General features: G+C 44.5%; 1 protein-coding gene across 1 annotated transcript; it reads left to right on the forward strand.

The window, feature by feature from the left end:
- The first annotated feature begins 16865 nt into the window (after positions 1 to 16865).
- On the forward strand, positions 16866 to 22901 carry LOC148148625 (putative G protein-coupled receptor 139). The gene is made up of 2 exons (XM_087992347.1): positions 16866 to 17049; positions 21928 to 22901. Exons 1-2 carry the CDS (start codon positions 16866 to 16868, stop codon positions 22899 to 22901), a joined length of 1158 nt encoding a protein of 385 aa, XP_087848473.1.
- Positions 22902 to 72089: the final 49188 nt, after the last annotated feature.

Genomic DNA, 72089 nt, shown 5'->3' on the forward strand with positions numbered 1-72089 from the left:
TCTGCATTCAAATTCGACCTTCTAAAATGAATCACTACATACTTTTCCTGGTTGAATTCAATCTGCCAGTTCTCAGCCCAGGTCTGCTTCCTGTCAATGTCCCATTGCAATCTACGACTGTCCACTCACACTATCCACAACTCCACCAACTTTCATGTCATCGGCAAACTTGTTAACCCATTCTTCTACTTCCTCATCCAAGTCATTTGTAAAAATCACAAAGAGCAGAGGTCGCAGTACAGATCCCTGCGGAACATCACTGGTCACTGAGCTCCAGGCTGAATACTTGTACCATCTACTACCATCCTCTGTCTTCTATGTACCAGCGAATTCTGTATCCAGACAGCCGAATATCCCTGGATCCCATGCCTCCTTATGTTCTGAATGAGCCTACCAAGGGGAACCTTAACAAATGCCTTGCTAAAATCCATGTACACCACATCCCTTCCTCTACCTTCATCAAAGTGTTGTGTCACATCCTCAAAGAATTCAGTAAGGGTTGTGAGGCATGACCTGCCCTCACAAAGCCATGCTGCCTATCTCTAATCAAATGATGCTTTTCCAAATAATCATATATCCTATCTTTCAGAATTGTTTCCAATAATTTGCATACTACCGACATTAGACTGACTGGTCTGTAATTCCCAGGATTATTCCTATTCCCTTTCTTGAATAAGGAAATAATGTTTGCCACCCTCCAACTATCTGGTACTAACCCAGTGGACAGTGCAGATGCCAATTGCACAGCAATCTCTTCCCTCGCTTCCCGTACTAACCTTGGGTATATCCCATCTGGCCCAAGGGACTTATCTATCCTCATGTTCTTCAAAATTTCCAGCACATCTTCCTTCTTAACATCAACCTGTTTGAGCATATCGGCCTGTTTCATGCTGTCAACACAAATAACAAGGTCCCTCTCACTAGTGAATATGGAAGCAAAGTATTCATTAAGGGCCACCCCTACCTCCTCCGACTGCAGCCAAAAGTTCCCTCCACTATTCCTGATTAGCCCTACCCACACTCTGGTCATTCTCTTATTCCTCACATAAGTGTAGAATGCCTTGGGAATTTCCTTAATCACCAAGGCTTCTTCATGCCCCCCTCTTGCTCTCCTAAGTTCATTCTTCACTTCTTTCCTGGTCACCTTGTAACCTTCTAGAGCCCTGTCTGACTCTTGCTTTCTCCACTTTAAATAAGCTTCCTTCTTCCTCTTGATAGATGTTGCACATTGCTTGTTCCTTCACCCTACTATCCCTTCCTTGCCTCAATTGGACAAACCTACCAGCACTCGCAGCAAGTGCTCCCTAAAGAACCCCCACATTTCTATCATTCATTTCCCTGAGAATATCTGTTCCCAATTTATGTTCCACAGTCCCTGCCTAATGGAATTGTAATCCCCCCCTCCCAATTAAATACTTTCCCATAACATCTGCTCCAATCCCTCTCCTTGACTATAGTAAAAGTCAGGGAGTTGTGATCACTATCACCCAAATGGTCTCCAATTGAGAGATCTGACACCTTGTAAGGTTCATTGCCAAGCACCATATCCAATATGGCCTCCTGTCTAGTTGACTTAACTACATATTGCATCAGGAACTCTTCCTGGACATACCTGAAAAAAATTGCTCCAAACAAATTATTTGAACTGAGGACGTTCCACTAATATTAGGGAAGTTATAGTCACCCGTGACAACAGCCCTGTTACTTCAGCACCTTTCCAGAATTTGCTTCCCAATCTGCTCCTCCATGTCTCTGTTGCTATTGGGGGCCTATAGAAAACTCCCGAGAAAGTGACTGCTCCTTTCCTGTTTCTAACTTTTCACCTATCCTTACCCTCTCAACAAACACCCCTCGATGACCTCCCTTTCTGTATTTGTGATACTATCCCTGATTAGCAATGATACTCCATCACCTCTTTTACCTCACTCCAGGTAACTGTGGGAGTCGGAGGGTCTGTAGCGGATAGTGACGGATTCACAAAATTATATCTCCGAAAGATACAGAGATGAGATGAGCAGCTGTTTTTCCAACCTGTCGTTCCTCACCTGCAAACAAAGACCATCTCCTCTGTACTCAAAATAGTGTTCAAACAAGACACTAGTAATAAAACAACAAATGTCTCCAGCATTTCACTGAAACCATGTGATTTCAAAAAATGCCTTTTAAAAAAAATATTCCAATACGATGTTGCCAGGGTTGGACAATTTGAGCTTTGCAAAGGCTGAATAGGTTGGGGCTGTTTTCCCTGGAACGTCGGAGGCTGAGGGGTGACCTTATAGAGGTTTATAAAATCATGAGGGGCATAGATAGGATAAATAGACAAGGTCTTTTCCCTGGATGGGGGAGTCAGAACTAGAGGGCACAGGTTTAGAGTGAGAGTGTAAAGATATAAAAGAGAGTTAAGGGGCAACTTTTTCATGCAGAGGGTGGTGCATGTATGGAAATGAGCTGCCAGAAGATGTGGTGGATGCTGGTACAATTATAGCATTTAAAAGGGTATATGAATAGGAAGGGTTTAAAGCGAAATGGGCCAAGTGCTGGCAAATGGGACTAGAGTAGGTTAGGATAATAGCTCAGCATGGACAAGTTGGACTGAAGGTCTGTTTCTGTGCTGTTTTTCTCTATGACTGTATGTTCGTGCTTTGTTTTTTTTTGAAAAGTACAATCTAGATTTCTCCACAGAACTTGAATTAAATCTATGTTCTGTTTCTAACATCATAACTCTAGGGAACTCCTTCAGCCTCAGCTTCAGTATGAGCTGCCTGTGCTAACTAACTTAACCCTGGATCTAATTCCTGAGCTTCAATTAATGAGGACATCCCAAATACCTCTTTGGAGCCATTTTAATTTTTAAACAGAGTTTCAGCTTCCCTAACATCTGCTTGCAGTGACCCTGTGATTCTCTGGTGATGTCCTTTGTTTATCATGTGGAGGAGCCAGGTTTGGACTGGCGTGGACATTGTTCAGCCATTTCTCTGGCCATTATACATGACAGAAAATACCCAGAACCTGTTTCTGTGACTATTTTGCCTCTCAGCCTCATCTGGACTCTCGGTGAATGAATGACTTTTATTCCGAACAAAACATTACTGAGGAATAAATCACCTCCTTCCACAGGATATTCCTTAGCTAACTGCTCTACAACTGGTCCAGTTAACAAGTCACACTCCAACTGGCATTGAAACAGAGAAAGTGGGGTATACTCTCCATCCATCCTACTTACTAACAGACTGGCTTCAGTAACCTCTCTGTGATGAAAAGTAAATGCTTCTCCATCAGGAGAGTTTGTGTCACTCCTGTATGGTTTCGTATAGTTATGCTGCCTTTGAAAAAAATGGAGATATTTTCTTAGAGATAAAAAAAATTCATTTCTCTTGTCTACTGTATGCAATCCTTCTGCATTCACAGGAGTGTGTCCACCAGATTGTCCTTTGTCATTAACGTTACAATCTGATCCGTGGTATTTATTTTATTCAATTCCTTTTCAGCCTCATTCTTATGAATTCCAATGTCCCCCATGGGTTTCCTTCTCAGTTTCCTACATTGTGAGTGATTGTGCCTCGTTTTGGAACAACGGGTACACCTTGGCTCCCAATTTTCACCTTCACCCTCAATAATTTGGCTTCTGATCTGTGGAGGGGATCTTGGGGCATTTCCAGCTCTCTGTTCCTTACCTTGGCCATTGCCTTCATTTTCCTGTGCCAATTTTCTATCTGTTTTGAAGTTGTGAGTGTGACTGAGGAAAGGTTTAATTTTAGTGGGCAGCACAGTGGTTAGCACTGCTGCCTCACAGCGCCAGAGACCCGGGTTCAATTCCCGCCTCAGGCGACTGACTGTGTGGAGTTTGCACCGTCTCCCTGTGTCTGCGTGGGTTTCCTCCGGGTGCTCCGGTTTCCTCCCACAGTCCAAAAGATGTGCAGGTCAGGTGAATTGGCCATGTTAAATTGCCCGTAGTGTTAGGTAAGGGGTAAATGTAGGGGTATGGGTGGGTTATGCTTCGGCGGGTCGGTGTGGACTTGTTGGGCCGAAGGGCCTGTTTCCACACTGTAAGTAATCTAATCCAATCTAATTTATATATTAGCTCCGAATCGTTGGCCCTTACTGCTCCCGGGTGATCAGTTACTAGCCTTTGGTCCTCAACGTGGGATGGTTGTGAGTCCTTAAGTTGTTCTAACGCTCGGATGCATCTGTCAAATTTGCTTTGCTCCATTCGTTTGCATTCAATATAGGTTTGTCCAGGCTGCATCCAGTAGATTTCCTGTTAAAGTAGGACTGGCAGCTCAATATTCCGGGGTACAGATGTTACCAGAAGGAGGGAAGGGGAGGCAAGAGTGGAGTGGGAGTTGTGTATTTGACTGGGGAGAATATCACGGCTGTACTCAGGAGGAGGACAGTCTTGGTAGGACTTCAACAAGGATAAAAATTTCTGCGCTAGCCTCAAATTGTTCAAATTATTCAGATTCTCTACATCAGGACCTGAAATCTCTGGTTTGACGGTATCATTATAATCTGATGGACATATTCTCTCACATTGTCTCTCTTTGCAGTCTAATTCCACTCTTTACCCATTCCACTCTTTCCAACACCATTTCCTTTTCCTTATCTTTCCCTGCTCTTTCCTTTATTCTGTTCTGCTTTTCATCTCTGTATTTTCCATGTTCTTCCATCGCTAGTTATCCCATTGTCTCCTCTCACTGAAGCTGCTCTGACTGTTACTGAGCATCACCTGATTTGATATTTCACTCCCTGGAGGACCCAGCATTTCTTGTATTTCCTCTCAACCCAAGTGCTGTGCCAGTATTTCAATTATCGCTGCATTCCTCACTCTGCCAGGCAATGCCACCTCGAGGTCACCCACCAAGTCAAGCAACATGGTCTTTGTAATTTCCCTGAAAACTATGAGGGACAACTCTGCCACCTGCAGGAAATCCTTTAAAAGTGCCAGCTCTGTAATTTAATACAGAACCTGATGGTTACCATCACCGACACGTAAACCATTCCCAAACCCTTATTATTTGACTTCAAGTCAATCTCACATGAGTGCCCAAATATTGTTGTAGCTCACTAAGATAACACACTGTTGACAAAGCCCCACTATTCCTGCACATATTGTCCAAATTATGCATTTTAAATGGTGTCCTAAATTCCCTAAAATCACATTCCTTTCAGACCCAGATTGTTAGAAACTTGGTTTCTGCACTGAACATGAATTACAGCTTGTTTCAGGTAATACTGGAGTCTCAGGTAAACAAAGAGGAACAGTCAGCATATAACTCTACTACAGTGTAGCTCACACTCCAGTAAGACGACAAGATGGAGGTGGAGTGGGACGCTCCAACCGGAACTGCTCCCTCCTTCGGTTTATTTCACTTTTTCTTGTCTTTTTCTTTGCCCCTTTTCCCCCTTTTCGGTGTTTTCCCCTGACGTAGAGCGGGCTGTAGGCACAATGGGAGCAGGAACACCCACTGGGTGAGATACCTGAGGGGAGTGGGGACGGCCTCTGGGTGAAATGCCTGAGGGGAGTGGGAATGGCCAATGGGTGAGATGCCCGAGGGGAGTGGGGATGGCCAATGGGTGAGATGCCCGAGGGGAGTGGGGACGGCCAATGGGAAGATGCCCGAGGGGAGTGGGGATGGCCAGGAGGTGAAATGCCTGAGGGGAGTGGGGACGGCCTGTGAGTAAGATGCCCGAGGGGAGTAGGGACGTCTTGTGGGTAAGATGCCCAAAGGGAGCAGGATGGATGTTACACAGGAGAATGGTGCGGATGATCAGTAGTTTGTGAGTCTAGTCAGACCCTGCACTAATCCACTGTCGCCCTTTATTTCAAGACTGCCATGTTTATCCTTTTAACTTTATTTCAGTTTTCCAACTAATACTGTGAATACGTATAAGTAATGTAACGTTTTTCCTTTTATCCCCCTTTATTTCTCTATCTTGAATCTAAAAACTGTCCCGAGGTAGTTTGTCCCGAAGATGGTGCCATTGCAAACTTTTCACTGTTCTCTTATACTTGTGAAGTTGAGTACATGTGACAATAGACAATGTTCTAATTATAATCTCTTAAAAACTGTCCCTTACACATAGACAGACAGACAGGAAACAACATGGGTGTTATGGATGGAGAGAAAATTGGGAGAGCAGTTGAGTGTTTTCTGTTCATGGGATGTGCTGAAATGGTTCTTGTGCTGGTCAGAACGCTGCTTCTCAGTCTTCTTTCTCCAGATGCTTCCACTGGTTTGCAAAGGGCATAGGCTGGCTGGTTCACTTCGAGAAGGTCTCAGACACTTGGTTAAAAGTCACATCTGACACCAACTGTTGGAGAGGAAATCAAGTGTTTTCATTCAACCTCAAAGTGATTTTTATGGCAGAGAATGGAGAGAACTCCTGAGCTCCATGTGATCTGAAAAGCTTCACAACTTCAGGCTGTTTGTTTACCTGAGAAATGGACACATGCTTATTGATAGACAGAAGGCCTAAACTGTACATAATTGATTGCGAGACACTGACCAGTCAGCTACATGTACAGCCTAAAGTTCCATCTGTATATAACCCCTTAGCTCCAGTTCATCTGCAACTACACATTAACCACTGCTCAGTCAAGCAGCTGTGTAAACATCAGTCACAGTGAGTGTTAGATTACTTGCTTTCAAAACATGCAGCAATCCTCCTGAAATCCTCTGGTTTTTGAACTGTTCTTTTTATTTCAATTGCAATCCATAATGAAAAATACAGAAAACAGAAAGTAACAGTTTTGCCATATTCACCAGCCGCGGAAGTAGATAACATTGCTAGGACCCTCTGGGATACCCGCTACCTGGTGCATCATATTGAATTGCCAGCTGTACATCAGGAGGATTTCTATTAGCCAGGGACTGCCCTTCAGAGTTGTAATGTCAGAAGGGTTGGCCTACCGTTGGCCAACAGAGGCAGATTACGACTTGACTTGACATGGATCTGGATGTCCTGATTGACAGTGTGTGGGAGGGATGCACTGTGCTTTTTCTTCATGGATAACAGTGGAGACCGTGGGACTAGAACCTGCCCATGTGGCTTTAAGTTGCCAGTTGGGTCAGTGCAATATCCATGGTCCTGACGAACACCAAGCAGTGAGGGAAGATGCTTCAGGGGCTTCTGGGCTTAGCGATGGGAAGTGTCACCATGCTCTCTCTGCTACCTCACACTCACTCAAGCTCTGCTAATGCATTTCACCAACACTAATGATCATCAGCTCTTACTGGTGCATGCAGCATCTTCCCTCATACATTTTCACTCAAATCTTACTAACCTACCCCACGCAGACTGCTACTCAAACAGCCCTCTGCACTGCTTACTCTCTTACTCAGGACACCTCACCATCTTCTCCCCACCTGTACCAGCACTAACTGCTGTGCAAATCACTTTTGTGATTGTGTTTGGACATGACTTGCCAAACAATCTGAAGTGTGCTAGTATCTACACCAACAGCCAATTTCAGATAATACACCGAGCTCATAATGTGGCTCAGTATCTGACATATAGGGAATTGATCCTCTGAAAACAAATGATCTGTGTTCAAACTTTACAGCTTCTTTAAACAATTTACCTGAGAACATTGAAAATTAAGTGTTCCCCATCCAAGACCTCAAAACAATTAGCACAGACTTATCAACCAATCAGCAGTCTTTCTCCCCATTAGGTTACATTGTTCTGAATGTTTGAAAGTTGGTTGGAAAGAAACCCTTGAAGAGGAAGGAGAAATTAAAAAGCTCCAGTATTTTCACTGCAATGAAGTAGGCCACATGATACCACAGTGTTGGTGGGTTAGGAAAAGCACTGGGAAGCCTGATGTTGGAAAACAGGATAAGCCAGTGAGTTTTGTTGGAGTGATAATGAAAAGCACAGTGGAGGATAGAAAGCTGCACCAGGAATTTACAAGCTGCTCAGAGGTTGGGAAAAGAGGAAGTGTCAGATCTTCTTCTTTGAAGAGAAAATGAGGTCTGCAGATGCTGGAGATCAGAGATGGAAATGTGTTGCTGGAGAAGCGCAGCAGGTCAGGCAGCATCTAGGGAACAGGAGAATCGACGTTTCGGGCATTAGCCCTTCTTCAGGAAAGTTCCTGAAGAAGGGCTAATGCCCGAAACGTCGATTCTCCTGTTCCCTAGATGCTGCCTGACCTGCTGCGCTTCTCCAGCAACACATTTCCATCTCAGATCTTCTTCTACCATGTAGCCGTGAAGGTAAAGGTTACTCACATAGGGCAGGAGCAGCAGGTAAAGAGGTTACAATGTTAAGAGATACAGGATCCTCTCAGTCTGTGATGATGAAAGATGAGGAGATATGTACCACTGAAGGAATATTACCAGGAAAGGTACGAGTTACAGGAATTCACAGTGAGACAAGGAGCACTCAGTTATGTAAAGTGAGGTTAGTGTATCCAGTGAAAAGTGGAGATGTTATGGTAGGATGAAGAAACTCTCAGCTCCAGGAATGCAATTTGTCCTTCCTTATGATACAGCTCATTCACAGGTAGGAGTGCTGCCTACTGTGGTTGAAAAGCCAGTGGAAACTCAGGCAACTGAGCTATTGCAGGACTCGTATCCTGGGATTTTACCTGACTATGTGGTAACAAGGTCACAGAGTCACCAGTTGAAACAGGAGAGATCAAAGAGTTCAGATAAGAAAGTTGAAGTGGAATTAGCAGAGACCCTGGTTGGGGTGGCACGGTGGCTCAGTGGTTAACACTGCTGCCTCACAGCACCAGGGACCTGGGTTCAGTTCTACCCTCGTGTGGCTGTATGTATGGAGTTTGCATGTTCCCCCTGTGTCTGTGTGGGTTCTGGTTTCCTCCCTCAATCCAGGCTGGGTGCATTGGCCATGCCAAGTTGCCCCACAGTGTTCAGGGATGTGCAGGTTATGTGCATCAGTCAGGGGTAAATGTTGAGGACTGGGTCTGAGTGGATTATCCTTCGGAGGGTCAGTGTGGACTTGCTGGGCCGGAGGGCCTGTTTCCACACTGGAGGGATTCTATGATTCTGGATCAGATGGTTGACACAAACAAGGAACAGTTTGATCACAATGTAAATATCTTTTGCTCAGATAAATTAATGGAGTTACAGCCGAAAGATGAAAATTAAAGCAATTGTATCAAAAGGCATTCACCAATAAAGAATCCAAATTCATCCCTGAGTGTCACTATCATAAAAATGCTGTCTTAATGAGGAAATGGAATGCATTGTTGCATTCTTGCAATCTTCCATCATGTCATTTTTGTGTTATTGCATTTTCTTTCATTCTGTCACTCTTGCATCTTTGCAAGTTTGCATTCTCGCATTCTATCATTCTTGCGTTCTTGCATTCTGTTCTTCTATTCTCTCATTTGGATCTTGCATTCTGTTGTTCTTCCATTCTCTCCTTTGGATGTCCGTGCATGCTTGCATTATTAATTGATTAGATTAGATTACTTACAGTGTGGAAACAGGCCCTTCGGCCCAACAAGTCCACACCGACCCGCTGAAGCGCAACCCACCCATACCCCTACATTTAACCCTTACCTAACACTACGGACAATTTAGCATGGCCAATTCACCTGACCTGCACATTTTTGCAACTGTGGGAGGAAACCGGAGCACCCGGAGGAAACCCACGCAGTCACGGGGAGAACGTGCAAACTCCACACAGTCAGTCGCCTAAGGCGGGAATTGAACCCGGGTCTCCGGCGCTGTGAGGCAGCAGTGCTAACCACTGTGCCACTGTGCCACCGTGCCGCCTTGTTACATTCTTTCAAACTTGCATCATGTCATTTTCGCATTCTGTTACTCAGGCAGATGAGAAATGGGCAGAAGTTCATTCAATTGTATTGCCAGTGGGTGAAGAGAAAGAGGTGCTGCGAGTGGTGCATGACTCCCTCTGGTGGCGGTGGGGGGGGGGGTGCATTTAGAAGTGAGAAAATCTCAGGCTAAAATACAAAGTCATTTCTACTGGCCTGGACTGCACAAGGATGTTGTTGAATTTTGCCAGAAATAACATACATGTTACATAATTGGAAAATCACAGACAGTAATAAAACCTGCACCTTCAATACCTGCACCAACATTTGGGGAAACTTTTACAAGAGTATGAATTGATTTCATAGGACTACTACCTAAAACAAAAAGAGGAAATCAGTATTTGTTAACAATAATGGATGTATCCACTAGATTTGAAAGGCCATTCCATTATGCAATATCACAGATAAAAGGATTGGGGAGGAGTTACTCTCTCGGACTATCCGAAGAGATACAATCAGATCAAGGGTTAATTTTTACATCAAAATCTTTCAAGGAAATTATGGACAGCTGAGAAATAAGGCAATTCAAATCTACTGAATGCCATTCAGGATGGCAGGGACTGTTGGAAAGGTCCCATCAGACAGTAAAGACCATGCTGAGGGCTTATAGTCAAGACTATCCAGATGATTGGGATAAGGGAATTTTATTTGTGCTTTTTGCGATCAGAGATGCACCAAATGAATTGACCAAATTCAGTCCATTTGAATTTGTTTTTGAGTATGAAGTGAGAGGACCACTAAAATTGATCAAGGAGAAATTAGTAAATCAGAATTCATATTAGGACTATGCGTCAAATTTTCAGGATCGATTAAATAGCACTGGGGAATTGGCTAGACAGCATTTAAAAGTATCGCAGCATACATTGAAACAGAAGGCAGATAAGAAATCAAAAACTCACAATTTTACTGGCAGAAATACATTGTTCATGTTACTTCTCGTGAAAGGTGAAATGTTCAAAGCAAGTTTTAATGGACCTTATCAAGTTGAAAGTAAATTGAGTGAGATGGACTATTTGACAAGGACTCCAGACAGAAATCTGACAGAGTGTGTCCTGTGAATATGCTCAAACGGCATTTTGACAGTGGGAAGGAAAGCCAAAGGAGCTGAGTTACCTTCCAAAGGAAAATCGGAATGACCTAAAAGAGTTGTTACCATCGCATGGGGAGATATGTGGACATAAGCTGGAAAATACAAACCAAATTAAGAATGAGGTAGATATAGAAAATGTTGCTCAAATTAAGCAACATCCTTACGAACATAAGTCTCTAAAGTTGGCACAGGTTCAAAAAGAGGTTGAAAGCATGCTGCAAAACGACATAATCAAAGTGAGTTACAGTGACTGGAGCTCACCCAGATTAATGGTGCCAAAGCCAGATGGTACCCAACGGTCAGGTGTGGACTATTGCCAAGTCAACACAGTTACAAGGACTGAAGAATATCCGATTTCATGTTTGGAAGACTCTATTGAAAAGATGAGGCAAGCAACTTCCTAATTTGGACTTGCTCAGAGAATACTGGCAGGTAACTTTTTCAGAAGGAGTGAAGGCAATTTTAGCTTTCATAACGCTGAGTGGACTGTATCAGTTTACAGTCACACCATTTGGTATGAAAAATGCACCAGCCACATTTCCGATTCTAACTGATAAGGTCATTGCTGGATTATCCAATTGTGTCATATATATAGATGGCCTGGTGATTTTTAGTCATAGATGGAAGGAACATTTCCAACATTTATCAGACTTGTTCAATTGACTGCGGAAGGCAGATCTGGTGATAGATTTGGTGAAAAGTGAATTTGCCAAAGCCCAAGTAACTTTCCAATACCGTTTTATTGGACAGTGACACATGGCCCCATGGAATACAAAAACAAGGTTAATCAGTGAGTTTCCCACACCTGAACAAATAGAGCAGTATTCCGGTTCCTGGGATTGAGTGGTTTTTATTGAAATTTCATACCAAATTTTAGCAGTGTGGCAGCTCCACTCACTGAATTGCTAAAGAAAAGCAAGACGTTTCAGTGAACAGTGGACTGTCAGAGGCATTTGACAGCTTTGAAAGCCGAGTGAACGACTGTCCTGGTATTTTTCACAGCTAATCATGCAAAGTCTCTCAAGATGGCTATCAATGAAAGTGGTGCAGTGATCAGTGCTGTGCTCTTGCAACAAGACGACAAGTCGATAGAAAAACATATCGGGCATTGCTCTCGCAGCTCCACAGCTTCCTGATGAAGGAGCAGTGTTCTGAAAGCTAGTACTTACAAATAAATCTGTTGGACTATAACCTGGTTTTCTGTGATAATGAACTTTGTTCAGGCAATTGAACATTCCTCAGGAGAAATATTCGACATTTGCGAAGGAGACTGAGCTTGGTGTTGGAGTTACAACATTTCAATGTTTGTGTTACAATAACGTGTCTGATATAATCATATACGCTGATCATAACCCACTGAACTTTGTGGAGAAATATATGGACAAAGATGTGAGACTGTTTAGATGGAGATTGTTGGCACAGCCATTCAATTTCAAAATGGTGCAGGTGTCAGGACTAGCAAACATGATTACCGACGCATTGCTGAGAGGTGAATGAGAAATGGAGGTGTTCGGTAGCAGGAGTAAAACAGACTCAAACAGACTGTAGTCATGCAGTTTGTGTGGTTACTGTCTGTGTAATGTATACGAGTATAAACGGTTTAGCATTAAGGATGCTTTAAAGTAAAGCCACCTTTGGATATGGATTTTTCATTTTTCTTTCAGCGGGGGACGGGGGATGCTGTAATGAGGCTGCTCCTTTAACAAGGCTATGTTGTTCTTAGTTTCTTTTTGAGAAGGTTGGAAAAGCACAGGTTTCCAAAAGTCTCAGCTCAGTTGGGTTTTAGGGCCAGTTTGATGATACCTAACAGATACTGTCTCAGGCAAAAGGCTTCCAGGTTTATAAAAAAACACTTGTAGAGTGAAAAGGATGTGTCGAGTTCTCCCAGCTCAGCAGACCCCTGGTTTGGTTGGGTCAGTAAGCAGTCGTGTTGTGAAGCTGCTGGACACAAGAGAAGCAGCTCCATGCTGACCTTCTCTCTCTGATTTCTCTCCTAGAAGATCCTGTTGGATTTTATCTTTTGTGCCCAGGGGTGTTTAGAGGATTTTTTATAAGTATTTGCAACAGCATCATTATGTTGGGATGATAATTGGCTTTTTGGTTAGGTTATTAGTCAGTATTCTATTTTTGTTTGTGTTTTATTTGGCAATCTTGGAAATAAATTCTGTTTTCTTTAAAACTAAGTGGTTGGATCAGCTGCATCCCTCCTGGAATATCCACGTTACACTTGCTTAAAGCAACTGGTAAAAGACAGGGTCTGGATTACTTACATGAACTGTTTTGAGCAGGTCTGGCCTGGGCCATAACACCTGAGCTGAAGGAAATGTCTAACAGTGCATGGAGAAGGTCAGTGACAGACTGTGCTCTGCAAGTGTAAGTACCACTATCTTCTCTCTGCTACCTCACACTCACAGATCAGGGTCAGCCCTCCCTCTAACTGTACCATTGAACATGCCTCTCACCAAGACTCATGGACGACAACTCTCACTGTTGTATGTATCATGGCCACTCATCGACTCTTACCCACCGCATCCTCCCAGACTATACATTATTCCCACCCTCTGTGCTTCCTACTCACTCACTGGGGACTCACCATCTCTCCTGCTCATGCATCACCATGAACTGCTCGTACCTTCACTTCCATCAGACCCAATCCTCCCTTTGCCCCATTGGCAGGAATGAGATCTCTCATGGCAAGGTGGCCAGTGCTGGGTGGTGGGGATGGGGATCCTCTCCCCATTTGAGGAAAATGAGCTGGAGTTGGCTGGAGAGGAGGGGAACTGCTCAGCTGGGGAAGTGCAGCGGAGCAAGAGAGTTATATTGTGCTGCTCTCCTGACCCATTCACTCATTATTTTCTGAACAGGCATTGAGTCCTTTTACACAACTCATTCCCAGTCTCCTCTTACATGGACAATAATGGGATCCAGAGATTCACTGAGAAACCACCCAGATCCCTGTGGATCTCAGAGCTGTTCACCCACTCCCCATTTAGATCATGAGGTTGTTTTTTATTCTTTCTTCCAAAATGGACAATTTCCCAATGTCCCACATTGTATCCATTTGCCAGATCTTTGCCACTTAACCTCTGATATCATTTTGTAGGCTCCTTGTGTACTCTTCAGAACTCGCTTCCCTGTCTATCTTTGTGTTATCAGTAAATTTACATCCATACCTGTGATCCCTCCATCCAAATCATTTCTGTAAACTGGAAAGAGTTGAGAGCCCAGCACTGACCCTGTGACATACCGCTGTCACATCCTGTCAGGCTGAAAAAGACCCACTTATTCCTACTGTCTGCTCCTGATCACCAGCCAATCTTCTATCCAGGTGACTATGTTACCCACAATGCTATGAGCTTTTCTTTTCTGCAATAACATTTGATGTGGCACCTTATCAAATACCCTCAAGATTCACTGTCCTTCTGCAGCCTTTGTGTCCCATTTCCCCGTCTGCCGCTCCTCCCTGTACATTCAGATGTGGGTCCTGATTGCTGACACCACGGGCTCCTCTCCTGCCTGAGCAGCTGCCTGGTCTCTGCCGGTCCCTCCGAGTGCCAGCGGCCTGGGGCATTTCTTCCTCAGCCAGCTGCGGAGCTGTAGCAGTGAGGTGCTCACCAGCTTGTGCTCCCACACTCTCTAAGGCTAATCTTCCCACCGAGGTCTCAGGATCTGAGCCTGTGGGGTTTACAAAAGGCAGCCTTGGTGACCATTCCTCTGAGCCCTCAGGGGGCGAGGTGGTGGCTTCTACAGGAGCTGGGCCTGTCTCTGCAGGCCCCACACAGAGGTTGGCTTTACCTGCAAGACATAGAGAGAGAGAGTGACAGTGTCATGGCCACTGGTTGGAAATGGTGTGCTCTGATTGAAACCAACAATGCAGTTCATGGGAGAGTGGGAGAAAAGCACAGCACAAGCTTGAGGAACAAACCCTCACTTTCCTCTTTACCGCCTTAAGGACTCAATACTGATTTCCACAACACAGACCTTGACTTTATGATGGGTCTGGGTAGGTTACTCTTCGGAGGGTTGGTGTGGACTTGTTGGGCCGATGGGCCTGTTTCCACACTGGAGGGAATCTAATCTATCTAATCATGTCTCTTCTGCATTTTTCTTTAATTCCTGCAATCTCTTACATTTTCTTACATTCTCAGCTGCATTAGGCACACAGCTTTCTTGTTTGTGTCTTATTTGTGTTGCTCTGAGTAGAGTGGAACCACCCACTTATTTTCACACCTTAATTTCGATGCATTTTACACCTTTTCTTTTCCTCATTCAACACCATTAATAATGGTCTTGTCTTTTACATGGGGTCTCAGCAATATCTCCCCCATCTTCTCCCACTGTCAAAACAGTAAAATAACCCATTTTCATGCCCCTTTCAGCTCTGAGTTGAAGCATTATCTCTGTTTCCCTCGACAAGGATGCTGCTTGATCTGCTGAGTCTCTGCAGCATTCTGTGTTTCTTTCAGTTTTGCAGCATGAGCAATATTTTGTTTTAACTGAACTTCTGATGTCTGATCCTATCCTCCTCACAGTTCACTGTCTTTCTGTCTCACCTTGAAATCTTCTCCTTCCTATGTAACATATTTGTCCAAGTCATTTATGCATGTATTACAAAGATCAGTGTTCCTCACACTAGCCATGAGGGAAGAAGAATAATGTATCTTCCTGCAGTCTGTCTACCTTCTCATCAACCTGTCTCAGGGATGTTATTACTCATCTCTGGAACAGTCGGGATTTGAACCCAGGATCTCTTGCCTGGGATAAGATCACTGCACCAGAAGAGCCCTCTCCCTGCAGCTAATCATTACGTGCACAGCATTTCTCTCTGAGGTATGTCCCTCAGCCAATGGCATTCCACCTTCAATCACATGTTTACATTTTCCTAAATAAGTCAATTAAATAGCATCTCTCCTTTTGAAAGTCTACATATATAACATGAAATATGTGAAACTCAGCTAATTCCAGTTACTTTATCTAAGAACTCCATCAAGTCTTTAATACCTGTCATTTGTTAAATTCTTCTTCAAAGAACAAAGCCACAATTTATCTTGGATCATCAGGCTGCACTATTTGCAAACTTCCATGCCTCTTGGCCCACTCCCATTTTTTCATCGTTCCTTTACTCAGCAACCCTCACACATTGTTGCGGCTGTACAGGACATTGGTTAGGCAACTGTTGGAATATTGCTTGCAATTCTGGTCTCCTTCCTATCGGAAAGATGTTATGGAACAGGCTGGGGCTGTTTTCCCTGGAGCACCAGAGGCTGAGGGGTGACCTTATAGAGGTTTACAAAATTGTGAGGGGCGTGGATAGGATAAATAGGCAAAGTCTTTTCCCTGGAGTCGGGGAGTCCAGAACTAGAGGGCATAGGTTTAGGGTGAGAGGGGAAAGGTATAAAAGAGACCTAAGGGGCAACTTTTTCACGCAGAGGGTGGTGCGTGTATGGAATAAGCTGGCAGAGGATGTGGTGGAGGCTGGTACAATTGCAACATTTAAGAGGCATCTGGATAAGTATATGAATAGGAAGGGTTTGGAGGGATATGGGCTGGGTGCTGGCAGGTGGGACTAGATTAGGTTGGGATATCTGGTCAGCATGGACGGATTGGACTGAAGAGTCTGTTTCCATGCTGTACATCTCTATGACTCTATGTCCCTAAAGAACAAAGCCACAATTTATCCTGGATCATCAGGCTGCACTATTTGCAAACTTCTGTGCCTCTTGGCCCACTCCCATTTTATCATTGTTCCTTTACTCAGCAACCCTCACACATTCTATCCAGACCAGGGAAAAGTTTTACATTTACAAAGTCTGGGACAAAGGCACTGGATTGACAGGAGTTCAATGAACCTGTTTGTTCAGTGACTGTAATTAATGTCAATCTCTGGGGGCCCTAACTGAGTCTCTGGATGGATTCCTCCTTCTATTAATAAATGAGTCTCAGCTGCAACGTTCCTCGAAACGGGGAGAGATGACAGATCAGAATCTGAGGAGAGCAGACTGCAATGTTACCACAATGGGCAGGAGTCTCTCTGGGACAATTGACTATTTTTCTGCAAATTATCACCAAATGTATTTGGAACGTCGGATCCGATACATACTTTGGATTATTCAACACATTTACTATCCGACTCTCGCTACTGTTGGTATTCCTAGTAAGTATCTCTGTCTGGCTAGTAATTCTGTGAATCATGATGTAACTTTATTACAATTCTTGTCATTTCCTATTCCCCAACTTTCATCTTTTAGAATGGGTTTCCTACACTGACATGCACACACTCACTCTGCCTTTCCTGCAAGCACACCTTTCAGTTTATGGAGAGAATCTGTATTGCAGAATTATATTTTATTTTGCTCAAAAAATGCATAACCTATAATCAATCCATGTAAGATGCAGTAAATATCACTTTAGAATTACAACCAGTCAGACAGACTTTAACCTCACACCTTTAATGCATTGTCTGAGCTGAGATGACACCTTTTGTTGGAGAATCTGAATTTATCTTGAGAATGTGACTTAAAAGGAGTTTGTGATTTACCTAATAATGAAGTGAAGTTAGGAAACCCATTCTAAAAAAATGAAAGACTTAATCTGAGATTGATTAAGATATTTGAGCCCCATGACACTGAAACCTTTTGCAAAAATTTCTGCATCTTATAGTCTTGCTCCACAACCACCTGATGAAGGAGCAGCGCTTCGAAAGCTAGTACGTCCAAGGAAACCTGTTGGATTATAACCTGGTGTTGTGTGATTTTTAACTTTGGAAACATTTCCAGGTTGATATCCTGTTGTCCCTGCTCTTCCCAACTGCCCAGTCCATTGATATCCTCCTGCAGGTTGCAGATACCCTCCTCACTTTTTACCAGCCTTCCGAGTTTCATGCCATGTGTGAACTTCTTTATCATACTCCCCTGAATTTAAGTCTAAATGATTCATCTACAAAACAGACAGCAAGCTCCGAGCACCGTGCTCTGAGAAACTCCACTGAAATCAGACTTTGTGCTAGAGAAACATTCCTTAACCATTCCCCTCTCCCTCCTGCCTCTCAGCCAGTTTTACATCCAGCAGGTCACTTTACCTGGGATCCCATTGGCTCTTACTGTCTTGACCAATCTGCATGAAGGACTTTACCAATAGCCTTGCTGAAGTCCATGTAGACCACATCAAATGCACTGCCCTCATCAACATGCCAGGTTACCACCTCAAAAGGTTATCAAACACAAACTTCCTGTAACAAATCCTGTGTCTGAGTAATTATTCTCTCTTCAGGTGCAGATATAGTCTCCCTGCCCTGTCCTTTTGGTCCCCTTTGTTGATGTATTTCTCTTGCAGCTGTGAGACTGAAAGGGAACCGAGATTGTCGAGCTTGCTGTTCTGAAACCACGTTGGGAATTGGGGGCAGATGCCTTAAGCAAGTGTCTGCAGCCTGACAAGGCCACATGGGGAAATCCTTTTCCAATGCAGGGAGGCTTAGCAGGGAGACACCTCGACAGTTATGGCAATCTCTGCAGTTGCTCTTGTTCATGTACAGGGTCACAATCCTTGCATCACACACTCCCTGTGGAAATGTCCCCTCCTCCAGAAGAAACAGAGAGGTTAGTGCAGAAGCTGCAGGAGTGGGGGTTTCTGTGCTTGATGAGGACTGGGAAAAGTGACTGGAGCTTTGTCCATGAGTGTGTGTCAATAGCTTTGCTAAAGCCCTCCACTGTTGGTTTGATTCCCAGCTCTGAGGTAACAGGGAGGCTTTTTAATGGTGTCTAGAGCTTCCTCAGTGACATTGTTCTCCCTGCGTTATAACTCAAGGCGAGGATCTCCCCATCTCTCCAACTATTTGTTACAGAGGGTGATGATCTCTCCTGCCTTTGTTTCAGTTGAGCTGTTTCTTTTCCTCATGCATCTTTCACCTTTCCCATCCCTTCATCCATACATTTCCCTGTGATGGAGTAGCTGTGGATATTCCTGCAGGGTTAGGAATGTTATTATTGGATCGTTGCTCAGCATTCTCTTGGACTGTACTTCAAATGGTTCTTTCTGAATTCTCACTCAGATCTCTCTTGTAATCGATGAGAGTGGAACTTTTGCCTTCAATGACAGGCTCTATCACAGTAATGTTAGCCTCAAACCTGTCTGTGATGTTCCAGTGTTGCTCCTTGTCTGTTCAGGGTGTGGTTTTATAGATGATGATGTCTCACAGAATGTGCCATTTCACTTCTGCTCTCTGAGTGGGAATGCTGCAAAGTGTCTTTTAGTCAAGTTGTGGAAAAGTTGCTTTTAAATTGAGAAAGTAGTGTGTCTGATGTTAACATGAGGGCAGTGTTTCTGCTTTGAATGAAAAAGACCTTCAAGAGCTGTATAGTTAATTTGATCCATATCAGAGAGATGTGTGTCTCAAAGCACAAAATATTTCTGTTTTTCAGCTCCTCCTGAGTGTTCCCTTTTGGTTTTCAGGGCTGCCCTTCCATTCTCGCTAACTCCTTTATTAATTGATGCAGTCACCATGTGGCATTACCTTCTGTGTTTGTCTTCATGGATATTTTCATTCATAAACAGATCTCAGGAAACTTATTAATATTATCAATAACCACAGTGTTAACCCACAATAAAGCCACAATATTTCGGGAAAACATTCATTTCCTGGATGGATGCTGTAGTCAAATTGACACTAAACAAAAGGCATAAGTTTGCAAAATGTTTTTTCCCAAAATAAGTGACACATAATTCACGGGACACAAAAAGCTACAACAATAAACATGCTTCCTGCAGACTGAAGGAGTGACCGTTCATGTGTTTCCACACATAGTCACAAAGTTGGAACAGTTTTTAAACCAATTTGTTGCTACCTACTTTTACTGAGATGTGAGAACATAAATATTTATTTGTTTATTTATTATTCAATCAAATAAAAATATCAGATGTCAATTTCTGATTTAAATATAACAATTGGCTCCATCTACATGACAATATAATCTACTGAAATTCTCCCAAAGAGAAGGCCACATACGCTCAGGGACTAAAGCTAGAAATACAGTCTACTTGCAAGCAATTCATCAGCTCAGTGACTTTGTCTTACCCTCATTCCTAGTTCGTGGCGGTTTCTTTTGTTAACAGATCTGAATCCAATCTCTGTTGTTTGCAAAGTCCCCCGTCTCCCACTTCACTTGCAACCTCTCTCTCTCGACCACCCCCTTGAAGTTTTTATTCTCTTCCTCTCTCTCTCTTTCCAATCTTGCTCTCTCTCTATCTCTCTCTCTCTCTCTCTCTCTCTCCCTCCCACTGTCTTGCAGTGTCAATCTCTTGCTTCCACCCCCCTCCTTCCTGTCTAACCTGTTATCATGTGACCTCTCCATGTTCCCTCTCCCACTGGGTTCCCATTGTCCCCTGAGACCCATTGTAGCCTCCCCATAACATCCCAATCCCCTCAAGGCCTCATTGTCTCCTCCCAGGTTCCTTGCAGTTTCCTTCTTGCCTTTACACCACCCCTTGACCTGTCTGCAATGACAGGCTTGGCTCCTCCCTCTGGCTCTCCCTATCGGATCTTTCCTCCATCCACCTGTTACTAGCCCACAGGCCACCTTCCCTCACAGAGAACCTTCCTGTTCACACTTACCTTGCTGCATGCTTCCCCCGCCTTCAATAGAGTGATAGAGTCATAGAGATGTACAGCATGGAAACAGACCATTCGTTCCAACCCATCCATGCCGACCAGATATCCCAACCCAATCTAGTCCCACCTGACAGCACCCGGCCCATATCCCTTAAAACCCTTCCTATTCAGAGACCCATCCAAATGCCTCTTAAATGTTGCAATTGTACCAGCCTCCACCACATCCTCTGGCAGCTCATTCCATACACGTACCACCCTCCGGGTGAAAAAGATGCCCCTTAGGTCTTTTTTATATCTTTCCCCTCTCACCCTAAACCTATGCCCTCTACTTCTGGACTCCCCGACCCCAGGGAAAAGACTTTGTCTATTTATCCTATCCATGCCCCTCATAATTTTGTAAACCTCTATAAGGTCACCCCTCAGCCTACGATGCTCCAGGCAAAACAGCCCCAGCCTGTTCAGCCTCTCCCTATAGCTCAAATCCTCCAACCCTGGCAACATCTTTGTAAATCTTCTCTGAACTCTTTCAAGTTTCACAACATCTTTCCGATAGGAAGGAGACTAGGATTGCACGCAATATTCCAACAGTGGCCTAACCGATGTCTTGTACAGCCGCAACATGACCTTCCAACTCCTGTACTCAATACTCTGACCAATAAAGGAAAGCATACCAAACGCCTTCTTCACTATCCTATCTACCTGCGACTCCATTTTCAAGGAGCTATGAACCTGCACTCCAAGGTCTCTTTGTTCAGCAACACTCCCTAGGACCTTACCATTAAGTGTATATATCCAGCAAGATTTGCTTTCCCAAAATGCAGCACCTCACATTTATCTGAACTAAACTCCATCTGCCACTTCTCAGCCCATTGGCCCATCTCATCCAGATCCTGCTGTAATCTGAGGTAACCCTCTTGTTTCACTCTTGCATTCATCATTGATAGGCACATCAGTAAACCTATCAGCAGCACGGATGGCCATACATAGCCTGTGATTGATGGAGCAGCTGCTCTCCATTCTCACCCACTTCTGGTTACTCTCGGAACATGATAAACAGCACAACTGCTATCTCATCCAGCATTCTTTTGACAAGTGTTGGATGCATTTCATCTGAACCAGGGACATGTCAGCCATTGATTCTAAGAATTTCCTGAGCAACATTTCATCATGTAATTGTGTCTAATTCATCCCTTCCTTTCAACTTGTTATTCATACTCATTTCTAGAATGTTATTTGAAAGACAGGCACAAAATATATGTTCGATGAATCCACTGTTTCTTTATGTCCCATTATGATGTCATTACTGGATACAATAACACATTTGAAAATCTCAATACGCTCTGTAACTTATTAACTGTATCTATAATAAGGTGTAACTTTACGCTTGGCTTAACATAACGTGTTCTTGTTTATTTTCCTTTCTCATAGTTAACACAGTGACAATAGTGATTCTGTCACAGAGAAAGTGTGATCTTTCTAAATGTGTCACTCGCTACCTGGTGGCCATGGCAGCAGTGGATGTATTGCTTATCATTATTGATCTGATATTGAGGCACATTCCAATTATTTATAGAAATGAATTTACATTTCTGCAGACCATCCCTGTGTGTAACATCCACGCCGTCCTGGTTTTTGCAGCTATGGACTGCTCTGTCTGGTTCACTGTCGCTTTCACCTTTGATCGATTTGTGGCCATTTGTTGTCAAAAGATGAAAGACAACTATTGCACTGAGAAAACAGCAGCCGTGGTTCTGGGAACAATAACTGTGCTCAGCTGTTTAAAGAACATTTCCTGGTATTTTATGTTAACACCTTGGTATAAGCTGAGGAACCAGCCCTGGTTTTGTTTGGCTAAAAGGTATGTTATGTTATCGCGAGTCTGGGGATCGATTGAGGTTATTCACTACATTCTGACCCCAGTGCTCCCATTTGTTCTGGTTCTGCTGCTCAATGCTCTCACTGGGAGGTACATTTTAGTGGCCACCAGAGCCCGCAGGAGACTCCAGTCTGACAGCAGGGGACAGCATTCCAAGGACCGACACTTGGAGAGCCGAAGGAAATCCATCATTTTAATGTTTGTTATCTCAGGGAATTTCATCCTGTTATGGTCAATGTTTGTGGTGTATTCTTCATGGAGACGATTGTATCGGTTGGGTTATAAGGCTGTAATTTTACATTACTTTGTACGAGATATAGGATTCATTCTTCAGCTCCTGAGTTGCTGCACAAACACGTGTATATATTCCGTGACTCAGACTAAGTTCAGAGAACAGCTGAAGAACATGATAAAACAGCCTTTTGCTCAATTAGTAATATTTATGAAACGATGCAATGGATTGATGTATTCTGGGATCACAATTGAACACTCCAGGCCCCTTGGGTCAGTGATAAAGACACAGTGAGGTCAGTCTGCTCTCCCTGATGTCTGTGAGACACACAGAGTAGGTTCAGTCAACACTCCCCATGATCCCTGAAACAGACACAGTACAATCGATCAGACCTTCCTGAATCAGTGAGACAAACACAATGCTTTCCCTGGGTAAATGACAAACGTTGGCCCCTATCGACACTGTGCATCACTCCTTATGTTGAATAAGAGTCATAGAAAATGGAAACAGACCCTTCAGTCTAACTCATCCACGCCAACCATCTTCCCAAGCTAAAATATTCCCACCTGCCCGCACTTGGCTCATATCCCTCCAAACCTTTCATATTCATGTACATATCGGAATGTCTTTTAACCCTTGTAACTGTACCTCCACCCACCACAGTCTCTGGCAGTTCATTCCACACATGAACCACACTCTGTGTAAACAAATTACCCCTCATGTCCTTTTGAAATCTTTCTCCTCACACCTTAAAAGTATGCCCCCTAATTTTGATCTCCCCCCAAGAAAAGTCCATTGTCATTCACCTTGTCTAGGTCCCTCATGATTTTATAAACCTCAATAACGTCACGCATCAACCTCCTGTGCTCCAGTGAAGAAAGGTCTCCGTCTCTCCAGTCTACTTTGATATCTCAAACACTCCATTCCCGGCAACACCCTGGTAAATCATTACTGAACCCTCTCCAGTTTAACAATATCCTTCCTGCAACAAGGCAACAGGAACTGCACACAGCCCTCCAGAAGGGACCTCACCAACATCCTGTACACAATCAATATAACGTCCCACACTCAGGAGCAGATATCCCTGTGCAAAGATCCTGAACTGCACTTAAAATAATCCAGCAAATATCTCTATAATTGTCAACACGGATGAAACTTTACGTGATTACAGTGCATAACAAAAAGCAAAATTATGATATAAAATGGCGACAGCAAATGTTACTGAAATCATTGCAGCAAATATTGTTTAACATGCTCACAACAAAGAACATTTAAACTGCTCACTCTGTGTAACATTTAAAAGACAGGGATGACAGTCACTGATGTGACCCCATCTGAACTCGCTCCTTCCTTCTCAGAGGCAATTCAGCATCAGCAGCAAATACTGACTTTCCCGATGATACCCACTTCGTGTGAATGAATGTCTGTGTAAACATTCTTGAAGAATTGACACAGATAAAAACTGATATAAGGCATCATAGTGATATTCAGCTCCATGTTTTAAACTTCGTGTACCACAAATAATACCTGATAAAATAAGAGCAAGAACTTGGTGAAATATTATTTGATAGTCATTTGATATTACAGAACTTGAGCATTGCTGGAAAAGACATTTTGTCAGAGCTTATGTTTTACACACATTAGGATAATTTGCAAGGATACAGTTGAACAGGAACATTTATACTCTACAAGGGAAGAGCGCTGATTGCTTGGCAAGTAGACTCTAATGGAGACATTGCTGTCAAAATGCACCAATCACTGATGATTGATCGTTGACCCCCGGGGTTTGTTTAAATTTTAAACCAAGTAGTTTGACTCTGATTAATTACAGCATTGCTCTATAAATAAAGAGACTGGGAATGGCTGTGTGCTTTTTGCTGAATTCGAACAGAGTTAATGAATGTTTCTACGCTTTTCATCTGCAAAGAACAGGTTTCTGTGTATTCAACTTTGTATCTTCCAGTATGCACAAGTATCCTACACTGTGAGCCCAATTGACAATCCTAACTTACATATAAACATATGAAATTGGAGCAAATATAGACTATTTGGCTCCTCAAGTCTATCTGTGTGTGTATGTGCAATGTTAAGTCCCACTAATGTCCCACCAAACTTCTAACTTAACATCAATGTATCTGTTTTATGGGATGGTGTTCAATTAAAAAAAAGATAAGCACTGCAGATGCTGGAAATCAGAAACAAAAGCAGAAATGGCTGGAAAAAACTCAGCAGGTCTGGCTGCATCTGTGGGGTGAAAACAGAATCATCGTTTTGGGTGAATGACCATTCTTAAAAACTGATTGCTGATGACAAAAGGTTAATATTTATGCTGAAGGTGGGCTGGGTAGGGAGCTGTGATAGGGCCCATGGAGGGAGAGAGAGAGAAAGAGAGAGAGAGAGAGAGAGAGAGAGAGAGAGAAAGCAATCAAAGATCTGTGTAAAAGTCAGTCTGGGAGAGTGGATAGCTGCTAATGGGGATCATGACAGGCTGACACTGGGTTGCATGTGGTCGTATCCTGTTGGGAAGCGATGCCAAAGAGGATCAGCCAAAGACTGCTCCAAACCTTGCTTTCGTGTGGGCCAGTCACCCATTTGCCCAGCTCAGTTTGGAGGCAATGTCAATGATACTCCGGCTTCCCCAGTGAGATACAACATTTTCATACTTTTCATGTTGCAATAATTACAAGCAACGCTGATGTCAGTGTTCCTTCTCCCTTAATCTATACTTCCAATCCTGTGAAACACCTGATCAATGATGGACATCTCAATGGACAGCCTTAGGTTCACAAGATCTCAAGATATTTACCGGACATCGTTTTCATCGGGCTTTGGGTTCTCACAACATATCCCATTGATCTCCATTCCAAAGTTAACGGTTATAGTCTTTCTCAGACATGTCCCAGACTTGCATATCTCAAAGGGCGCCTCGAATTCTGTTATTCATTGTAGTCATTGACATCCCTATTAAGTTCTGTTCCTCATCTTGTATTTCCCTTGGCTTCATCATCGGAGATACAAAGAAATGTTAGTTCCTACTAATTGTTGTAAGATTCATAATATTAGTTCTAGTATACATTCAGTTAGATGTGAAGTTGTATGTTCTCATCTGTTGCTAGAATTCCTTCGCTAATACGTGTTGAGCAGTTTCTCTCTCTCCATGTTATAACTGCCTATCACTTAAGCACCTTTTAAATTCTGTTATACAGTTTACTAACCTGATTACTTGACAAACAAAAGGATATTATTTCTTATTAATTGTTCTAAAAGTTGTACTATCATTTCCAATAAAGTTATTTGGTTAGACGTAGTGCTGGAATTCTTTCGCCATTGAGTTGCGAGCAGTTTCTGACCTACTTGATCTTGGATGGCCCGATAAACATGGCCCCTCTCTCTTACGGCGGCACTATAGCTCATTCTAGTCACATCCTGTCATCTGGGAAGGAATTTACTGACCCTACTCTAAATATTTCAACTCTAACTCTTTTCCCTAAGAAGGCAACATTTATGTCATTAATAAGACGACAAACTCAATCACACTCCATCAATATGGGGTTATGTTTTTCTTTCTTGTGCAGGACTGGCAGCTCAATGTTCCAGTGTGTAAATGCATGAGGAAGGATAAAAGGGAAGGCAAGAGAGGATGGGGTGTTGTGTTTTTGATGAGGGAGAACATTGTGGCAGGACTCAGAGAGAGGACACTCTTCAGGGTTTGCCACTGAGTCTATATGGGGAGAACTGAGAAGTAAAAAGGGGGAGTTCACTTTGGTAGCATCGTACACTCGGCCCCCCAGTAGTCAGCGGGAGATAGAGGAGCTGAAGCAACAACTGGGTTGGAACAGCAGGGGATATTAAGTTTCCTACCATCGACTGGGACTGCCACAGCTTTAAGGGCTTGGATGGAGAGAAATTTGTCAGGAGTGTTCAGGAAGAAATTCCCATGCAGTATTAGGTGGCCTGACCAGAGAAGGGGCAAAACATGACCACCTCTTTGGAAATAAGGCGGGGCGAGTGACGGGAGTGTTCATAGGGAAGCACTTTGAAACCAATGACCACAATTCCATAAGTTTTAGAATAACTAAGGAAAGTGTAGGTCTGGTCCACGAGTTAACTTCTAAATTGGGGCAAGGCCAGTTTTGATAGTATTTGATCAGAGCTTTCAAAAGAGTTTGGGGAAGGCTGTTTACAGGTCAAATGAAGTTTGGTAAATTGGGAGAGTTTCCGAACTGAGATAATGAAGAGTTCATGGCCAGTATAGAAGAGTGACGACGAAGGTTGGCAAGAGTAGAGGGGCCTGAATGACTCGAGCTATTGAGGCCTTGATCAAGAAAAATAAGGAGAAGACTGATATGCCCAGGCAGCTGGGATGTAGTGAATTTCTTGAGGAGTATAGAGGGAATTGGAATGCACTTAAGAAATAAATCAGGAGGGCTCAAACGGGACACAAGATGGCTTTGGCAGAGAAGGTAAAGGAGAAGCCAAAGAGATTCAAAAAATACATGATGGACAAAAGAGTAACGAGAGACAGAATAGGATCGCTTAAAGGTGAACAAGTTCATCGATGTGATGAGCTACAAGAGATGGGTGAGATACTTAAATGAATATGTCTTGTCAGTATTCTCCATTGAGAATGCAGAGATGTTAGGGAACTTGGGGAAATAAATAGCGATGCCTTGAACAGAATCCACATTCCAGAAGAGGAGATGCTGGAAATCAAAAGACACATTAAGGTAGATGAATCCAGGGGACCCATTGAAGTGTATCCCAGGATTTTGGGGGAGTCATGGAGGAGATTCCTGTATCATCGACAGCCACAGGTGAATGGACCAAGGATTGAATAGTGGCTAATGTTGTGCCAGTATTTAAGAAAAACTGAAGAGAAATGCCTGAGAAATACAGACCAGTGAGCATAACATCTAACGTGGAATTCTGAGAGATAGGATCGAGAGGCATTTGGAGAGGCAAAGATTCATTTGGGATAGTCAGCATGGCTTTGTGTGTGGGAAATCATGTCTCACAAAATTGATTAAGCTTTTTGAAGGGGTGACTCGGAAAGTAGATCAGGGCACAGTGATAGACTTTATGTGCATGATTTTAGAAACGCCTTTGATAAGGTACTGCATGGTAATTTGGTGAGTAAGGTTAAATCTCACAGAATCCAGAGAGCGCGAGCCAAGTGGATACTTGAAGGTAGAGCACAATGGGTGGTGTTAGAGGGTTGTTCTTCAAACTGGGGACCTGTGAACAGCGGTGTGCCACATGGAGTGGTGCTGGGTACGCTGTTATTCAGCATTTCTTGATATAAGCTGGATAAGAATTTATGAGATGTGATTATAGGTTTATGGATTCCATAAGATTGGTGATATAGTGGACAGTGAAGAAGGTTCTCTGGCAGTACAGTGAGATCTCAATCAATTGGGCCTGTGGGCTGACTGATGGCACATGGAGTTTAGTTTAGACAAATGCGAGGTGTTGGAGTTTGCTGGGTCAAACCAGGGCAGGACTTACCCAATCATTGGTCAGATCATAGGGAGTGACATAATAAGGAGATCTAGGGGTACATGTTCATTGCTCCTTGAAACTGGAGTCACAGCTCGGCGGGGTGGGGGGGTGGGCGGGTTCATGAAGTCTTTCAGAATGCTTGCTTTCATTGGGGAGAGCATTGAGTATCAGAGTTGGGATGTCTTGTTGCAGCTGCACAGTTGAAGTTACTATGTGCAGTTCTGGTCACCCTCCTATCAAAGGGATAAGATTAATCTGAAAATAATCCAGATAAGATATACTGGGATGCTACCAGGACTGGAGGGTTTGAGTTTTGACGAGAGGCTGGGACTTTTTACTCTGGAGAGGGGTGACCTTAGACCATAGAACATCAAACATTTCATCACAATACAGGCCTTTTGACCCTCAAAATTGTGTGAAACCAATCTGAAGTCCATCTGACCTACCCTATTCCATTTTCATCCATATGTCTATGCAATTACCAATTAAATGCCCTTAAATTTGGAGAGCCTACTACTGTTGCAGGGAGGCCGTTCCATATTCCTACTACTCTCTGAGTAAGGAAACTACCTCTGACATCTGTCCTATATCTATCATCCCTCAATTTGAAGCTATTTCCCCTCGTGCTAGCAAACACCATCCAAGGAAAACTGTTTTCACTGTCCACCCTATCTAACCCTCTGACTACCTTATATGCCTCAATTAAGTCACCTCTCTACCTTCTTCTCTCTAACGAAAACAGCCTCAAATCCATCAGCCTTTCCTTATAAGACCTTCCCTCCCTACCAGGCAACATCCTAGTAAATCTCCTCTGAGAACTTTCCAAAGCTTCCACATCCTTCCTACTATGCGGTGAACAGAGGTGCATGCAATACTCCAAGTTCGGCCACACCAGAGTTTTGTACAGTTGCAGCATGACCTCATGGCTGTAAATCTCAATCCCTCTGCTAATAAAGGCTAACAGACCGTATGTCTTCTTAACAACATTATCAACATGGGAGATAACTTTCAGGAATCTACATACATGGACAAAGCGATCTCCCTGTTGTCTACACTACCAAGCATCTTAATATTAGCCCAGTACTCGGCACTCCTGTAACTCCTTCCAAAGTGAATCACCTCACACTTTTCCACATTGAACTCCATTTGCCACCTCTCAGCCCAGAGACTCCAGCCGAGTCACCTTGCCTTTTCAAGGGGCCTCCCATTGCACGGACTTGCAGATACCCCACCCCCACCCGAGGTTGCACATCCAAACACTTACCCTGCTGGCCTCATGTCCAGGTGCAGCCATCTTCATTTCTGAGTCACAGCAGGATGGAAGGCAAGAGCAGGCTTCCCTCAGACACTGAGTTCCAGCCTCCTCCTCTGCACACAGGGGAACCTTAAAGGATAAATGGCCCTTCTTGCTAGCACACACCCTCACCCTGTTAACCTCTCAGAATTCACATCTCTCTGACGGACCCCAATCCAGACAGTCGATATGCCAGGGTTGGGAATGAACTGGTCCCTCCTTGTATCCAGGGTGTTGGTGACTCTCACTGAACCCCTCCCCCTTACATAGTGAGTTGTCTCCCTTCAGTATCATCATTCCCCAGCTTCCCAACTCCGATTCCCACTATTATGTTTCCCAGCCGTCATTCCACAGGAGTGGCCTCCTTGGCAGTGCCCTACGAGTGGCTCGGAGATGTGCCAGGATGGTGTGTGGTGAGACTGGCACATGTCAGATTCCAATGTCTGTGACCGTGGGCTGTGTGTGGTCACCACCCAGAAACCGGACCTTGAGCTGTTGGTGCTGGGGTTCCAAGCTGGAGGGCTGGAGGAACAAGCAGTGAGCTGGAGTAACCAGGTTCCCAGTCAGACTTCCACATTGGGAATTCTCAGTGTCTGATTCCTATCCAGTGGATGGTAGAATGGGAATCTGCATATTAATTCGGTGAGATTTGGTGTTAATGAGGGAGATAACAAGCGATGTCGATAAAGGCCTCTCACTGTAGCCCACCGTGTTCTTGCCCCTGTATTGCTCACGAGGTTTCTCCTGTACTTTAATTGTTCACTCCTTGTTAATCTTTCAGTCAATCTGTGCAGATTTTATTTCTGTTCACACTACTGACCCACCAGCCAACGTTTTCACCATTATCTGCTTTTTATTGAAGTTTGATGCCAGTTTTAACACCTATGGTGTGTGCTCCATTTGAAACTTTGCCTTTCTTGGTTTGCCTGTCTTTCATCTGGATATTCTGAATTCTGTCCTTGAATTCCTGCCACCATTGACTTCCCCCTTCATCTCATTTCCCTGATCTCTTTTGGTTGTGTTACTTTCATGCTCTCACATCTGCCCTTACTTACATTTAAACACTGGTCTTGGACACCCTCATCTGTCCCTCACACTCTATGTGTCCAGTATCCTTTAACCTTTTCTCCCTCACATATTTCTCCAGTTACATATTTATAATCTGCTATTGAATCTACATATGTCACTCTATTAGACTGTGTATTCCAAATCCGAAGCACTCATTGTGTGGAACAAATATGTTCATGTCACCCTCTGCTTCTTTTGCCAATCATATTAAATCTGTGTGCCCTGATTATTGACTTTATAGGTCTTTAGGAGTGTAGGCAATGGAGGAGACCATTCAGCCCATCGAGCCTGCTCTGCCATTTAATTTGATTGTGGCTGATTGGTCACTTCAATGCCTTTTACCCAGACTATCCTCATAACTCTTTATGTGATTGATACTGGCAGTTTTCTTATGGTCTCCCCATCACATCCTTATGGCCTCCATGTCTCCTCCCAGTCTCCTTGCAGGTTCCCTCCTGTCTCTTCAACACTCCTGGACCAGTCTGGCTCTTTGCTCTCGCTCTCTCTCCCAGACCTGGCCTCCATCCACCTTCTCCCAGCCCTCAGCCCACCATCCCCCACAGAGACCCTCACAGGCAACAATTGCAGAGCTGCATGCTGCTCCTGCCCCCAACACACAATCACCAATCTCAATTTGTTTCTCTCTTGCATTTGTCACTGATAGGCTCATCAGTAAACCTATCAGCAGCAAGGGTGCACAGAACCAGGCTGTGATTGGAGGAGAAGTTGCTCTCCATTCTCACCAGCTTCTCAGGACTTTTGGAAATTTAAAAACAGCGCACCTGCTATCGCATCCAGCATTCTTTTGAAAAACATTGGAGGCATTTTGCCACAACCCGGGAGATATCAGTCTTTTGTTCTAATAATCTTCTGAGCAAAATTTCAGCATGATTGTAATTGTGTCTAATTCGTCCCTTCCTTCCATATTTTTATTCATACTTATTTCAGGCATATTACTTGTATTCTGGAGACAGACACAAAATATCTGTTCAATAAATCCATTGTTTGATTATGCTCCATTTATATATCATTATTTGATATAATAACACATTTGAATATTTCAATATGTACTGTAACTTATTGATTGTAATAATGTATAACTTTACTTTCAGCCAAACTTTACATGATTTTGCTTACCTTCCATTCTCATAGTTAACATAGTGATGATAGTGACTATGTTGCAAAGTGTGATCTTTCTCAATGAATCACTCACTAACTAGTGGCCATGGCAGCAGAGGACTGAATGCTCATGATCATTGATCTGATATTGAGACACATTCCAATTATTTATAAAACTGAATTTACATTTCTGAAGACCGTCCCTGTGTGTAACATCCACGCGGTCCTGGTTTTTGCAGCTATGGACTGCTCTGTCTGGTTCACTGTCGCTTTCACCTTTGATCGATCTGTGGCCATTTGTTGTAAAAAGATGAAAGGCAACTATTGCACTGAGAAAACAGCAGCCGTGGTTCTGGGAACAATAACTGTGCTCAGCTGTTTAAAGAATATTTCCTGGTATTTTACGTTACATCCTTGGTTGGTGTAAGGAAAAAGGGCTGGTTTTGTTGGGCTAAAAAGTATGTTATTTTATCCCCAGTCTGGGGATCGATTGAGCTTATTCACTACATTCTGACCCCAGCACTCCCATTTGTTCTGGTTCTGCTGCTCAATGCTCTCACTGGGAGGTACATTTTAGTGGCCAGCAGAGCCCGCAGGAGACTCCAGCCTGACAGCAGGGGGCAGCATTCCAAGGACCGACACTTGCATGTTCCCTCGTGGGTTCCACCACAAGTTGCTCCAAAAAGCCATCTCGCAATCATTCTATAAACTCCTTTTCTTACATTCCACTGCCAACATGATTTTCCTAGTCAACCTTCATATGAAAATGCCCCATGATCACTGTAACTTTGCCTTTCCGATACATCTTTGCTATCTCCTGGTGTAAGTTGTGTCCCAGCTCCTGAATAATGTATGGAGGCCTGTACAGTCCTCCAATCTGATTTTTTAACTTTTGTATTTCCTCAATTCTACCCACACAGTCTCTACACCGTCTGACCCTCAGTTGTTTCTTACAACTGATTTAATTTCATTTCTTACTAATACGCACCCCATCCCCTCTGCACACCTGCCTATCTTTTCGATAGGATGCAAACCTTGAATATTCAGCTCCTAATCATGATCCCCTCGCTGCCATTCGTTTGCGCAGTTATCCTTGTTATAAATACAAGACAGGCATCAAACTGGGTCTGAAACCTAACTCCTGGATACAAAACCACTTCCTTCCTTGAGACAAAACACCTCACGTGCTTTATTTCTTCGTCAATCCCAGCATAATGTGAGTGTTTCTAATGCAGTTTCTTGTTGTGACCCACAGACTGGTGTGGCTGTAAAACCTCCACACAGTGCTCAAGACTCCTTCATGCAGTCTCTCTTACCCCTCCATGCAGTGGATGCAGGGAGGGGATGGCCACCTGGTGTGACTAAAAGACTATCAATCCAGAAACTCAGCTAATGCCCTGGGGACTCAGGTTTGAAACCTGGCTCACCAGAAGGTGGAATTTGTACTCTATTAAAAAAAATCTGTAAATAAGACGATACTGATGACCATTGCAAAACCCATCTGATTCACAAATACCCAACAGTGAAGGAAATCCACTGTCCTCACCTGGTCTGGCCTACATGTGACTCCAGATCCCCAGCAGTGTGATTGATTCTCAGTTGCCCCCTGAACAGGCCGGGCAAGCCATTTAGTTGTACCAGTCATTACAAAGTCTCAGAGAAATGAAACTGGACGGATCACCTGACACCGCCCTAGGCACCGGAAAATGCAGGAACAGCCCTGTCGATCCTGCAACGTCCTCCTTACTAACATCTGGGGGATACTGCCAAAACTGGGAGAGCTGTCTCACAGACTTGTCAAGCAACAACCTGACATAGTCATACTCACAGAATCCTTCCTCACATTCTATGTCCCAGTCACCACCATCACCATCCCTGGATATGTCCTGACAGACCCAGCAGAGGAGGCAGCACAGTGGCTATACGGTCAAGAGGGAGTTGCCGTGTGAGTCCTCAACATTGACTCTGGACCTCTACAAGCAGTATGGTCTGGTACGTACTGGTATGGTACGTGTACCATAGGATCAGATCTAAGATCTGCAGTCCTGCCACATCCAGTGTTGAATGATGGTGGACAATTCCACAACTCACTGGAGAAGGAAGCTTCACATATATTCCCATCCTCAATTATGGAAGATTGCAGTATATCAGTGTAAAAGATCCATCTCACCCCCCTCCAATGGACCCCAGCCTTACAGATGCCAGTCTTCAGCCAAATTGATTCACTTCTCGTGATTTCACGAAATGTTGGGAGACACTGGACACTGCAAAGGCTATCAGCTGTGAAAACATTCCAGCAATAATACTGAAGACATGTGCTACAGAACGTGTCACTCCTCTAGCCAAGCTGTTCCAGTACAGTTACAACAAAGGCATCTACCCAACAATGAGGAAAATTGCCCACGTATGTCCTGTACATATTTAGCAAGACTCAGCCAATTAGTACATTAACAGTCTACTCTCGATCACCAGTAAAGTGATGGAAGGTGTCATCAGCCGTGCTATTGAGCAGCTCCTGAAAAGCAAAAGCCTACTCAGTGACTCCCAGTTTGGGTTCCACCAGGACCACTCAGCTCCTGACCTCATTACAGCCTTGGTTCAAACATGGACAAAAGAGCTGAGTTCCAGAGGGGAGGGGAGAGTGACAGCCTGTGCAATCAAGGCCAATTGGACCAAGTGTGGCATCAAGGGGTCCGAGCAAAACGGGAATCAATGGGGGACAAACTCTCCGGTGGTTGGAGTCAGACCAGACACAGAGGAAGATGGTTGTGGTTGTTGGAGTTCAGTCATCTCAGCTCCAGGACATCTCTACAGGAGTTCCTCATGGTAATATCCTTGGCCCAAACATCTCCAGTTGCTTCATCATAAGGTCTCCATAAGCACCTTCCCTTCCTAATAGGGTTAGAAGTGGGAATGTTCACCGTTGATTTCATAATATTCAGCATCACTCACGACTCTTTAGATACTGAAGCAGTCCGTGTTCAAATGCAACAAGATCTGGACAATGTCCAGGCTTGGGCTGACAAATGGCAAGTAACACTCACAGCACACAAGTGCCAGGCTACGACCATCACCAATACGACACAATCTCACCACTGCCCCTTGACTTTCAATGCTGTGACCATCACTGCATCCCCAATGCCAACATCCTGGGAGTTATCATTGACTAGTAACCCCACTGGACTAACCAAATAAGCACAGTGACTACAAGAGCAGGTCAGAGGCTAAATATACTACGGTGAGTGACTCACCTCCTGACTCCCCAAGGCACAAGACGGGAGAGTGTTAGTATATTCCCCACTTGCATGAATGAGTGAAGTTAAAACAAAACTCAAGAAGCTTGACACCATCCAGGACAAAGCAACCCGCCTGATTGGCACCACATCTACAAACATCCATTCCCACCGTCTCCGACTCTCAGTAGGAGCAGTGTGCAGTATTTACAAGATGCACTGTAAAAGTCACCAAAGATCCTCAGACAATAACTTCCAAATCCACAAACACTTCCATCCAGAAGGACAAGAGCAGCAGATATATAGGAATGTAACCACTTTCAAATTCCCTACCATCCTGACTTGAAAATAATACGCAGTTCCTTCACCGTCACTGGGTCAAAATCCTGGAATTCCCACCCTAATGGCATTGTGGGTCAGCTCACAGCAGGTGGACTGCAGCAGTTCAAGAAGGTAACTCACCACCACCTTCTCAAGGGGCAACCAGGGACGGGCAATAAATACTGGCCCACCCAGCAGTGCCCAGATCCCAACCAATGAATAAATAATAGCCTCTACGCACCTCCATACTGTCATCTATAAATATTCATCCCCTGCACTGTCTGATACTCTGACTAGTTACATGGTGAACACCTGTCACTCTGCACTAAACACTGAGATAAACCTGTCAGACCAGAAGTAGCACAAAGTGAATGAGCCTTTTGAAAGTTAGCTCAGAGCCAGATGATACATCCTATGTCGCTGCATGAAATGTGCCCTTGCCCCTGACTGTGAACCAACCTGACAGAAGCAGGTACGACATCATTGTCTCTGAGCTCCACAGTGAAGGGTGAGTTAATCTGAAAGCAGCCAGAATGATGTGGTGAGGCTGGGGTTTGGTGATGCCCACACAAACATGGACAAAGTGTGGGAGAGGACAGTGTTGATGGAGCATGCAGTGAAATGGTGCTGATGGTGGAGATGGATGAAGACCTGGAGAAGCAAACAGTGAGCTCCTGCCTCCAGGTAACTGCCCAGGCTTTCCTGTTGGGAACTGGCACCATCTGGCTTCCATAGGAACTGAAGGAACGATTAGACTCTCCAATGAAATGAGGCAAGACCAGCTCCTAATGAGATAGAACGGCATGAAAATGAAGTGGCCACTCCTCACTAGTGAGATTCAGAATTGGCTGCTTCAACCAGAAAAGATGCAACTGGAAATAGTTTTCACAACAAAATATAATGCTTTCATTCTTCCCATATTACCTCACCTTTCTTGCCTTTGCTCAGACCACTCCAGGGAGCAGAACATTCAACTCTAAAAATTACTGACAATGTTCTTGTTCATCTACTTACAGGATTGAGGATCCCATGGTTGTCCAGGCCTGATAACTTTCAATGCTGGTCATCCTGTAAAAGCCAGAGAAGACCTATCGACTTCCTGTAGGACCCACATGGAAACCCGGAACCATGATCTGACCCCTGACCCCGCCACGTCCTGACCTCAATCTGTAACGGAATTGGCCCTGTCAGTGATTTGACCCCGAGGAAGACAACCAGCATTTGCCTGGTCCCATCTCCCGTGACTACTACAACTCGAGGAGGCTCTGCCAACCAGGCCTGACTCACTTACCTCCAGGAACAGCAGACTCACTTCACCAACTCCCGGAACTGTCCAGAAACGTGCCAGGAAACGGTGAAAACATACTGGCCTGATGGTGGTGTTGAAAAAAATACGTTTTCAAGGCACTCCTCCCGAACTTACACCTTGCAAATAACAAAATGACTGAACTCAGATCCAGACTTACCTTCCAGAGGGCACTCAGAGGCTGTTGTGTGCTGTGTTTCAAGGAGACATGGCTCACCCCTGCCATCCCTGACTGCTCCCTACAAGCTGAGGGGTTCTCCAAACAACACATAGACCACTTAGCATCCTTGGGTAAGGTGAAAGGTGGTGGGGTATGATTCCTGATCAACACCTCCTGGTGAATGGATGCAGCAACCCTGACAGGTGATTGCTCCCCTTAACCTCGAATTATCTTACAATAAAATGTACCTTCCATGAGAGTTCACCTCCGCCATCCTGGCAGCAATCTACACACCACCCATGTGGTTGTGAAGAATGCCCTGGATGAAGTTTACACGGCCATAAACATTCTGAGACAAAATTCCCGAGGCCTTACTCATCGTGGCGGTGACTTCAACTGATCCAACCTCAAGAGGGCGCTGCCAACGTCCCACCAACACATCTCCTGCCCAACTAGAGGATCCAAAACCCTGGATCAGTGTTACACAACCATCTAACACATCAACCGCTCCACTCCCCGCAGCACACATCGGAAAATCAGATCACAATGCTGTGTCCTGCCTCCCATCTTACAAGCAGAAGCTAAAGTGGGAGGATCCTTCTCAGAAAGAAATACAATGCTGGCCCAAGGCAGTGGAAGAGCATCTCCAGGACTGGTTGGAATCAGTGAACTGGACTGTATTCAAGTATTCAGTGGAAAACCTGGACTAGTACGCTACCACCATCATGGAATTCATTAGCAAATGTGTACAGGAGTGCATGCCAAAGTCATTCCTGGTGTTCCCCAAATGGGAACCCTGGGTAAACTGGGAAATCCACTCCCTTCTGAAAATCAGGCACTCAGCATTCAAGTCGGATTACCGAGACCAATGCAGAAAATCCAGATATGATCCCGGCGAAGCCATCAGAGATGCCAAGAGACAATACCAGACCAAGTTAGAGGTCTAAACCAACCATTCAGACACCCACTGCCTGTGGGAAGGCCAAAACAACATAATGGGATACAAAATGAAACAGAGCAAGATAGCAGACAAAGACACATCCCTCCCTGATGCGCTCAACACTTTCTATGCTCAGTTCAAGAAGAATGCCAGCAGCGCGGTGTCACCTGCCCCGATAGCTCCAGGGGCACCTGTTCCCTCTGTCACTGATGCTGATGCCAGATCAGTTTTCCTCCGAGTCAATCCAAGGAATGTGACAGTTCCAGACAGAGTCCCTGGCCGTTCACTCAGATCCTGTGTGGACCACCTGGTGGAGGTATTCGCTGAAGGCTTCAACCTCTCCTGACTGCACTCCAAAGTCCCCACCTGCCCCACGAAGACCGCTACTATCCCAATACCTATGAAAGCCGGTGCAATGTGCCTGAATGATTACCGCCCAGTGGCTCTAACCTCCAGAATGCTGTAGTGCTTCGAGAGACTGGTCATGGCCCACATCAGCCCTGGTCTTCCAGCCTTCCTCGATCCCAACCCTGCCGTCATCCCTGGAACATCTAGACAGCAAGGACGTTTACATCAGACTCCTGCTCATTGACTACATCTCCACCTTCAACACCATTATCCCCTCCAGACTGATCACAAAACTCTGAGACTCTGAGTCTCGGCTCCACCCTCTGCAGCTGGATCCTCAGCTTCCTGACCCACAGACCACAATCAGTGAAGATAGACAGCAGCACCTTCTCCACGATAACCCTCAACACTGGAGCCCCCCAAGGATGTGTTCTCAGCCCCTACTGTACTCCCTGTACACCCACGACTGTGTGGGTAAATTCTGTACAAACACCATCGCCACGTTTGCTGCAGACCCCACTGTGGGAGGATGGATATCAAACAACAGGAAGGAGATAGAGGGCTTGATGACCTGTTACAATGAGAACACCCTCTCTCTCAGCATCAGCAAAACTGAAGAACTGATCATTGACGTCAGAAAGACAGGAGGAGAACATGCCTCCTTCTACATCAATGGAGCTGAGGCTGAGAGGGTGGAGAGTGTCAAGTTCCGAGGATTGACAATAACCGACAATCTGTCCTGGCCTTCCCACATAGCTGTGATGATCCAGAAGGTACAACAATGCCTCTTCTTCTTCAGGAAGCTCCGGGAATTTCATATGTCCTTCAGGGCCCTCAGATGCAACAGAGAAAACATCCTGCCCGGTGTACGAACCGCTCTGCCCAGCACGGTAAGGAACTACAGGGGGTTGTGTGCTTGGCCTAGACCATCGCAGAAGCCAACCTTCCATCCATGGACTACATTTACACGGCTCGTTGCCGTGGAATGGCTGCCAACATCATCAAAGACCTCTCCCACCCTGGTAATGATCTCCTACAACCTCACCCATCAGGCAGAAGGTACAGAAGCTTGAACACATGCACCAGCAGCTTCAGGAACAGCTTCTTCCCAGCCGTTATTAGACTGATGGATGGAATCTCTAACTTCAAATAATGCTGACCTCGTTAATGTTGATCTTGCCCAGTGCACACCCTGTGGGATGTAACCTGTACGCCTCTGTCCACGTTTCTGTTCACCCAGTGACCTGTACATCCCTGCTTACTGTGATCTACCTGTACTGCTCATAAACAAAGCTTTACACTGTACTGAGGGAAACGTGACAATCAATGAATCAATGTGTCTCCCTTCACCCTGAACCACAGCTTTTCAACATGTCTCTCTGCTCTCAGTGCCTTCGACAACATGTTACTGACGCTATCCTTACTTTAAACTAGGGGAGGCAGAGTACCCCAACTGACTGGCTGGAGCAGCCGCTCTTATTTCTCCAGCCTTTTTTGAACAAGGGGTGCATTGTTTGTAACAATACGTCTCTTTGGAACCTCAATACCTCCAGAGAACTGAAAGATTAAGGTCAATGCCTCTATCTCCCCTTCGTTTAGGAACTCACATAATGCAGTCCAAAGTTGGTACAAGATCTATTCTATTTGAGGAATAGTGTACTGGATTGAAGAGGGTTAACTGAACCTGTTTGTTTTGTGACTGTAATTAATGTCAAACTCCATGAACCATAATTGTATCCTGGAGGGTTTCCCTCTTCTATTAATTACAAATTCCTTACAATGTTCAAAGCTATAGTATCAGTGACAGCATCACCTCCAGCATCACCCCCAGCAGTAACAGGGATTGGCAGCTCCAGAGAGTCGGAGCTCGGGGGAAGAGAGATTCGAACCTGAGAACAATAGATTGGAATTTTACAACCATGGGTTGGAATCTGAACACAGAAGATCGGAATTTTACAACAATGGGCAGGAGTTTCTCAGCAACAATTGATTATATTTCTGCAAATTACCACTTGATGTCATTAACAAATCGGATCAATTATATAGTCCTGGTTATTCAACGTATTTACTATCCCACCCTTGTTATTGTTGGTGTTCCTCGTAAGTCTCTAGCTCTTAATTAACTCTTAGAACTATCTTTAACTGCATCACTTTCACTGCCAGTTGCTCTGTCCTCCTTGCTGCTTTTGCTGTTATTCCTGCTAAGTGTCAAAGTCTACCCATGAGATCTGTAAATCATATTTCACCGTAGTAATGCTCTTATCATTTCAAATTGGAAAGATCAAAGCCATTGTCTTTCATCACTACCTTAAACTTTAATCCATATCCATTGACTCTAACCCCATCCTTGGCCAAGTCATGAGGATCAATGAGATTGTTCAGAATCTTACCAATCCATTTGACCCGAGTTGGGTCACCCTCGTGTTCGTTCCTGGCACTGATTCAGGTGGCCACTGTTTCCAAAATGTATTTCATCACAGGAAGCTTTTCATTTAACTCTCTTTCCCAGTTCCCCATCCTGACCAACATTTCCTGATCTCCAACCTCTGCCATTCCCTCTATATCAGGATAAACAAGTACACTGTCTCAGAACTGGCTGCCACAAGTATGGAGCTGTATGAAAACCAGAGGCCTTTAGAATGTGCCTTGCATTGTTTCTTCAAAGTTTTCCTCAATTACTATTCGTTTCCCCAGACAATGCATGGTGCTGAATGTGCTATTTATTCCACTGCTTGGGTGTCAATCTATTCCTCTGTTCCATGTAACTCTTCAATCTCTTCTGTCCAAACTGCCAAAATGTGACCAAATATAACCATTTCTCTTGTCATTAATTGCTTTACCATCACTGCTTTACCCACTCTCAATCTGCTGGGGGGTTACCAGACTGAACTGGACCATTTCTGTCAATGACAGTGTTACAAGACCATGTTAGAGGTTGGTGATTTTGTGGTACATCCGTCACCTCCGGACTCCCCAAAGCATGTCCACTATCTACAAAGGGCAAGGAGGGTTTGTGATGCAAGACTCCCCACTTGCTTCAATGAGTTTAGCTCCAAAGTACTGAAATAACATAGCAAGCCCTTTGATTGGCACCACATCCACAAACATTCCCTGATTCCATCATCAATGTATGCCAGCAGCAATGTGAGGCATGTGAAAGATGTTAAGAGTCCTCTCACAGCATTTTCCAAACCTGTGACCTCCACCTTCCCAAAGCAATAGGCCATGAGGTGCACAGGGAGACTATCTTGGGACCATATTACTGTTCCTTCACTGTCACAGAGCCATATGATGGAACTCCCTCCCTAACATCTCTGTGGGTATATCTACACTACATGGACTTCAGTAGCTGAATAAGACAGCTTGGCAGAATCTGAGTGGGGACAATCAGAGATGGGCATCGAATGTTGACCTAACCAGCAATACTCATATTTTATGAATGATATAAGAGGGTGATCAAGGACTAATGTTCTTCCATTACACAAAATCATGAAGTAGGTATCAGAGTGATTAATTTACATTGATATATGATAGCATAAATCTATCTGCTTTGGATGAGGATCAAGAGCAGGATATGTGAGATGATATGCCCCATGGTCACCAGACACTAGTGAAGGAGAACTTGGGCTGATTCTTCAACACCAATTTTGAATGACACTGGAAAGATAAAGAGCAGGAACCTGAATGTTTCCTCCACTCTAATACAGTGTCACTGAAGTCTGTTGTACTTCAGAAACTAAAACATACCTCTCAGGGTCTTGGTGATTTCCCTTTCATTCCCTTGTTTTCACATAAATAATCTGTCAGCCCAGCGTCAACATTCACATAATCTCTTATAAACTGCTATTCGTCATTTTCTGTTTCATACCAAATATGAATTTTTACTTAATGGCTGATTTAATTGAATTTTTTGGGGGGTCCAGCAGATTATTTGAACAGAGGTATGAATACTTCAATGCATTGACAGAAAGAGGGACACATTTGAAAATCTTATAGACTACTTTGTGAAATTGTTAACTTTTCTACCAGTTTGATTTGCTTCCATATTTGCTTTTCTTTCTCACAGTTAACATCATAACAATTATAATCCTCTTGCAAGGAAAGTGTGGTCTTTCAAAATGCATTCCTTAATACCTGGTGGCAATGTCAACAGCAGATATCCTGGTTATTGTCCTCGATCTGCTATTGGGGCACATTCCAATTGTCTATCAGACAGACTTACATTTCCTACGGTCCATCCCCATCTGTAATATCCACGCTGTCTTCGTTTATGCAGCCACCGACTGTTCTGTCTGGTTTACCGTCACTTTTACCTTTGATCGATATGTGGCCATTTGCTGCCCAAATCTGCAAATTAAATTTGTACTGAGAAGACTGCAGCTGTGGTTCTGGGAACAGTGACTGTGCTGAGTGGTTTGAAGAACATTTTGAAGAACACGTTCTCCCCGTGTCTGTGCACGTTCTCCCCGTGTCTGCGTGGGTTTCCTCCGGGTGCTCCGGTTTCCTCCCACAGTCCAAAGATATGCAGGGTCAGGTGAATTGGCCTTGCTAAATTGCCCGTAGTGTTAGGTAAGGGGTAAATGTAGGGGTATGGGTGGGTTTCGCTTCGGCGGGTCGGTGTGGACTTGTTGGGCCGAAGGGCCTGTTTCCACACTGTAATGTAATCTAATCTAATCTAATAATCTAATCTAGATTTTCTGGTACTTTATGTTCACATCTCAGTATTTGCTGAGAAATCTCCCCTGGTTTTGTTCAGTAGCAACTCATATTCTGTCACCTCCAGTCTGGGCAAGAATTGAGTGCAGAAATTATATTCTGAACCCAGTAGTTCCATTTGTCCTGATCCTGCTACTCAATGCTTTAAGTGTCAGGTACATTTTAGTGGTCAGCAGAGCCCGCAGGAGACTTCGGGCTCACAGCAGTGGGGAGAATCCCAGTGACCCAGAAATGGGGACTCGAAGGAAGTCTATCATTTTACTGTTTGTTATCTCAGGGAATGTATTGTCAGTGTTTATGGTATACTCTCTCAGGAAACACATGTTTTGATGGGATATACAACCATACATTTACATTATTTTGTACGAGATATCAGATTCATTCTCCAGCTCCTAAGTTGCTGCACAAACACTTGTATATATGTTGTGACCCAGACTAAGTTCAGGAAACAGCTGGAGAACATGGTAAAATACCCTTTTACCCGAACGGTGAAATTCATTAAATAATAAGGTGGATTGAAGGATTCAGGGATTAGAAATGTGTTCTGTCTCAGAATCCATCCATACCCACTGTCTGTGAGGTCAGTGAGGGAAGTCTGCTCTCTCCAATCTTCGTGATACAAACTGAATATGTTCAGTTGGCAGTCCTGGTGATCTACTACAGACGCAGAGTAAATAGCCTGTTCTCCCCGTGTCAATGATGTAAACTCAATGGGATCTGTCTGCTTTGCCCTAGCTATGTGATACAGACACAGTCAGGACTATCTGCCCTCTCCAAGGTCTGTGACAAAGACACAGTGAGTTCGGTCTGCCCTCTCTGGGATACATGTGAACAAACCAATGAGGAGTAGGAGAAAGTGAGGACCGCGGACGTTGGAGAGTCAGAGTCGAAAAGGGTGGCACTGGAAAAAGACGGCAGGTTGGGCAATACCTGAGGAACAGGAGAGTCGGTGTTATGGGCTTCTGCATTTCATCTCTTCTGATGAACTTTCTTGTAGTTTCTTATGTTCCTGGAGAGAGCTGTTACCGTACCAAACCGTGATGCACCCAGATAGAATGCTTTCTATGGTGCTGCGATAAATGTTACCGAGTTTGTTTCAGGACATGGTTGACCTGAAACAAACTCGCCGGACTTGTCCGACCTGCCCAACTCCTTTTCCACCTATCCACTCCACCCTCTCCTCCCTGACCTATCACCTTCATCTCCTCCCCCACTGACCTATTGTACTCTATGCTACTCTATCCCTACCCCCACCCTCCTCTAGCTTATCTCTCCACGCTTCAAGCTCTCTGCCTTTATTCCTGATGAAGGGCTTTTGCCCGAAACGTCAATTTTGCCTGTCCTCGGATGCTGCCTGAATTGCTGTGCCCTTCCAGCACCACTGATCCAGAATCTGGTTTCCAGCATCTGCAGTCATTGTTTTTACCTCTGTACAACTCCATGCAACCTGCTTTACACCTCCATGCAGTGTTCTATATCCCTCCATGCAGTCTGCTATAAACCCCCATACAGTTCTCTATACCCCTCCATGCACTGGGGGAAGGGAGGTGATACTGGCTGGTATTACCATAAGACTATCAATCCAGAAACTCTGCCAATGCTCTGGGGACCCAGGAGTGAATTCTGCCACTGCAAATGGTGTAATTTCAATTCAATCTAAAACAATCATCTGGAATTAAGATTCACTGATGATCAGGGAAAAATCAATCTCGTTCATTAATGCTGTCTTCACCTGGTCTGGCCGACATGTGACTCCAGACCCCCAGCAGTGTGACTGATTCTCAGTTGCCCCCTGAACAGGCCTGGCAAGCCATTCAGTTGTATCAGTCATTACAAAGTCTCAAAGAAATGAAACTGAACGGATCACCTGGTACCGACCTCGGCACCGGAAAATGCAGAAACAGCCCTGTTATCCTGCAAAGTCCTCCTTACTAACATCTGTGGGCTCCTGCCAAAATTGGGAGAGGTGTCTCACAGACTTGTCAAGCAACAATCTGTCATAGTCATGCTCACAGAATCCTACCTGGCATTCTATGTCCCAGTCAGCACCATCACCATCCCTGGATATGTCCTGACAGACCCAGCAGAGGAGGCAGCACAGTGGGGATACAGTCAGGAGGGAGTTGCCCTGTGAGTCCTCAACATTGACTCTGGACCCCATGAAGTCTCACAGCTTCAGGTTAAACATGAACAAGGAAAGATCCTGCTGATTACCACGTACCATCCTCCCTCAGCTGATGAATCAGTTCTCCTCCATGTTGAACAACACTTGGAGGAACCACTGAAGGTGACAAGGGCACAACATGTACCCTGGGGGGGGGGATTTCAATGTTCACCGTCAAGAGTGTCTCGGCAGCAGTACGACTGATTGAGCTGGTTGGGTCCTAAAGGACAGAGCTGTTAGACTTGGTCTGCGGCAGGTGAAGAGGGAACCAAAAGGAGAGAAAAACATACTCAATGTCATGCTTACCAATCTGCTGGCTGCAGATACATCTGTCCATGATGGTAACAGGAAAAACAATCAATGTCCTTAAGGAGACAAAGACCCTTCTTCATATGTGTTGTGCGGCACTATCATTGTGCTAAATGAGCCAGACTTTGAACAGATGTAGTAACTCAAGACTTGACATCCATGATGTGATGTGGGCCATTAACAGCAGCACAATCTGTGACCTCATGGCCCAGCACATCCCCCACTCAGCCATGACCATCAAGCCAGGGGATCAACCCTGGTTGAATGGAGAGTGCAGGACGGCATGCCAGGAGCAACACCAGGCATAGCTGAAGATGATGCCACCAGAATGAACTACTTGCATGTGAAACAGCATAAACAGCAAGTGATGGACAGAGCTTAGTGATCCCTCAACCAATGGATCAGATCTGAGCTCTGCAGTTCTGCCACATCCAGTCGTGAATGGTGGTGGGCAATTAAACAACTCACTGGAGGAGGAGGCTCCACAAATATTCCCATCCTCAATGGTGGAAGAGCCCAGCACATCCGTGTAAACGATAAGGATGAAGCGTTTGCAGGAATCTTCAGCTAGAAGTACGAAATGGATGATCCATCTCCTCCACCGCCAAACTCTAGCCACACGGAATCTGGAGGGAGAATGCCTCATCTTCCGCCTTGGGACCCTCCAACTTCACGGGATCAAATCATTTCCCCTCCCTTTACCTTATCCCAGATCCAACCCTCCAACTCGGCACCATCCTCTTGAACTATTCTACCTGTCCATCTTCCTTCCTGCTCTATTATCTGCTCTACTCTCCTCTCTGAACGATCACCTTCACCCCCACCTTGACCTACCTATTGTCTTCCCAGCTAACTACCCCCTGACCTACCCGACCTTCCATTCATCTCTCAGACACCTTAGGCCACCTCCTCATTTCTGATGAAGAGGTTACACTGGAAACATCGACTTTCCTGCTCCTCGGATGTTGCCTGACCTGTTGTGCTTTTCCAGCACAACACTCTTTGACTCTGATCTCCAGCATTTGCAGTTCCCACTTTCTCCTAATAAAGCCAGCACCTTTGTTGCCAACTCCAACATTCGAAGAGCCTTTCATGCAGATTATGATTGATTGTGTGAGTTACCTCCCGAGAACTAAAATTGGGAACCAGTACCTGCTAACCATAATGGATGTGACTACCAGATGGAGTATTAAGGCAAAAAAGGATGGTAGAAAAGTTAATAGCTTTCTTCATCTCTCTGGCTACCCAGAGAGATTCAATTAGACCAAGAGTCTAATTTTACTGCTAGACTGTTTAAAGAAGTCATGGATAACTTAACCATACAGCACCTTAAATCAGAGTGTGTCTGAATGCCAGGGAGTTTGGAAAGGTGGCATCAGACCATGAAGACCAAGTTAAGAGCGGACTGTCAGGATTACACAAATGACTGGGATAAAGGTATTCCATTTGTGTTAGGAGAAAGTGAGGACTGCAGATGCTGGAGGTCAGAGTGGAAGAATGTGGTGCTGGAAAATCCCAGCTGGTCAGGCAGTATCCAAGGAGTGGGAGAGTCGATTCCTGTTGAAGAGCTTATGCTTGAATCGTCAACTCTCCTGTTCCTCGGTTGCTGCCTGACTGACTGTGATTTTCCAACACCACACTCATCGAATCTATTCTATTTGTGTTGCTTGCCATTAGAGATGCCCCAAATGAATCTACTCAGGCTACTCCCTTTCAGTTAATATTCGCACATGAAGTGAGAGGCCTTTGAAATTAATAAAGAAAAATTGACAGCACTGAAGTCAGAGATCTCACAACTATATTATATATCAGAGGTGAGGGAGAGATTAAATCAGGTAGGTGAGTTAGCTAAACAGCACCTGAAGAGGGCACAGCAGAGAATGAAGCAGCCGGCAGATAAAACTCTGAAATTTGGATGTTTTCCAGTGGTGATGAGATATTAGTATTGTATCAGTGGGAGGACAGGCCTTCAAAGCCAGGTTTAGTGGTCCCTCTCAAATTGAGAAAAAGTTGAGTCAGTTAAACTATCTGGAATAGATGTCAGATAAGGAAAAATACTATATCCCGCATGCAGTGTGAATATGTTTGAACCTTATCATCATTGAGAGAAGGATCTGGAGAAACAGGTGTTAGTTCCTGCCCCGCAGAGTGAGAAATCAAATCCAGATGGTGTGGAGTTTGATGTTCCTCAAAATACGTTAAACAATGAGGAAGTCCGTGAGGAATGGGATAGGTGAGTAATCTATCTTGTCTCAGGAGCAATGAACACAGCCAAAAGGCTTGTTGAAGCAATATGAGAACATATACAGGAATAAGATGGGCAGGACTAATGTGCATGAGGTAGACTTAGGGAATGGTGTTGGAGTTTGTCTGAAAACCAGAGATTTTTAGAATGCATCTTGCTTTGTTTCATAGAAGTGTTACTTAATTATGATTAATTGCCTGGTCAATGTCTGGTCATGGACGTATTATTTGTTTCATGACTAGTTAACCACACCAAGGATTCATCACAGTTAATGATAGGGCTCTGGGGAGAGTTATTGAAAAGAGAGACTGAAGGGTGCAGGCACATTGTTCCTTGGAACTGGCCTCATCAGGTCGATAGGGAGGCGGAGAAGGCATTTGGCTCACTTCCTCAAAACTAGAGGCACAAGGTTTAAGGTGAGAAGGGAAAGGTTTAAAGGGGACCTGAGGGGCACCTTTTTCACACAGAGGGTGGTGCTTGTATGGAATGAGCTGCCAGAGGAGGTGATAGAGGCCGGTACAATGACATCATCTAAAACAATTTTGGAAAAGTATCTGGATAAGGAAAACAACCAAAATAATGTGAAAGGCTGAGAGAGCCATGGGCCAAATCCAGGCAAATGGGACAAGTTCAGTTTCAGAAACTTGGTTGTAATGACCTGTTGGGCCGAAAGCTCTGTCTCGGTGCTGTATGATTCTATGACTATGGGTCAGAGCTGAGGACCAATGACAGGAGAAAACATCACCCTGAAACCATTCCCCATTGTAGACCGCACTACATGCCCAACCGCTTTCATCTCCCATGGCAACAGTGGCTGTTTTACACTGTTTCCAGCCTGGCTAAGCCCTATGTGCAGACACCAACATCAGTGAGAATGCAGAGACCATCTGGGACTGCAACTATGGTACAGTCCAAACAATACCTTCGACTGTTTGAAAGTGTCCACTGTCTAAACCTGATGGAGGGCTTTCAGAACTCAGTCTAGTTACTGACAAAGCTATTGCTGGGCTCTGTGACCATGTGTGCACCCAGACAATCTATATTCTTCAGAACAACATGCATTAACTCACATATTTCTCATGTGTTTGCTCCGTTCACTTCCTGTCAATGGATTTTGAATTCGAGTCCAATCTTCCTCATTGTCTATTTCCCTGTATCATGTCACCAAAGTTTGAAATGTTGCCCTATAACCAGTAAATTCAGCCAATCTGAAATAAAAACACAATGCTCAAAGTACTCAACAGATCAGGCAGCATCCATGGAGAGTGGAAGAGTCAGGAATTCAGGTTAGAGATCTGGAGTCAGAACTGGGAGTGGTCAGGGATATTTATTTAAATTAGGCAGGGGAATGAGATGGCTGGGGAAAACATAGAAAGGTCTGTACTTGGGTGGTAGATAGGAGAGATTAAATGACAAAAAGAATTGTCATGAAAGACAAAATATGATAGAGAGAAAAATATTTCTTTCAAAAGGAGTTGGGAGTCATGTTGCTGCTGTACAGGACATTGGTTAGGCCACGTTTGGAATCTTGTGTGCAATTCTGGTCTCCCTCCTTTGGCAGGATGTTGTGAAACTTAAAAGGGTTCAAAAAAGATTTACAAGGACATTGCCAGGATTGAAGGGTTTGAGATATAAGGAGAGGCTGTATAGCCTGGGGCTGTTTACCCTTGAGCATCGGGGGCTGAGGGGGTGACCTAATCAAGGTTTATAAAACCATGAGGGGCATGGATAGGACAGACAATGTCTTTTCCTGAGTTGGGTGAGCCCAAACTAGAGGACATGTGTTTAGGGTGAGAGGGAAAATATTTAAAAGAAACCTGAGGGGCAACGTTTTCATGCAGAAGGTGGTTAGTGCATGGAATGAGCTGCTAGAGGCAGTGGGGAGGCAGGTAGTATTACAACATTTAAAAGGCATCTGGATGGGTATTTGAATAGGAAGAGTTTGGAGAGATATGGAATAAATTCTGGGAAATGGGAGTCGATTAATTTCGGACACCTGGTCATCATGGAGGAGTTGGACTGAAGGGTCTCTTTCCATATTGTATATCTCATGGAATCCCTACAGTGTGGAAACAAGCACTTTAGCCCAACAAGTCCACACGACCCCCCCCCCTCCCCCCAAAGAGCAAACTACCCAGACCCATCCTTCCTATATTTACCCTTGACTAATGCACCTAACCTACACATGTCTGAATTCTATGGGCAAATCAGAATGGCCAATTCACCTAACCTGGATGTCTTTGGATTGTGGGAGGAAACTGGAGCACACGGAGGAAACTCACGCAGTGATGGCAGAAAGTGCAAACTCCACACAGACAGTTGCCTGAGGTTGGAATCAAAGCTATGTCCCTGGCACTGTGAGGCAGCAGTGCTAACCACTGAGCCACCATGCTGCCCCAATCTCTTTGATTCATGATTCTAAGTACAGATGTAAAATCATCACTGTGCCACAACAAACTAATGGGTCAGAGTTCCGTGTTCAGTGTGAATGACAAACTTTGCCCCATTTTTTGGGTGATGATTTTGGATTTTCCAATTTATAATTTTTACTCCTTTACTTGTCCTGGTACAATCCCATTTTGCTTTTCGTTTTCATCCCTTCTCCCATCTAATGTCTCCTGTCTCCCGGGTTACCACAGATCTTTTCATTTACTGTTCCTTCCTTTCCATGACTGGTTTAAATCCTGTTTCAGGACATTTCCCGTTCTGACAAAGGGTTAGCAGCCTGAAATGTTAACTCTGTCTCCCCACAGGCACTGCCAGAGCTGCTGAGAATTTCCAGCATTTCCTGTTTGCTTTCTATAATCTTTTCTTTTCCTTCTTGCCCTGACTGTAGAGATTTTAATCTTATACAAACTGGTAAAACTTCTGACCTTTGATATCATGTCATTGGAAGCCTTAGGTCAATTGCAAATACACACCATGTTGGCAGAGCTAGTCGAAAGGGACTTTCAGTTAAATTAGCTCCATAACCACATGAGTATAATGAGGGCTTTCACACGTTTCACAGACTGGATTATATTTCCCACAGTAAACACAAAGTGGTGATACTGAGCAAAGGGCAGTGGTCAGTTGTCACATTCACAATGGAACACCAGTCCTCAAGCTGCAGTCCTCAACCTTGTCCCTTAACTGCAGCCTATCGCTGCCTTTCCCTCAGGATATATGTTTAGTGCCTTACAAACCATTACTTTATACACAGTTTGCCACTTGGTTCTGTGTTATATTGAGTAAAGCTCTGGATCTACTCAACCAGTTGATTAACTTGTTACGTAACTGTCCTTTCTGTGATAATACCCTGGTTTTGAAATCCATTTCCCCTTGCTGTTTATTTATTAAAATGACCAATTAGTGAGTGTACTATTCACTTGTCCCTCTTCATGGCTGTTTTGGCTGTCCCAGTCTACAGTTGTTCCTGGTTAAGATGCAAGTTGCGGCACGGTGTCTCAGTGGTTAGCACCATGGCCTCACAGCGGCTGGGACCCCGGTTTGATTCCACCTTCGGGCAGACTGTCTGTGTGGAGTTTGCACATTCTCCCCATGTCTGCGTGGGTTTGCTCTGGTTGCTCCGGTTTCCTCCCACATTCCAACGATGTGCTGGTGCGGTGAATTGGTCATGCTATATTGCACGTCGTGTTCAGGGATGTGTAGGCTCGGTGCATTAGCCAGGGGAAATCTCAGAGTCGGGGAATAGGTTTGGGTGTGATACTCTTCGGAGCGTCAGTGTGGACCTGTTGGGACAAATGGCCTGTTTCCTCACTGTAGGGATTCTAATTATAATTAAATCCATGTTCTATCAACATTGAAATAAAGGATCTTTACATCCGCTGAATTAATCTTTTCCATCATCATTATGCATCATATAACTTACACAAAATTGTAACTAATATTCAGTTGAGCAAATCCATCTCACTTCTGTGGCTACATTACCTGTGGAATGCAGTTATATACTGAAGAATATGATCACCTTATTGTGACAGTGCTATGGTCAACTAAATCCTGCACTGAGCTACAGTGAACTCTGACAAGTATCAGATGTCTTGCCATCGATGACTCTTTGGAAACCTCTCCATTTACCACAGAATTGAGAAAGCATTCCAACTGTCAGATTGAGGTCACTCCAAACAATTCCTGAGACTTCAGAGAAATGGACCATTTTGTCAATATTAATGGAAAGTTATAAAATGATCAAACTAAAGAAAAATACTGCAGGTGCTGGAAATCTGAAATAAGAACAGAAAAGGCTGGGAGTGCTAATGGAACAGCATCGACCTGAAATGTTCACTTATCTCTCCACAGGTTTAGCCTGATCCAATAAACTACAGAATATTGCTGTAAGTTTGGATCACTTGGTATCCTGTGAAAGAGAGTATGTTGAGCTTATGGTTTCCATTTCTGACAAATAATAAATTTTCAGGTTCCATTTGTCATAGATTTTAGATTACTTACAGTGTGGAAACAGGCCCTTCGGCCCAACAAGTCCACACCGCCCCGCCGAAGCGCAACCCACCCATACCCCTACATCTACCCCTTACCTAACACTACTGGCAATTTAGCATGGCCAATTCACCTGACGTGCACATCTTTGGACTGTGGGAGGAAACCGGAGCACCCGGAGGAAACCCACGCAGACACGGGGAGAATGTGCAAACTCCACACAGTCAGTCGCCTGAGGCGGGAATTGAACCCGGGTCTCTGGCGCTGTGAGGCAGCAGTGCTAACCACTGTGCCACCGTGCCGCCCACTTAGCCAAAAGGTCGCTTCTCGGCCTTTTGGCTAAGATCATGTGTAATAAATAATCAACTTGACAGTTGTTGGAGAAGGAGCCTTGGTCCGGTTGTATTGAGACAATGAAGAGGGACTTGAATGATTATTGAAATCGAATCAATCTGCAGGGTAATGGGGAAAAAGCATGTGCTCGCCACTGTGTCAACGCGTGCAGACAGCCCATGCAGATATGATGGGCTGAATGGCTTCCTTCTGATAACTGGGTGATTATTAAATCTGATCTCCCTTTTCCTTTCCTGGGTGTGTAGTCTGCATGATGGATTGTGCTTCAGTAGAGGCTCTCCAGTGCTCATCAGGAGCTAACAAAAGAAACAGCTAAGGCACTGTATAAAGTAATGGTCCTGAAAATATCTTGTCAGTGGTAAATGGCTCCAATACTCACCCTGCCCTGAGTTGAACTGTTCAAGTACAGTTACAAAAATGGCAACCACCTCTTAATATAGGGATTTAAACAGGTAAATCTAAAAGGGTAGAACAAATCAAATCCAGATAATTACCACCCCATCAGTCAGATAAGAATAAACAGCGACATATTGGAAAGTGTATAAAGAGTACTCCCGAGCTGCACTCCCTCAGCAATAACTAGCTCACTGGTGTCCAGCTCTGCAGGGTTGCTCAGCACCAGACCTCATAACAATTATCCAAACAAGGACAATGGAGCTGAACTCCTGAGGTGAGGTGAGAGAGACTGCACTTGACATCAAAGCAGTAAGTGACCAAGTCTGACCTGAAGGAACCCTAAAATGATGAGAAATGGGATGAACCTCTCATTGATCGTGGTCATTCCTGGCACATTGGAGGATGGGTGTGGTTGTTGGAAGTCAGTCACCTCAGCTCCAGGACATCTCTGCAGGAGTTCCTCAAGGAAGTGTCCTCGGCCCAGTTATCTTCAGCTGCTTCACTGTTGACAATCCCTCCATCATAAGGTCAGAATTCAGGATGTTTGTTGATTGTTCACAAAGTTTCATACCTTTCCTGCATCGTTAGATACTATCGAAGAGTGTGGTGCTGAAAAAGCACAGTCGGTCAGGCAGCATCCAGGAGCAGGAGAATTGACATTTTGGGCATAAGCCCTTCATCAGGATTCCTGAAATGTCAAGTCTCCTGTCCTCAAATGCTGCCTGACCCCCTGTGCTTTTCCAGCACCACACTCTTTGACTCTGATCTCCAACATCTGTCAGATACTAAGTCCATACGTAACAACATTTGAACAATATTCCGGCCTGAGCTGACAAGTAGCATTTGCTCCACACAAACATCAGGGATCTCCAAAAAGAGAGAATGTAAACATTTCTCTTCATATCAATGAATTCCCCAGTGTCAGCATCCTGGGAGAGGGGGTGAAGGGTTGCAATAGACCACAGTCTGATCTGGACCAGTCATATAAATGGCAGTGTTACAAGACCATGTCAGAGATCAGTGTTTCTACAATGCATACTTCACCTCCTGACTCCCCAGAGTCTGCCCACTATCTACAAAGGGCACGTCATGAGTGTGAATGAATACTCCCCACTTGTCTGGGTGAGGTCTGTCCAACAACTCTCTATAAACTTGATAATAAAGCAGTGCTCTTGACTGGCACCACATCCACAAACATTGCCAGCTTCCACCCTCACAACCCCAGCAGCAATGTGCGGCATATGGAAGATGTGTAAGAGCACGTTGATAGAATTTTCCAAAGAAGCGACCTCTAACATCTCAAATCAATAGGCCATCAGCTGCACAAGGAAGCTACCTCTGAGTAGGTATCAGAGGATAACACAGATTGAGATACCCCTGTATTAGCCACCTTCATTGGATAATGATCAGGAGCAGGACATGTCACGAGGTACTAATGAAGGGGAACTTGGGCTGACCATTCCACTCTAATTCTGAATGATTCTGTAAAGATGAGAAACAGCAACCTGGCCATTTCCGCCACCCCAATACAGGGTCACTGACCTCTGTTTCACTTCAGAAACTAAAGCATATCTCTCATGGTCTTTGTGATATTTCCTGCATTAGCTTGTTTACATTTTAATAACCTGTCAGGGTAGTGTCAATCTTCACATAATCTCTTACAAACTGCATTTCCTCATTTTCTGTTTCGTCCCAAATATGAGTTCTTAATTAATGGCTGTTTTTTTGAATCCAGCAGATTACATGACGATGGGTATAAATACCTCAATACGTTTTCAAAGACAGGGACACACACAGAAATTACACAAAATACTCTGTGCAATTGGTAACTTTTCCACCAGCTTGATCAATTTTCCTGTTTATTTTCCTTCCCATAGCGAACATCATAGCAATTATAATTTTGTTGCAAGGGAAGTGTGGTCTTTCAAAATGTATTACGCGTGCTCCCTGGAGGCAACGACAGCACCAGATATACTGATTATTATCCTCGATCTGCTATTGAGGTACATTCCAATTGTTTATAAGAGAGAGTTTCGGTTCCTACGGTCCATCCCCATCTGTAATATCCACGCTGTCTTCCTTTATGCAGCCACCGACTGTTCTGTCTGGTTTACCGTCACTTTTACCTTTGATCGATATGTGGCCATTTGCTGCCCAAATCTGCAAATTACATTTTGTACTGAGAAGACAGCAGCTGTGGTTCTGGGAACAGTGACTGTGCTGAGTGGTTTGAAGAACATTTTCTGATACTTTATGTTCACATCTCAGTAGTTGCTCACTGATCAGCCCTGGTTTTGTTCAGTGCCAACTGATATTCTGTCATCTCCAGTCTGGGGAACAATCGAGTGTCTTTATTATATCCTGACCCCAGCAGTGCCATTTGTTCTGATTCTGCTGCTCAATGATTTAAGTGTCAGGCACATTTTAGTGGTCAGCAGAGCCTGCAGGAGACTTCAGGCTCACAGCAGTGGGGAGAATCCCAGTGACCCAGAAATGTGGACTCGAAGGAAGTCCATCATTTTTTTGTTTGTTATCTCAGGGGATTTCATCCTGTTATGGTCAGTGTTTATGGTATACTGTCTATGGAAACGCATGAGTCAGATGGGCTATCGGGCCATACATCTACATTATTTTGTATGAGATATTGGATTCATTCTCCACCTCCTAAGTTGCTGCACAAACACTTGTACATCTGTCGTGACCCAGACTAAGTTCAGTAAAGAGCTGAAGAACATGGTAAAATACCCTTTTACGTGAATGGGGAAACTCACTAAATGATGAGATGGATTGAAGAATTCAGAGATTAGAAACATGATATGTCTCAGAATCCATCCATACCCACTCTCTGTGGGGTCAGTGATACAGACACAGTGAGGGGAGTCTGCTCTCTCCAATCTTTGTAATACAGACTGAGTGTGTTCAGTTGGCAGTCCTGGTGATCTACAACAGACACAGAATAAATAGCCTGTTCAGCCACGGTCAATGATATAGACACAATGGGGTCAGACTGCTCTATCCAAGATGTGTGATACAGATACTGTAGGGACAATCTGCCCTCTCTCGGATCTTTGACAAAGAGACAATGAGTTTGGTTTGCTCTCTCACTAGGATAGATGTGAACACACTAATATGAATGAGGAGCAGGTCAGTTAGCACTTGTGCCTGATCTGCCATAGTTCATGGTTGATCTTCCGACAGACTTAATCCTCTTTTTCACTTACGTTTCATCCCCATTGAATCCCTTGTTAGTGAAGAGTCCACATAACTCTTCCAGACAAGTCATCAATGAGCCTGCCTCCATTGTTATCTGGAACATCCTTCCACACAACACAGTGAGGTTAATCACATGTTGTATGTGCTGCCACAAATACTTTGTCAGTTTTAAAGGGGAATTTACAGAATGTGAATTAGTTAATTTGTTTAAACTCAACTATACATGAGGCAAAACAGGGACACTGAAATTGTGAACAAAATCTGATTGTGTTAAGTTTCATTTAAGTAAAGCTGACTCATCTGACAACACATCTCGATTGAAAGAACATGCAAGAAACACTAATGTTATGAGACCATAAGACAAAAGACCAGAATTTAGGCCATTCAGCACAATGAGACTGCTCGGCCATTCACTCATGGCTGATACGTTTCTCAACCCTATTCTCCCACTTTCTCCCCATAACTGTTGATCCCTTTGATACTCATGAACCTGACAATCTCAGTTTTAAGTATACTCAATGACCTGGTCTCCACAGCCATCTGTAACAATGAATTCCATTGATTACCACTCTCTGGCTGAAGAAGTTTCTCATTATCTCCATTCTAAACGGTCTTCCTTTTACTCTAAGCCTTTGCTCTCTTGTCCGAGTCTCTCCTACCAATGGAAACATCTTCCCGACATCTACTCTGTCCAGACCATTTAGCATTCTCCATGTTTGAATTAGATCCAACCTGATCCTTCTGAACTCCATCAAGTATGGACTCAGAGTCCTCAAATGATCCTCATATGTTAAGCTTTTCATTCCTGGTAACTTTCATTTCATTTCAATTACTCTGCTGTCTTGCATGGTTTGCATTTCTTGAGCAATTTATTCTGCACTGTGTATGACTGTGTAGTTTGTGCTGGCCATGTAGCACCTTGGCCCTGGAGGAACTCTGTCTCCTTTTTCCTCTATCGGTTGTATGTGGTAGAAAAGACAAATAAAGCTACTCTTGACTCTTGACCCTTGACTCGTGGGAGCATTCTTGTGAACCTTCCCTGAACACACTCCATATTCTTCATGAGATATGGGCCCCAAAACTGGGCACAATACCAAATACTCCAAAAGTGTTCTGACAAGACCCTTATAGAGTCTTCTCGAGCATCAGACATACATCCCTGCTTTAATATTCAAGATAAAAGCCATTCCTGCACTTGCCTTCCTAACTACTGACTCAACCTGCAAGTTTACCTTGACAGAATCTTGAATTAAAACTTCCAAGTCTCTTTGCACTTCAGACTTCTGAATTTTCTCATCATTTAGACAATAGTCCATGCCTCTATTCTTCCTACCAAAGTACATGACATCACACTTTCCCACATTGTGCTCCATCTGCCCCTTCTTTGCCCACTCTCCTAATCTGTCCGAATCCTTCTGCAGCCTTCCCGCCTCCTCAATGCTGCCTGTCCGTCCACCTATTTTTGTATCATCTGGAGACTGAGCTAGAATGCCCTCTGTTCCTTCATCAAGATCATTAATGTATAAAGTGAAAAGTTGTGGCCCCAACACTGAGCCTTGCAGAATCCCAGTTGTCACTGGCTGCCATCCTGAGAAGGAGCCTTTCATTCTCACTCTCAGCTCCCTGCCAGACAGCCAGGCTTCTATCCATGCCAGCACCTTGCCTCCAACACCATGGGCCTTACATCCTGTGCAGCACCTTGTAAAAGGCCTTCTTGAAATCCAGGTACATAACATCTAACCTGCTCGTACTTCCTCAAAGAATTCAAGCAGATTTAATAACCCCCTTGATGAAACCATGCTGACTTTGCCCTACTTTACCGTACACTTACAAGAATTCAGAACTCTCACCCTTCGCAATGGATTCAAGGATCTTAACCATGACTGAGGTTAGTCAAATCAGTCTGTTATTTCCCATCATTTGCTTTATTGCCTTCTAAATATTTAATATATTTTATATATAATCGCACATTTAATCTTTTCCCTCCTTATTTCTTTTTTATTGCCCTCTGTTGATCTTTTAAAGCTTCCCAATCCTTTGGTTTCCCACTGCCTTTTGCCCAGGATATACTTTCTCTTTTACTTTTATGCGATCCCTGACGTCCCGAGTCAGACATGGTTTCCTCATCCTCCCTGTACCATGCTTCCTTTTTCTCAGGATGAATTTCTGCTGTGTCTCCTGAATTACTCCCAGAAACCCCTGCCATTGCTGCTCACTGTCTTTCCTGCTCGGCTCCTCTCCCAGTCAATTCTACCCTGTCTTCACATTGAGAATAACCTCCATCGTGTTGTGTGGCAGTATCACTGTGCTAAATGGGACAGATTTCAAACAGATCTAGCAACTCAAGACTTGGCATCGATGATGTGATTGTGGGCCATTAACAGCAGCTCATGGTCCAGCACATCCCCCACTCAACCATGACCATCAAGTCAGGGGACCAACTCTGTTTCAGTAGAGAGTGCAGGAGGGCATGCCAGGACCAACACCAGACATTGCTGAAGGTGAGGTATCAACCTGGTGCAGTCACTAAGCTGAACTAATTGCATGCCAATCAGCATAAACAACAAGTGATGGACAGAGCTAAATGATCCCACAACCAACGGATCCGATCTGAGCTCTGCAGTCCTGCCACATTCAGTCGTGAATGGTAGTGAACAATCAAGCACCTCACTGGAGGAAGAGGCTCCACAAACATTCCCATCCTGAATGATGGAAGAACCCAGCACGTCAGTGTAAAAGATACAAGTTTGCAGGAATCTTCAGCCAGATCTGCTGAATGGATGATCCATCTCACCCTCCTCCAATGGTCCCCAGCATTACAGATACCAGTCCTCAGCCAATTCGAACCATTCCACGTGATATCACGTAAGGGTTTTGAGACACTAGATACTATAAGTCCTGACAACATTCCAACCACAATACTGCAGACTTGTGTTCCAAGACTTTCTGCACCCCTACCAAGCTGTTCTAGTACAGTTACAACAAAGGCAACTACAACAATGTGGAAAATTGACCAGGCATTTCCTGTACAGGAAAAGCAGGTCAAATCCAAAACAGCCAATTCCTGCCCCATCAGTCTATTCTCGATCACCAGTAAAGTGATGGAAGGTGTCATCAGCCGTGCTATTGAGCAGCTCCTGCTCAGCAATAACCTGCTCAGTGACGCCCAGTTTGGGTTCCACCAGGACCACCCAGCTCCTGATCCCATTACAGCCTTGGTTCAAACATGGACAAAAGAGCTGAGTTCCAGAGGGGAGGGGAGAGGGACAGCCTGTGATATCAAGGCCAATTGATCCGAGTGTGGCATCAAGGGTCCAAGCAAAACGGGAATCAATGGGGGACAAACTCTCCGGTGGTTGGAGTCAGACCAGACACAGCGGAAGATGGTTGTGGTTGTTGGAGTTCAGTCATCTCAGCTCCAGGACATCTCTGCAGGAATTGTTCAGGGTAGTGTCCTTGGCCCAAACATTTCCAGCTGTTCATCATAAGGTCCCCATAAGCACTTTCCCTCCCTCAAAAGGTTAGAAATGGGAATTTGCAAAGATGATTTCACAAAGTTCAGCTTCATTGATGATTCTTTAGATATTGAATCAGTCCGTGTCCAAATGCAACAATATCTGGACAATTTCCAGGCTTAGGCTGACAAGTGGCAAGTAACATTCGAAGCACATACCTGCCAGTCTAAGACAATCACCAATAAGACACAATCTAACCACTGCCCCAATGGTGTGACCATCATTGAATCCCCCAATATCAACATCCTGGGGGTTATCACAGACCAGAAATTCCACTGTGCTCGCCACATAAACACAAGAGCAGGTCAGAGGCTAGACATACCACGGTGAGTAAATCACCCCCTGACTCCACAAAGCATATCCACTATCTCCAAGGCACAAGTCAGCAGTGTGATGGAACACTCCCCACCCATGGGATGGGTGCAGCCCCAACAATACTCAAGAGGCTTGACACCATCCAGGACAGAGCGGATCTCTTGACTGGCACTATAAGCACAAGCATCAATTCCCTCCATCTCTGACACTCAGTACTAGCAGTGTGTAGTATCTACAAAATGCAAAGTAGAAAATCACCAAAGATCATCAGACAGCACCTTCCAAACACACAACCACTTCCATCTAGAAGGTCACGGGCAGCAGATATATGGAAACACCACCAACTTCAAGTTCCCAACCAAGCCCTGTGCTCTGTTTCATAGAGATCTGCCTCACCCCTGCCATTCCTGACTCCTCCCTACAAGCTGATGGGTTCCCTAAACACTACATGGACCACTTGCCATCCTTTTGGAAAGTGAAGGGCGATGGGAGATGCTTCCTGCTCAACACCTCCTGTTGCTCGGATGTAGTGACCCTGATCGGCCATTGCTCCCACAGACCTAGATTACCTTACAGTAAAATGCCTGGCTTGTTCTGTCCCACATACTCGCGAGACGCCAGTATACAGCAACAGGAATGGTGCAGGAGGGAGGGATTCAGATATCTGGATAACTGGGACTCATTCTGAGGCAGGTGGGTCCTTTATAACTGGAATAGTCTACACCTGAACCAGAGAGGTACCATATCCTGGGGGGATATTTGCGAATGCTCTTTGGGAGGGTTAAAACTATTTCAGCAGGAGAATGGGAACCTGAATTATGGCTCCAGTGCACAGGGATTTGAGGTCATAAATAAGGTTTTCAGGTCTCAAGAGTGCACCTGTAGGCAGGAAGGTGGTTTGAAGTGTGTCTACTTCAACGCCAGGAGCATCCGGAGTAAGGTAGGTAAACTTGCAGCGTGGGTTGGTACCTGGGACTTCGATGTTGTGGCCATTTTGCAGACCCAGAGAGAGTAGGGACAGGAATGCTTGTTGCAGTTTCCTGGATTTAGAGTTTTCTGTAAGAACAGGGAAGGTGGTAAAAGAGGGAGATGAGTGGCATTGTTAGTCAAGGACAGTATTACGGTGGCACAAAGGACATTTGATAAGGATTTGTCCACTGAGGGAGTATGGGCTGAGATTAGAAACTGAAAGGAAAGGTCACTCTGTTGGGAGTTTTTGAAAGACCTCTGAATCGTTCCAGAGATCTCGCGGAAAGGGTTGCAAAGATGATTCTGGAAAAGAGCAAAAATAATAGGATATTTGATTTGGGGCCTTTAACTTTCCAAATATTGGCACAATTCCGGACAAGGTATGTGGATAGGCAAACAAGAGGCATTGGATTTGATACGAGGTAATGAATCTGGCAAGGTGCTAGATTTGGAGGAAGGTGTGCATTTTGGTGATAGTGATCACAATTCGGTTATGTTTACATTAGCTACAGAACGGGTTAGGTATATACCGAAGGGCAAGAGCTATAATTGGGGGAAAGGCAATAAGGATGCTTTTAAGCAAGATTCAGGATGCATTGGATGGGGAAAGAAACTGCAGGGGATGGACACAACTGAAATATGAAGCTTATTCAAGGAACAGCAACAGCGTGTCCTTGATAAGTATATACCTGGTCAGACAGGGAGTAAGTTTTCAAACGAAGAACTGTGGCATAATAATGAAGATGAATCTCTTGTCAAGAGAAACAAGAAGGGTGATGTGCAGAGGCTCAGCTTTGAACACACGTTAGCGAGGAAGGACCTAAAGAGAGAGCTAGGAAGAGCCAGGAGGGGACATGAGACGGCTTTGGCAGTTAGAATCAAGGAAAACCGAAAAGCTTTCTCCAAGTATGTCAGGAATAAAAGAATGTCAGGAGTGAGATTGGGCCAGTAAAGGACAATAGTGGGAAGTTGTGCGTGGAGTCCGAGGAGTCACGAGAGGTGCTACAGGAATAGTTTTTGTCAGTATTCACACAGGAAAAAGATAATGCTGTTGAGGAGAATACTGAGACACAGGCTATTAGACTAGACGGGATTGAGGTTCAGAAGGAGGAGGTGTTAGCAATTCTAGAAAGTGTGAAAATAGGTAAGTCCCCTGGACTGGATGGGACTAAATCTAGGGTTGTCTGGGAAGCCAGGGAGGAGATTGTAGAGCATTGGCTTTGATCTTTGTGTTGTTATTGACTGCAGGAAGAGTGCCAGAAGATTTGAGGATAGCAAATGTTGTTCCCTTATTCAGGAAGGGGACCAGAGTCAAACCTATCAATGATAGACTCGTGAGCTTACTATGTCAATGCATAAAATGTGCCCATGCCCCTGTCTGCGAACCAAACTGACGGAAGCAGATATAACGTCAGTGTCTCTGAGCTCCACAGTGAAGGGTGAGTTAATCTGAAAGCAGCCAGAATGATGTGGTGAGGCTGGGGTTTGGTGATGCCCACACACACCGACAGAGTGTGGGAGATGACAGTGTTGATGGAGCATGCAGTGAAATGGTGCTGATGGTGGAGATGGATAAAGACCTGGAGAAGCAAACAGTGAGCTCCTGCCTCCAGGTAACTGCCCAGGCTTTCCTGTTGGGAACTGGCAGCATCTGGTTTCCATCGGAACTGAAGGAAGGATAAGAATCTCCATAAAAATGAGGTAAGACCAGCTTAGGTACACTGATCTTTGTAATACATGTATTAATGACATTGACAAATATGTTATATATAAAGGGCATGATTTCCAGGTTTGTAGAAAACAAGACAGAGAGAAAGCCACTGATTATTAAGGAGGATAGTAGCAGACATCAGGAGATCATTTGAACCAAAATATTGCTGATGCTGCAAAACCGAAACAAACAGAGAATGCTGTAGAAACACAGCAGATCAGGCAGCATCTGTGAAGAGGAAAACAGAGTTAATCCTTCGAGTCCTCACAGAACAGAAAGCAGGCCATTCGGCCCATAGAGTCCACACTAACCCTCTGATAGTGGCTATCATGTTCCGACACAGCGTACTACTCTATCCCTGTAACCCTGCATTTCCCATGGTAATCCACCTAATCTACACATCTCTGGACACTGTGGGAAATTTGACATCGCCAACCCATCTAACCTGCACATCTTTGGACCATGCAAGGAAACCGGAGCACCTGGTGGACACCCACCAAACTCCTTGGCACCGTGAGGCAGCAGTGTGAACCATTGAGCCACTGTGCCATTGTGTATGACACAGAACCGAGTTGGGGGTGGGGGTGAAATGGATTATTTTATATTTTTGACAGAGGTAGAAGAAAAGTGAAATGGTATCGATGTTCAGTGTTAAAGACAAGTGAGCTGTTAATGATGTTGGAAGAGGAAAGAAAAAGATGTAAAATGGGAATAAAGTAAATTCGGGTGGCACGGTGGCTCAGTGGTTCGCACTGCTGCCTCACAGAGCCAGGGAGCCGGGTTCAATTCCCACCTCAGGCAACTATCTGTGTGGCGTTTGCACATTCTCCCCGTGTCTGCATGGGCTTCCTCCAGGTGCTCCGGTTTCCTCCCACAGTCCAAAGATGTGCAGGTTCGGTGAATTGGCCATGCTCAATTGTCCATAGTGTTACGTGTAGGGGAATGCGTCTGGTTAGGTTGCTCTTCCAAGGGTCGTTGTGGACTTGTTGGGCTGAAGGGCCTGTTTCCACACTATAGGGAATCTAATCTAATCTAAAGTGTGCACGGGTCCTCTCTACTAGGAGCAATGCAAATAAGACAAACAAGAAAGCTGTGTGTGTAAAAGAGCTGAGAATATAACAACATGTCAGAGATTGCAGGAATTAAAGAAAAGTGCAGTGGAGACAAAATGCAGTCAAACTCTGAATTTGTGGAAATTAGTGTTGACACATCAAAGCTGGAAAGTTCCTCTGTCGAAAATGAGATGTGGTTCCTCAAGCTTGTGCTGTGCCTTGTTCCCACTCTCCCATTAACTGCTCTGTCAGTCTCATTCATCGCACACCACTGCCAACCAGTGGCCATGACACCCTCTCTCTCTCTCTCTCTCTCTCTCTCTGTGCCTTGCGGGTACCACCAGCATCTCCATCACCCCCACAGTAACGTGGCCATTTCCCACACAAGCCACCTCCTCCCCCTGTGAGGACGAGGGTGCTGAGGTGTAAAAGGCACCCCACCAGCTCTGACCCTGAGAATTCGGTGGGAAGGTTAGCCTTAGAGAGTGTGGCAGCACAAGCTGGTGAGCACCTTACTGCCACAGCTCCGCAGCTGGCTGAGGAAGAAATGCACCAGGCCGTTGGCACTTGGAGGGACCGGCAGAGACCAGGCAGCTGCTCAGGCAGGAGAAGAGCCCGTGGTGTCAGCAATCAGGACCCACATCTGAATGTACAGGGAGGAGTGGCAGATGGGGAAATGGGACCCAATGGTCCCCATTACCGAGAGGATGTAGGAGTGCAGTGGATCCTGAGGGTACTTGATAACGTGTCACATCGAATGTTATTGCCGAAAATAAAAGCTCATTGAGTTGGGGTAACATAGTGACCTGGATAGAAGATTGTTTAGTGAATAGGATGCAGAGAGTAGGAATAAGTGGGTCTTTTTCAGCCTGACAGGATGTGTCAATGGTATGTCCCAGTGGTCAGTGCTGGACTCTCAATACTTTACAATTTCCAGAAATGATTTGGATGGAGGGATCGAATGTACGGAGCCAAATTTACTGATGACACAAAGATAGAAAGGAAAGTGAGTTGTGAAGAGGATATGAGGAGCCTACATATTTCTGTCAAATGGAGAAAAATGTGGGAAAGTGAGTCCATTGTGGCAGTAAGTATAATAAACAAACACCTTCGATGAATGGTCAGAGTTTGGAGAGCTCTGAGATGCAGAGGGACCTGGGTGGCCTAGTGCATGAATCACTGAAGGGCGAGTCAGAGGGCAGCTGAGAGTAATCACAGTGGAATTCTGGGAGACATTTCCATAGTCGGCACAACTATACAGGAGACCTCCACAGGTCACCGTCCGTGAGATGGGTGGTGCATCTGAGGATGGGTGAGAGTCTAACATACTAAAAAATAACATGAAGTAACCAATGGGCGGTGAAGATTCCAATTCAATTGGTATCACTGGAGTGGGAATGTTGAGCAAACTTGAGGGTCTAAATGTAGATAAGTCCCTCGTCCTGATGAACGGCATCCCAGGGTGCTGAAAGAAATGGCGGAAGTTACAGTAGGTGCGGTAGTTGTAATTTACCAACATTCCCAGGAATCTGGCCAGATCCTGGTGGATTGGATAACAGTGAATGGTGTCGACAACAGGCAGGTAACGGTAGGAGCAAACTCGCCAACTTTAAGGCCATTTAAATCAGTCAGTGTTGGGCCTGCAACTGTTCATGGAATATACAAATGTATTGGAAGAGGAGACCGAGTGTAACACATCCACATTTGCTGCAAACTGCCCAGAGGATGTAGAGCGTCTGCAGAGAGATTTCGATAGGTTAATTGAAGGGGCAAGGGTCAGGCAGATGGAGTACAATATTGGTAAATGTGAGGTTATCCACTTTGGAAGTAAAAATAGTGGGTCACAGTATTGTTTAAACGGTGAAGGATTGCAGCATGCAGATGTGCAGAGGGACTGAGGAGTGCTCATACATCAACCGCTAAAAGTTGATTTGTGGGTGCAACAGGTAAACAGGAAGGCAAGCAGAATGTTGGCTTTCATTGCCGGAGAGATCGAATTGAAGAGCAGGGAGGATCTGCTCAATTGTACAAGATGTTGGTGAGGATGCACCCGGCGTATTGTGCTCAGTTCTGGTCTGCTTACTTGAGGAAGGACATACTGGGTTTGGAGGCGGTGAAGAGGAGGTTCACCAGGTTGGTTCCAGAGATGAGCGGGGTACTCTCTGAGGTGAGGTTGAGATGCCTGGGACTGTACTCACTAGATTTGAGAAGAATGAAAGGGGATCTTATAGAGACATATAGAATGATGAAAGGGATAGATATGATAGTGACAGGCAAGTTGTTTCCGCTGGTGGGTGAGACTAGGACTAGGGGACATGGCCTCAAGTTTAGGGGGAGTAGATTTTGGACAGAGATGAGAAGGAATTGCTTTTGCCAGATAGTAGTGAATCTATGGAATTGTCTGTCCAAGAAAGCAGTGGAGGCAGCTTCATTAAATGTATTCAAGACAGAGCTGGATGGGAATTTCCATGGTAGAGGAATGAAGGTTTATGGGGATAATGCAGGTGGGAGGAGCTGAGGGGATGGATAGATCAGCCATGACCTTAATGAATGACAGAGCAGGCACAATGGGCCAAATGGCCAGCTCCTGTTTCTGTTCCTCTGAAACTGTGATCCTCGAATCAGTTTGCAGGGACAGCAAGGATTCAGAAAAAAACTTATAGAATGCTCTGGTTTATCAGGAGGGGAACTGAATGCAACAGTATTCAGGTTATGCTTCAGTTATACAGGGCATTGGTGAGACCACATCTGGAGTACAGTGCACAGTACTGGTCAGCGTACACATAGGCTGTTAACATGGTGGAAGCTGTTCAGAGAAGGTTTATTGGTCTGACACCTGGAATGTGCTGAGTACCTGATGAGGAAAGGTTGGACAGACTCGGCCTGTATACTCTGGTGTGTAGAAGACTTCTATACAGAGGTGACTGAACTGAAACATATAAGATCCTGAGGGGACTTGACCAATTCAATGTGGAAAAGATGTTACCTTTTCTGGGAGAATCTCGAACTGGGAGCGGAGGGGGCGACACACTTTAAAAATAGGACTGCCACTTTCAGAGAATCACACACCGGAACTATTTCCCTATTCTCCCTAACTTCGTATCATCTGCAAATTGAGAAAGTTTGCCCTCAACTTCCATCTCCAAATTGTTTGTAAAAATCAGAACAAAAAAGGATCTCACTGTAAGTTGTTTCATTGTCACCCCGTAAAGGAACACAGTTCAGATTGTTAGATATGACCTGCCCTTGACAAGGCCATGTTAACTGTCTCAAATTTATTTATTTTCCCTGTCCTTATTTAGCATATCCTGCATTCTGGCCTCCATCAGATAATGTCAAGCTGCTTGGTCGGTAGGCTCCTGGGTTATCATTTGCTCATTTCTGAAACAACGCTGCCACATTTTACAATCGTCCAGACCCCCAGGACTATTCCTGTGTACAGAGAGGTCTGGAAAATTCCTGTCAATGGCTTTGCTTCCCGAATTCTCTCAGCAAACTAGATGCATCCTGCCTGGGTGTAGCGAATTCTCTCCCTGAAGTGCCAGACCTTTCAGCACCTCTTCTTTATCTATCACTATACTGCTCAGTTGCTGAACATTCGTATTTTAACTCAGCCATTCACACTATGTTTTAATTTGTTAAAGACAGAAGCAAGTGCTCCTTTAGTACCTCTACCATGTCATTTCCTTCAGTCAGCAGCTTATTCTGCCTGTTCTTTGCTGGGCTCCACTCTATCCTTCACTAACCTTTCACTATTCCTCTGTTTGAAGAACATTTTCCTGTTTGTTTGAGCACAGCGTGCCATCCTTTCCTCTCACTTTTTCTTCGCCTTCCTTATTCGAGTCTGAGCCTCTCTCCTGCCTTTGTGGTGATCTTCCTGATTTCTCTTGCTATTATTATTCTCGTCTGCATCATATGCTCCATTGATCTTCCTTATTTTCTTATTAATATCCTCAGTCATCCAGGGTACAACTGCTTTAGACTCAGGTAATTCTGTTACATCGCACGTTTCACCAACATAACTTGGCTGCAACGTGATTGGTGAATTGGGGAATGATTTTTTTAAAAAGGCGAACACCTTTTGGCTATCAGGCGATTCCATCCCTGGTTCCCTTAAATCCAGTCTTGGTGTTTACTTCAGATCAAGCAAAAGTGGTTTGATGCCGGGGCACATTTTCTCTTTCCGTATTGTTGATGTCTTTGAGGGTGAAGTTTAGAAACGATTGCAGGGGAAGGGATTTGGATTTCAAGGTTCTCCTCATTCTGGACAATGCACCAAGCCACCCTCCCACCACCGGTGAGCTTTCTGAAAACATCAATGTTTTATTCCTACCTCCGAACACAACCTCTCTCATTCAACCCATGGGCCAGGATGCAATAGCAGCTTTTAAAGCTTATTAGATAAGGCACGCATTCTGGAAGCTGATTGCAGCTACTGAGGGGGATCATGAGGACAGTATACAGTTCGTCCCTCATGGCCAGTATTAGGGACACCTTTGGAGGAGCTTTAACATTAAGAATGCTATTGACACCATGGTGGAGGTCTGGGGTGATGTCAGTAAGCACTGCCTGCATGCACTTTGGTAGAAGCTTCCCCCAGATTTACTCCATGATTTTAAAGGCATTGAACCATCAGAGGGGCTTCAACAATCAATGGATATTGTGTCGCTCTGACAAAGCAAGTTGGATTTGAAGAGGTGGAGGCAGAGGATGTCGAGGAGCTCTGTGAATCCCATTGTGAAGACTTCTCCACAGCGGATTTATAGACTGGAAGAGATCGAATGAATCCTTGGAAGAGTATAAAGGCAGTCGGAGTATAATTCAGAGGGAAATCAGGAGGGCAAAAAGGGGACATGAGATAGCTTTGGCAAATAGGGTAAAGGAGAATCTAAAGGGTTTTTATGAATGTGTTAAAGACAAAAGGGTAACTAAGGAGAGAACAGGGCTCCTCAAAAATCAGCAAGGCAGCCTATGTGTGGAGTCGCAGGAGACAGGGTGAGATACTAAAAGAGTATTTTGCATCAGTGTTTTCCGCGCAGAAGACCATGGAAGACATGGAATGTGGGGAAATAGATGGTGATATCTTGAAAAATGTCCATATTACAGAGGAGTAGGTACTGGATGTCTTGAAATGCAAAAAAAGTGGATAAATCCCCAGGACCTGATCAGGTGTACCTTAGCAATATGTGGGAAATTAGGGAAGCGATTGCGGGGCCCCTTCCTGAGGTATTATTATCATCGATAGTCACAGGTGAGGTGGTGGAAGACTGGAGGTTGGCTAATGTGGTGCCACTACTTAAGAAAGGTGGTAAGGAAAATTCAGGGAACTATAGACCGATGAGCCCGATATTGGTGGTGGAAAAGTTGTTGGAGGGTATCTTGAGGGACAGAATTTACATGTATTCAGAAAGGCAAGGACTGATTAGAGATAGTCAGCATGGCTTTGTGCCTGGGAAACCATGTCTCATGAAATTGATTGAGTTTTTGAAGAAGTAACAAAGAGGGCAGAGTAGTGGACGTGATCTATATGGACTTCAGTGAAGCATTCGACAAGGCTCCTTATTAGAGATTGATAATCAAGGTTAGATCTTATGGAATACAGGGAGAACCAGCCATTTGGGTGTAGGACTGGCTCAAAGGTAGAAGACAGAGGGTGGTGGTGAAGGGTTGCTTTTCAGACTGGAGACCTATGACCAGTGATGTGCCACAAGTGCTGGGACCGCTGTCTTTTGTGATTTATATACATGATTTGGATGTAAACCGAGGAGGTACGGTTAATAAGTTTGCAGATGACATCAAAATTGGAGGTGTAGTGGACAACAAAGAAGGTTACCTCAGAGCCAAATTGGATCTTGATCAGATGGGCCAATGGACTGAGGAGTGGCAGATGGAGTTTAACTTAGATAAATGTGAGGTGCTGCATTTTGGGAAAACAAACCTGTGTATGAATTATACACTTCATGGTAAGATCCTGGACTATGTTGCTGAACAAAGGGACTTGGCGTTCAGGTTCATAGTTCCTTGAGAGTCGCAGGTACATTGGATAGCGGAAAAGGTGTTTGGTATGATTTCCTTTATTGGTCAGAGCATTGAGTACAGGAGTTGGGAGGTCATGTTGTGGCTGTACATGACACTGGTTAGGCCACTTTTGGAATACTGTGTGCAGTTCTGGTCTTCTTCCTATCGGAAGGATGTTGTGAAACGTGAAAGGATTCAGAAAAGATTTCCGAGGATGTTACCATGTGTTATGGACTAGGCCAGACCACTCACAACATTCTTAAGCTGGTAGCCCAGACCGTAACTTTGCAATTTGTTTAGGTAAGTGCACAGTGAAAATTATCTGGGGTATGTTAGCAACGTTGACTACCAGGTTTTAAAACAGAAAAAAAAATAAAATTACGGTGCAAAGCAGAAATAACAGAATATAGAATACCCGCAGACGTAAGGCTATCCAAACTAGACTTAATTATGATATTGTGAAGGTCCACAAGAGTCCCAATAAACAAACCCCTTTAAACACAGAGTAATAATGAAACAAACACTGACAGGTCGAAGTTAGAGGGCAGAAGGAGGGAGAGAGAGTCGAGCAGCCTGTTTCCACCCACGCCTCTGCAAAACTGATTCGAAAAACACTTCAGATTTTAGGACTGACCACTCCCATTTCATTTCGCAGGTTACTTCGTAAACATGAAAGCTGTGGCCTAAAGTCTCATATGTTTACGTATTAAACAAATAGCCTCCCAATATTCTTACAATCTCTGGAACAGCACAGCCAATTCAGAGCTCGGACTGTTTTACACCCCCTCTGAGAAAATCAAGGACACAGTATCCTTGAGAAAAGGACAGCTTTTAGAAAAAGCACTAGTTTTGTGACACGAAGGTTGGAGGATTTGAATGAGAGGGCGGGGCAGAATAAGCTGGGACTGTTTTCCCTGGAACGTCAGAGTTTGAGGAGCATGGATGGGATAAATATACAAGGTCTTTTACCTGGGGTGGGGGAGTACAGAACGAGAGGGAATTGGTTAAGGGTGAGAGGGCAAAGACTTAAAAGGAACATAAGGGGCAACCTTTTGACATGGGGGTGGTGCGTGTGTGGAATGAGCTGCCAGAGGAAGTGATGGAGGCTGGTACAATTACAACATTTATAAGACATCTGGATGGACAAATGAATAGGAAGGGTAGAGGGATAGAGGCCAAGTGCTGGCAAATGGGATTAGATTAGGTTAGTATATCTGGTCAGCACGGACGCATTGAACCAAAGAATCTGTTTTTGTGCTGTTTCCATCTCTATGCCTTTATGACTCTATGACTTGTTGCTGCAGGGGAAGTTGAAGCTGGAGATGAAGGCGATGAAGACCAGGATCCAGCCCCATGAGAACGTTCCACTTCCCTTTTGTCTTCCATCCTGAGGGAAGTTGAGAAACAGTGCAGCTTCGGGATGACAATGACTACGATGCAGAACACAGCAGGATAGCGGTTCATGGCATAAACTTCATCAAAGAAGAAAGATGCCAAAGCAGCGAAACCGAGATGTCTATTTTAAGCCAAAACCCAAGCAACACTCTGAGGACAATGAAGCACAGCCATCTACTTCTGGACTAAATGTTTTCTTTCATCGTCACCCTTTATGAAGAGAGGTTGACGAAGCTTGGACTTTTCTCTCTGGAGAGAAGCAGGAAGAGAGCTGACCTGATCGAGGTATACAAGGTAATGAGAGGCATGGATAGAGTCAATAGCCAGAGACATTTCCCCAGGGCAGGATTGACTTGGACAAGGAGTCATAGTTTTAAGATATTAGGAGGAAGGTATAGAGGAGATGTCAGAGTGTGTTCTTTACACAGAGAGTTGTGAATGCATGGAATGCGTTGCCAGCGATGGTCGTGGAAGTGGAGTCATTAGGGACATTCAAGTGCTTGCTGGACATGCACACGGATGGCAGTGAGTTGAAGGATACGTAGGTAAGGTTATTTTATTTTACACTAGGATTATTCCTCGGTACAACATCTTAGGCCGAAGGGCCTGTTCTGTGCTGTACTTTTCTAGGTTCTATCTTTTACACAGTCTGCCTCAGTTATTGAAATCACCGTTTATCACAACCCTTCTTCTCCTGCAAATTTCCATAATCTGCCTAGAAATGCTCTCTTCTACTTCCTGCCCACTACTTGGGGCTCCACAATAAACACCCAACAAGGTCACTGCTTCCTTCCTGTTTCTGACCTCCAACCATACAGATTCGAATTCAGGAAGTGTATCTAATTCAGGGGCTACGTTACTGTCTTTGACCAATATTGCTACATCTCTTTTTATTTCCCAACCTGTTTGCAGTTCTGTTCTGGCTGAGTCATGTTCCTGTCAATGTTGCTGTGTCACAGCCCCAGAGATGGAACCTGAATAAACTGCAAACTGCTTTCCAACTTCCCTCAGGAAAGAAGTCAAAAGAGAAGTGGAAAGTTCTCATGGAGCTGGATCCTGCAAATCATCGTTTTCATCTCCACCTTCAATTTCAATTTACTTTATCTAAGAAAAGTCACAACTAACACACAAAGTCACAATTTGTTTTACTTTAATAGTGAGTACTAACCAAAACTATGAACAAATTGAATACTCTTTCCCCAAACTAACCGGTATCTCTTAGCTGACCTGAACTTTATGCTTTTCCATTAACAAAACGATTAAACTTTACATTGATATAATCTCTCAAAGGCCATGCAGTCCCGTAAGCTGTCTCCCTTCCAGTCTTCCAATTCTGGGGTCTGCTCCCTGGGCCGTCTTCTTATTCTAACTGCTTTTACAGGAAA

This window comes from Chiloscyllium plagiosum, unplaced genomic scaffold (assembly GCF_037043375.1).
Source record: "Chiloscyllium plagiosum isolate Xiang-an unplaced genomic scaffold, Cpla_swu_hap1 HiC_scaffold_12, whole genome shotgun sequence".
NCBI classification, from domain to species: domain Eukaryota; kingdom Metazoa; phylum Chordata; class Chondrichthyes; order Orectolobiformes; family Hemiscylliidae; genus Chiloscyllium; species Chiloscyllium plagiosum.

Excerpts from the sequence above, each read along its gene's own strand:
- LOC148148625 (XM_087992347.1), top strand. The coding sequence starts at position 16,866 with ATGACAGATCAGAATCTGAGGAGAGCAGACTGCAATGTTACCACAATG. Across the intron at positions 17,050-21,927 it reads CGCTACTGTTGGTATTCCTA|TTAACACAGTGACAATAGTG; the intron begins GTAAGTATCTCT and ends CCTTTCTCATAG.